Source organism: Coenobita brevimanus, chromosome 2, assembly GCF_032717465.1.
Source record: "Coenobita brevimanus isolate Jiangsu-jjx chromosome 2, ASM3271746v2, whole genome shotgun sequence".
Lineage (NCBI taxonomy): Eukaryota > Metazoa > Arthropoda > Malacostraca > Decapoda > Coenobitidae > Coenobita > Coenobita brevimanus.
In genome coordinates, this window is record NC_136955.1 from 2,314,875 (window position 1) to 2,372,500 (window position 57,626).

Consider the following 57,626-nt stretch of genomic DNA (forward strand, 5'->3'; position numbering starts at 1 on the left):
ATGTGTCTGGGTCAGTCAGCATTGAGGTCACGGGCGATAAATGTCATAATGATGAAAATTCCCCAGAAATTTATATTTCTGATAAATGTCCAAACAGTTCTGATACTAATAAGGTAGATACCGGATGCAAAAAAGGGAGCTGCAATGAGACCGAGGGAAAATTTCAACAAGGGTCGCAGACTTTAGTGAACTTTCACTCCAAGGCCGATCCTGTAAATGTCATCCCCGAAAGGAGATTAGAATTACTGAGGCTTAAATATCGATCAAGACGTAGGAGTTTAAACGTATTTGACAGGACGGAGAGGTTGATGGAAGAATCTAATGATAAGGATGAGGGAAAAGATAAGTAAACTGACAGATCTTCGATTAATGGGAAAGTTAGCCTCATATCTTTACGACTCAGCGCAGGGGAAAATTTAGATGCTGAGGGGATCAGTGAAGGCTGCATCTACTCTGTGGAAAAAAAAAAAAAAAAAGTTTTCCTCCCACTGCAGCCGATGTTAGGATTGCCAATTTAGCGATGTCTTCTTCAATTATTCACATCTAACGTTAGTAATTCTGGCGGTGATATAAAGAATTTTATGGAACAGATATAATTTATATATTTTTATAGTCCTTGTAGCGGTTTTCGTGAGGTTTTTACATTTAGCTACATTCTTAACGAGTTGTAGTACGGTAGCGGTACTTATGAATTTGGACTTGGCAACCCTGGGCAATGCAACAAGACTCACTGTTGGAGACTGATGACGTGTCCACTTATATAATATTCCATGTCTCTGGTTATTATTAGTAAGCTGAATAGCACTTCTGCATTCATGGATATTGTAGATGATAGTTTATAGCCGCCGAGTGTTATGAAATGCCTTTTTAAGAAGTTAGCATTAGTGCGATTACTCTCAGCACAAATTTGGCAACAGGGAGAATTTACCAATCAGAAGCCCCCAAGTGGGTTTGTATCCAAATGTATTCTTGGTCAGAATAAATCGAGACAGCCAAAATACTAACTATTATCTTTCCCTTTGCATGAATCGATGCTCTAATACGTATACTAAAAGACCTAAACTTGAAATTAACTGGGTACTTAATATAATTATTTAAGAACATGTGCTACATATTGCCATATCAGAGCTAACTTAGTGCAGAAACATTGCCTAATAACTAAACTATATCTTTAATTACTAATGCGGCCTGTTTCTTCATTAATGTTAGCAGAATCTTTTTCATGTATGGTGATGATTGAGACTACTGCAATGAAGATATGTAGTGAAATCATGGAACCTGCTAGATAGCGGTATGTCAAATGTTGGCAGGTGCTAGATAGCGGTGGGCGACTAGTGTCAGAAGCGGAGGTGGCATCGCGAAGGTGGCAGGTCAGGCACGCATTAAATTCATCATGAAGGTAGCGGTTGGTATTGCTCTGCTGGTCCTGGTGGTCACCGTATTCAACAGGGCTGATGGAAGCCAAGGACAAGTCTCCAGGGGTCCAAAAGTGACCAAAAAGGCAAGTTTGGCAGGCACGCCGGGGGCTTCTGTCATTATAATTTTTTGTTTTGTTATTTCGTGATTTTTAGTTGTATCGCTGATAATGGTTTGTAGATACATAACTGGAATAGTGCTGTAGTCAGCGAAAGATAGGAACATCCATTGCCCTGTTTCGCCTTTTTTTTTTGTTCCATTTATGAACCATGCCTGATTATTATTTGGTGGTAAGTAGTGGCCACCATCATCCAGTCACTTGATGTAGCGCTGCATACTTCTTGCTTCACCTTATCATTCGTTTTCTGTGTTTGCCCTCCTCTCCTTTTATTTCTCACTATCATCCACTCAGTTAATGTACTGTTGCGTACTACCGGTACTTCCTTTACCTTATTCATTTTCAGTCTGCCCTCCTCTCTTCCTATTTCCCTCATCTTTCCTGTTGGTTTTTATTACTCTTCATTCCTTTTCAGACAGCTTTACATTGAGTAACAAGGCTAATTTTCTGTAAGCCAGGAAACCATTTACAACTTTGGGTGGTCACCATATAACCTATCCACATGTGTTCCCTAGATGTCAGCAACTAGGTTGACAGAGAGTTAGTGCCCCTTCTTGTACAACCACAGACTCGGAGACACACTGCCACCCCTTAACGGGATTTTGGTGTCTGGCTATAGATAAATGGATCAATTTTGACCCTTTCCTGCCAGGAATGCCTAGTTTCCCCAGTTACCCTCTTCCTTTACTCCCCTGTCAAGTGGGACCCATCGGGTTATGAGTTGGGGTTAATGCACAAAAAATTATTTCCACCAGAAACTGATTTTAATTCAAACGAATCTCCTTTAAAAGACAAAAAAGTCCAAATCTTAGCACGTCTATCTTACCTGGGAGGTTCTGCCCCCAAAGTCCCACTCCCCATATTCTGTCTTTGTGTAACAAAACCATATCACTTAGAGAAAAATGAGAGTTAAACTGAAGATTTAAAGCATTAATATAACCTCATCCAGTCAAACCAGATCAAACCAAATCCAACCTCAACTGTTGGCTACCTGAAGTACTTCTGTTATTAGGCTACTTGACAACCAGAGTAAATGGTTTTTTAAAAAGTTATTGATGAAAGATAAGTAGAAAAGCACAGCAAACTGCATGTCCTGTGTTTGCAGTGGACTGGTAGGCTATGGCAGGCTCCATGTAAGATGCAGTTTCCAGTGTAAAACAAATATTCTGATGCAATTAAAGTTTGTGATGAAGATGTATAGATGTAGCTGGAAATAATAGTTGTTATGATGTAGGACTTTTGGTTTATCCTGGCATGGATTTAGTGGTAAGGTAAACCAATAGCCATTCATTTCCCATTACTGTAAATAAAATACCCATTCAGTTCCCATTAGGAACTTGTATTTTTGTAGGAAGGGCAAAAATAGTCTCCTCAAGTCAGATACAGATTTTAAGTTACGAGGGGGATATTATCATCCTGTTTTTCATTCTTTTAAAAGTAAATTACAACTGTGAATAGGTCATATATACAATTTGTACTTCATAGCAGAGGGAGGATATGTGCAGGGGGGAGGTAAAACAATTCCCATTTTAGATGTGCTACATTATATTTTCAATCACTTTTTTTTAGAGGATTTTTTGCAGTGGTGTTGGACTGTAGGTAGGAGATAAAGTTTAACCGCTCGAATGTGGGTGATGTTAGTTTTTCTTAGATATATTCTTGCAGCTTCCAGGAACTTTATGGAACTCATGATTGGCTTTTAGAAATAGTGGGGTTTCTTTTAGCTTTGTTAACCCACTCAGTAAGAGCCATTCCTATACCTGTTGTACTCTAACTTCCCCTAGAATGAACATCTCTCCATATTGACTGCAGTATAACGGTGGATCAGCAGTAGAGTATGATATCACAAAGAAGCTCCGTGGAAAGGATGTGTAGCTGTAGTATTGTTATTTTACTGCTGAGGTATGTGAAATCAGCTGAAAGAAAAAATGAAAATCTGGGCTAAGTTAGTAAGAATTACTGTATACTTTGACACATACAGTGCAGTAACATTAAGAATACTGTAAACTAAAAGTGTCGTGTGGATTCAGTAAGTTATACTTCGTTAGTGCAAATACCATTAACCTCTGCCTCGTGCCCTCATCCACTGTATCCCATTCTTGACGTGGAGATGTTCACATAGTGGCATCAGCACTGTATGATGGCAACCTTACTTGTTGGTTAGCCTGTACAAATGTCCCTCAACTCACTCCCCATTCCATTAAAGGAAGCATCAGTCTTACGTTCACCAGGTTCATGTTCAGATGAGCCTGGGGCACAAGAAGAATAATCTCTACTATATACCATAATGGTGGTGTTGTAGAAGAATGGTCAAGAGGTTGTCCTGTAATTATGAAGGCTATTGACTAATTCTAGCCGCAGCTTTTATTATTATCAACAGTTTGGTAGGTGTACAAGTAAAGACATGGGTAAAGTAATATTAAGCAAAACTGACAAGAGTTCACAAAAATTTCCAAAAACATGGTCTGGCCTTAGTACTGTCCATTTCTCCTTTCTCTGAAATTTCCATTCTTGGAGATTTCAATGTTCACCACCACCTTTGGCTCTCCTCTCCTTTCACGGATCCACCTGGTGAACAAGCCTACATCTTTTCTATCCTTAATGACCTAGAGCAGCTTGTACAGCACCCTACCCGTATTCCTGACCGCCTTGGAGAGAGCTCCAACATACTTGACCTCTTCCTCACAACTAATCCTTCTGCTTACTCTGTTAATCTTTTCTCTCCGTTGGGCTCCTCCAATCACAACCTTATAACCTTAACCTGTCCTATCACTCCAGTACGGCCTGTGGACCCTCCAGGGAAACGTCATCTGTGGCATTTTGGAGCCGCGGACTGGGAGGCCCTCAGGCAGTACTTCTTTGATTTTCCCTGGAATGATTATTGCTTCCATGGCCGTGAGCCATCTGAGTGTGCCTTGCGCATTACAGAGGTTATTCTCTCGGGCATGGAAGCATACATTCCTTTCTCATATCCTTTGACTAACGCAAGAAAGCCTTGGTTTAATCACGCTTGTTCTAATGCTGTCCGCAACAAGGAGAAGGCCTACAAAAGGTACCGGAGCCAACCCACCCCTGAATCACATAATCTTTATGTTTCTGCCCGGAATCGTGCTAAGTCTGTTCTTCGCTCTACTAAAAATAATTTCATCCATACTAAATGCTCTCAATTCTCAACTCGAATTCTTCCCGCTCCTTCTGGCACCTTGCCAAAAATCTTTCTAACAACTTTACCTCATCATCCTTCCCTCCTCTTTTCTACTCTGATGGTTCTGTAGCTATTTCTTCTACTGATAAAGCAGATCTCTTCGCACAGACTTTCTCCTCCAATTCCACCTTAGACGATTCCGGTGCTGTTCCTCCATCACTTCCCCCCTCTGACTTCCTCATGGCTAACATTAAAATTTCTTCAGTTGATGTATTTTCTGCCATCACTGGCCTCAGTACTAACAAGGCATATGGGCCTGATGGGGTCCCTCCTGTTGTTCTCAAGAATTGTGCTTCTGTGCTTACACCCTGCCTAGGCAAACTATTTCGCCTTTGTCTGTCAACTTGTACCTTTCCTTCTTGCTGGAAGTTTGCTCTCATTCAGCCAGTCCCAAAGAAGGGTGACCACTCCCAACCCTCCAACTATCGTCCAATTGCTTTAACGTCCTGTATTTCAAAAGTTTTCGAGTCAATTCTTAATAGAAAAATTTTAAGACATCTTTCCTATCACAACCTTCTTTCCGATCGTCGGTATGGGTTCCGTCAGGGACGCTCCACTGGCGATCTTCTCACCTACCTTTCAGACTCCTGGTCATCCTCCTTTCGGGACTTTGGCGAAAGCTTTGCCATTGCACTTGACATCTCAAAGGCTTTCGATCGAGTCTGGCATAAATCTTTAATTTCCAAACTGCCCTCCTACGGTTTCTATCCTTCTATCTGTGCCTTCATCGCTAGCTTCCTTTCTGGTCGTTCTGTAGCCGCTGTTGTAGACGGCCATCATTCTTCTCCTAGATCTATCAACAGTGGTGTTCCTCAGGGCTCTGTCCTATCACCAACTCTCTTACTTTTATTCATCAATGATCTTCTAAGCTGTACATCTAACCCTATCCACTCATACGCTGATGACTCCACCCTTCACCTTTCCATTCGGTTCCCGCAACGCCCATCTCGACAGTTACTTCAAGAAACAAGGGATGAGGCTATGGCACACCTAATGTCTGACTTGGCTCATATCTCTGACTGGGGTAAAAATAACATGGTTGTCTTTAATGCATCTAAGACTCAGTTCTTACACCTATCAACCCGACAAAATCTTCCACGGGTATACCCACTAATGTTTAATAATATTCAGCTTAATCCTGCATCATCCTTGAACATGCTTGGGGTTTCATTTACTCGGGACTTATCTTGGAAAGATCATATTACATCTCTTGTAAAATCTGCTTCCAAGAGATTGGGTGTGCTAAGCCGACTCCGCTCTTTCTTTACCCCTACACAATTGTTGACTCTATACAGGGGTTTTATCCGCCCCTGTGTGGAGTACAACTCTCATGTGTGGGGAGGCTCCCCACATACAGCTCTTCTCAATAGGGTGGAGTCAAAGGCTTTTCGTCTCATTAACTCTCCTCCTCGTACTGACTCCCTTCAACCTCTGTCTCTTCGCCGCACTGTTGCATCTTTATCTCTTTTCTGTCGCTACTTTAATGGTCACTGCTCCTCTGAACTGTCTGCTTGCATTCCTCCACCTCTACGACGGGCGCGTAGCACCCGTCTGGCAGCAAACTCTCATCCCTTTTCTGTCCAGCTCTCTAATGCAAGAGTTAACCGTTACTCCCAGTCTTTCATTTATGCAACAGGTCAGCTCTGGAACTGTCTCCCTCTGTCTGTATTTCCTGCTGCCTATGATCTCCAGTCTTTCAAACGTAGTGTGTCCAGGCATCTCAAAAGGATCGGATCTTGAATTTGGCTCTCTGTTGTATTTTGTTTTTCTCTTGGAGGGAACTGTTACTGTGGGCTCATGGCCTTTGGTTCCTTCTTCCTCGCATTAAAAAAAAAAAAAGAAAAAAAAAAAAAGATATTAACGATTGCTGAGCTGTAGATCTTGTACAAGGCACAATGAGGGTCCGCATGGGCCAAGCTGCAAGCATCACATGACATAATTTACATGGTTATAAGAGAATGATTTCGGAGGTAAACTTCATTGCAAAGAACCAGCCAGGAGTTAGTGAGGGAGGGGAGATAAGGGTCTGGGTATAGATTGCAGTAATGTTGTAGGTTATTACTGTTATGTTATTCAGGTTTCAGGGTTATCCTTCAGTTTCCATAGCCAGACCTTCAAAGTTGAAAGTTTCTGGCTGTTTATAGGTACCGTAGATATTGTACTATACATGTATCTTGGGTTAAGTTGGCAGTATTTTTATTTCCAGGTAAAGTTCCACATGGAAATCGGTGGTGTCCCGGCTGGAGTAATTGAGATTGGGTTGTTTGGGAAGACAGTACCCAGGACTGCGGAGAACTTCTTCCAGCTGGCACAGAAGCCCAAGGGTGAGGGATACACTGGCTCAAAGTTCCATCGCGTCATCAAGGACTTCATGATCCAGGGTGGTGACTTCACCCGTGGCGATGGCACTGGAGGTAAGAAGCTTGGAGCTTTTAACTTCTTCAGTCTTGTGTAGTTTATTTTTGCTGTCTGACTTATTCCAACCCAGCCTGACTGTTGTAACCCAGCCTAAACCTATGGTTACCCAGCCTAGCCCGAACCTAACCTATCCAAACCCAGCCCTGATGTAACCCAGTCTGACTCTAATCAAACCCAGCCCAACGTGCAATGATCAGGTGACGTCACACATGGCGGTGGCTCTGGAGGTGAGAGATTGCCTGTGTTCTTTCAATTATTGTTTGGACTTCACTATCTGTCAATGTGTCTGTTTATTGCCAGATGCCATAGTCCCGTAAGGGGTGGCCATTTGACTTTGAGTTATTTGTTTTACGGTGAGGAGCACTAACACTCCACCAACCCACTTGACACATAGGGAGCACGTATGATTTGGTTATATGGTTACCACCCAGCATTTTAAATGGTTTCTTGGCTTACAGGAAACCATTTGGCTTGTCACTCTGTATAAAGCCATCTGTATAGGAAAGAAAAGCAGTGAGAAGTGACAGGAAAGATGGGAGAAATAGGAAGAGAGGAGTGCAGGCACAGAAAAAGAATGATAAAGGCTAAGGAAGAAGTAGGCAGCACTACATCAAGTGAGTGGATGATGGTCACCACCACCTACCACTAAATTGGCAGTGATTTAACCACATAGACTGCATATGATTGCTTTGTGGTATGATGAGTTAAGGCAGTGGAACTTGATGCCTTCCGTAAGTAGTAAAATCAGAGGGATGGTTAGGTTTATCATCTTCAGTATGGTACCTTTCCCCCCCTCCTAGTAATCCACAGACAGGGAATAACTTTGATATAGTTGACTCCAGGCTACTTAACCTTTACACATCTCTCTCAACATTCATCCTCTTCCTTAAGTCACCAATCTACTGCTCCATTCCTGTATACCACATAAAATCTACTACAAACCCTCACGCCCATAATTCTGCCCAGGGACCATGATAGAGCAAACTCGCCCTAAATGTACGGACTGTGTACCCAAGCCCCAGACCCGTATGCCAGTGATAAGGAAGTACGGTAGAGGATGCAGCAATAGAGTAGATTATTAGCGGAGCTGCATCCACTCACTGGGTACATGTACGGGTGGAGATGCAGGGTGCCTTGTTTATATACCCTTTATACTGTACTAAACTAAACCCCTTTACTCCATTTATGTTCTCGATACTTTGAGAAGTTTATTCACCTTGAAGATATATTTTTAAGTGAAGGGGTTAATTATAGCCTTCACTTTAACTCCTATAAAATCCAGTGATGTAATGCTATATCTGACTTATTTTTTATGTTCTTGGTCCTCTCAAACTGTTTTATTCACTTTGACTCTTTAAGTGGGAGGGGTTGGATGTAGGCATAACCCCTTCAGAAAGAAACTCCCTGTAATGTAGGCATCATGTTTTGAGTATATCATGAATGAGAATATTAGTTGGAAGGGCTTAAGTAGTGTTGATTATTAAACTGTATTAAACACTTCCTAGTAATAACTTTGACAAATAAACTTAAATGTAGCCTGTACTATGTAATGTTCAGTTACTGGTTTAATAATGTAGTTTAGACCTGAAGAGGGTTCAAGTCAGGCCAGAAGTGTTGGATCTCCCAACTTTTCACATGTACAGTAGGCACAATTCATCCAGTTGACCATGTTTTAGTTACAAAGTTTATTTCCCCTCCCATAGTTCAGTAGTATCTAGTCATTGTAACAAGATATCATAGGAACTGTGATGACATTCTTATAGTTTATTCCTATTGCCACCGGACAAATTTATTCAGACCTTTAGTAATGAGGGGATCATTGTAGGTTATATCTCACTCCTCTGATGTGGTGAGTTAAAAATGTTTTGTGTAGAATGAGTAGTTCATAGTTAGACTGAAGGGTGTTTACAAATTTGCATATGGTTTGGCTTCCGTTGCATCAGGATTCCAGGGGCTTGAATGGTGTGTGAAGGAGTGTATGGCCCATTTCACTGGTATGCTGTTGATAATTCTTCCCTCTTTCATGCGTTCTGCTCTTTGGACCTTACCTCACCCCTTCTGTGATTGAGAAAGAGAGATCAGGATGATATTAAAATGGTTGATTTATTGATGTTATTTGTGCGATAGATTTTTGGTGTGTGTGTGTTGTATGATTTGACTGACGTTATGTACCGGTAGGATGAATTGGTGTGATTGATGATGGGTTTTATGACGAGTGATATGGACGTGATTGATATGATGGTTGATATTCATGATTGATGATTTGGGGAATGAGTGATGTGAATGTGATTGATATAGAGGATTTCAGTGACTGTGATGATGATGTTATTGATACAAGTGTTTTCGATTTTGTGCCCATGTCAGGCCGAAGCATCTACGGTGAAAGGTTTGCGGATGAGAACTTCAAGCTGCAGCACTATGGGGCTGGGTGGCTGAGTATGGCAAATGCTGGCAAGGATACAAATGGATCCCAGTTCTTCATCACCACCAAGAAGACAAGTTGGCTGGATAACAGACATGTGGTCTTTGGCAAGGTTCTGAGTGGCATGGTGAGTTGACTTGGCATCAGGCAAACGGTTTTTATTTTCCTGTCGCTGCATTCCTAAATCCTGTAAGAGGTGGCCGCAAACCAAGCTCTTCCATATCTCTGTCCTATGCCATCAGACTGCTCTCCCTAGCACACACCACCTTCTCTCCACTACCTCTCCATTCCATCCCTCAGTCTCATCCTCGCTTTATCCTTCCATCTCACTTACATACTGTCATAGTCTTTCATTGTCCATCCTCTCCAGGGCAATAATATAATACGAGAGGGAAGCTGTTACTGTTTCTGGCATATACATCACTTCTCCTTGATGAATTATTTCAGACGCATGTGCATGGGCAGACTAATATACCAAACCTTTCTTATTTTGGAATATCCAGCAGTGTTGACTCTTACTTTTAAGGGACTGTCATTAAAGCATAGTGGGTTTTTCATACTTTTTGTCCTGCTTCAGTATCTACTTCATCATTGCAGATGCAGTGTGTGATTCCCCCCCCCCCATACAAAACTTAGCAAGTGCTCTTGTTAGTGATGTAACAATACTCTGCCAGATAATGTGAAATGCATATATAGAAAGATACACTCCTGCTAGAATATGGCGAGGTAACTGCTATTGTTGATTTATTTGTTTATTTTATTTTATTTTTTTTTTCAGTCTGTGGTGCGCAAGATAGAACAGACAAAGACTGATGCTCGTGATAGACCAGTGGAGGACGTGGTGATTGCCAGGGCTGAGGCAGAGGAGGTGGCTGAACCCTTCTCAGTTGAAAAGATAGATGCTCCTGAAGTTGACCCTCAGTAGAGCTGTCACTTATAATTGGCCTGGGTAAGGGTTTTTAGATGATAAACCCCTTTGCTACGATGACATGTTTAGATTTTTGCTACCTCTAGATTTTAGTCAGCTTTGGAAAACTTTTCATATTTGAAGGACTTAATGAAGGCTATACCTGATCCCTGTGATGTTAATGAAGAATATATTTAACTACTCTATTTCAACAGGTCTTCCTTAAGGTAAATGAAGACTAAATACTTCAGATTGAAAGCTCTTCCTGACCTGGATAAAATAGTGTGGTGGTAGCAAGAGTAAACTGAGTCCTCGGATTGAAGGGGACAAGTGTACTGTATGGTGAAGGTAATATTTCCTGGAGACGTAAGGGTAAATTTTAAAGGCTAGCCACTGAATGAAGTAGCCTGTTGAGATTAGTAATAAATGGTGCATAATGAGAGTCTTAATACATGTTTGTGATTTGTAACTTAAGCTCATGTGGTACCGTAAATATTTTCATGTTAAAATTATGTAGGTATTGTCAGAACTGAAGATTTTGTCAGTTGGAGGAAGTGATAAAAGGGTAAAGTAGATTCTTTTTACCTTGGGATTAAAGTTATTGGGAATGAGCTCAATGGTCAGTATTATTAAAATTTGGGTGTATGCAAGCTCTCAATTTTTTGCTGTCTTGTATTGAAACCTATGTGCCACATCTGAGCACATCCAGTAGTAGGGACCAGAGAACACATTTTGCCATCATGATGTTCACAAATGGCAGCAGAAAATTTAGGGTTACTGTTAACTATCACAGCCGTAAGTTTTAATAATCCGTACCCAGTGTCCTGAAGGTTGTTCAGTGGTTTTAGCCAATTTTGAAAGTGTTGTGATGAGTGAACTAGTGTTTTTAAAGGGTACTTTACTGCCCAGGGATTTACCTTTTCAATCTGGTGACGTGTTTTTCAATCGGTTGCTTCCTGTAAACTTTATTCTCTTTTTAGACATACTATTAAGATTGGAGGGGTTAATATATATTAGTTGTTGTAGCCCCAGGTTCATCTGTAGCCTGAACCCAGTGGACTGTAGAATGGAAGTTTCCTTTCTCTGGCAGTCCATCACCCTCCTCCGAGGGTATAGGGAGGGAAACGGGGGACGCTAGTACAGTATAACCGGGCATTGAATCCCCATGGTTATTTGTCTCCTGGAGAAGGCCTCTTTCAATCACAGAGGGATTAATTTTATTTACTCCTTGCATACCATGTCATTGCCCACCCCAGAAGAAAATAAATAACTAGAGGGGCACTCAGTGGAGCACATCTCTCCGATAAGGGCAACGTAGTTTCCAAACCACACTTCATAATGAGTCTTGTTTTTTCATCATTGATTAGGGTTTCATAAAAAATGTTTTTTGGATCCAGAATCTGTAATATGATCCAGATCAGTCCCAAATAATCGATTGTTCCCTGGGACATAGGCTATGTACCCGCCAAATTTGGTCTGACTCTCTTAGTTTTTGAGTAATCTTGCTAAGAGAGAAACAGACAAATGGGTGAAAACATGCTGTCCTTATCAGAGAGAATAATGATAAAGATAGAAGAGATTGATAAGACAGTCACAGGTTTGAAGGGGTCAGATTCCCTCAGCTTGCAACCCTGTTTGAACTCATTTTTCCAGCTCCATATAAAATTTGGGTAGGGCACTGTTAAGCTCTTCACTATGATGTACTTTTCTATTTTATTCTTACTATCTACATACTAATCAGCATAGGGATTTTTTTTTTTTTTTCCCCCACAACTTTCCATTTACTAGGGTTTCCTCCAAATATGGATTGAGATAGAAAATTTTGGAGATTTTTCAGAGTAGGGGGGGGTGATGTAGCCTTCATATACCCCTTTACTGTTAGGGTAGTTTATAAAAAAAAAAAAAAAAATGGAGAGATAGCCAGAATAAAATAGAAAGTCATTGGAGTTGGAATGTCTGAGGCACAAATCTACCAGCACTGCATTTGTTACTTCATTCCAGCTTCTTTGTAGTTTGCCATAATTTAACTTAGAGAATTTGTACTGGTGAGATTGCAATAAACCTTTTTCTACAAACTCGTGCTCTTGATGCCTCTGGAGAGATGAATGTGTAGTAACTCAAGGCATGCATGGGTGTCAGGTGGAGTCACGAATTCCCAAGGCTTGAATGGTGAGTGAATGTGTGTGTGGCTCTTATATTGTGCAGATTATTGAGTAATTCTCGCACTATTTTCTTCCCTCTTCCTTGCCCTTTGTACCCTCTCTGACTCCATCTGCAGGTGGGAGAAAGAGGCAGGATGTCAAGTTTGTTTTAAATAATGAAAGTGGCAATTTTTTATTTTCTCCCCAACAGTCCCAGAGGCCCAGCAGTCCTGCTTTCCAAATACAACATACCTTCACATGTCACCCACTTCGACACTGATACCACTGCCGACACAACACATGCTAGGACTGTCTCTCTCAGGACTGGTGCAGTGATAGTAGCAGGAGTGTTTTACTCAGGATTAGGTTAGTTTACTCAAACAGGTTTCTCCTTGCTCTCTAGACCCTACCTCACCTCATCCTAGGGTGGGAGAAAGAGGTAAGGGTGATAATTATGATTTACCGGTGTTTATAACACGTCAACGTGTGTGTGTGTTGTGGAAGATAAGTTTTTTTAAAGAAAATTATCATTAGACATATTGTCAAAGCCATTTTTTAAAGCACCACATGAGGTATGGAGATGAATACCTATATTTCATTTTTTTTTTTTTTTTTTGATAATTTAAATACTGTTTTTTTTAACTTGTTTGCAGCGCCTCAAATTTGTAATGAAAAAGCTACCGTTAAAAGACGCTTGCTTGAAGATCACAGTTTTGTCAGGTAATACAGTATGTCTCCCTTGAATCATTACAAAACAGATTGTGCCCTTGTAAGCCCAGGAATAAAAATGGCAATGGTGTATTCTCAGAATGTATACTACAATTCTGATTTTAAATGTCGGGACCAACTTGCTTAGACCCGGGTTCCCACGCTCCTCGTGGGGTGACATAGGAGTGGATGATGGATGGATGGATATACTGTAACCTATAAATTGGGAAAATATTTTGGTTTTGGACGTATCAAGAAGATTGGTCATAATTATGGTGAGTAACGGTTCAAGACATACACAGTCAACTTGAAATAGAAATGATATGATGCTTTGTGAGAAAGGTGGGAATTTGGGGTTGTAGTTGATGCATTTTTTTTTTTTTTTTCCCCATGCCCAAACACATGCAATACTGGGACTGGGCAAAGCAGTGTAATAAAGATCTTGAAGTTTTTGCAGATAATCTTGGTTTTTAAACAGTGAACAGGATCACCGGAAAATGGTAGTATATGCAAGTGTAAAGTGGTGTGTTGAGGCAATTGACATAGTATGAAGTGCTGGTGATTGGAGAGAGAAATTGGTGAAGTTGTATTCAGACCTCCGAGTTTCCACTGGAGAGGAGAATTTTATTGTGCTTGCCAGAGGTTCTTCTAGTGATTTTTGTGGCCCCAGGTTAATCTGATTACAGTATAACCTGGTGGTTTTGAAGCTGGAGTTGCCTTTTTGCAGTCTGACATCCTTTTGAGGGATAGGGAGTTAAGGAACATTTGTATAATTGGGCAACATAAATGCCAGTGCATGAATGTCTCCTATTTTACACACAATTGGCCAGAGTATAAGTGAACCCATTACCTGTATGTAATGGTGAAAGTAACAGGTAAGTGTGCAGAAGTGGAGTGTGTAAAGACTCTAGTAAAAAGGGTGGCTGATGCTATGAAGGCCTTGATTAGAGGCTACAAAAGAACTGCTTGAAGATCTGTTGTTATCCACATTAATGAGTAAAGACTAGTTTGGCCTGTGAGAATAAGATCAGTGAAAGTGGGTCCATTGAATGTGTTGCGTACGAACAACAGGTGGGTTGGGAAGTATGTTGTTCAGAGTAGAGTGCTTTTAGATGGCTTGGGTCATATGAAGAGAATGGATTAGAACAGAAATGAAATGTTTATTAAAGTACACTGAATTCATAAACAATAAAAGGTAGTGGGTTTTGCCACAGTGATGATTGATAGATGTGGTAGAGGAGTGGGTTCCATAACCTCTCCCCTCCATTTTTTTTTTTTTTTTCTTATAGTTGGTGAGAGGAAATTTGGGAGCAAAACCAAGTGAAGCACTTAAAAATAAAAATAAAAATGTGCGTTTATTCAAAGTAAGACCAATATAAGCACACTATTCATTCACCTCCTTGCCATCCCCAACAAAAAGGATTTGGCAACACCGCTTTCGGGTACTGGGCCAGTTAAATGGTCTTGGATTTTGGAAAAGACAGGTATTTTAAAGATTATCTATTTTCAGTTCGTGAATTCGTCCCTAAAGCTTGTAATGTTTCAGTAAAAGTGTATGAATTAGTGGTTTGTCAGCCATCCCAATGAATACGGTATATTTTTGTTGGAAACGGAAAGCTAGAGTACACATTGGATCATAACAAGCAGACGAACCAAGAGTTAACCCTGCGTTATGTTCTACATGTAGTTCTCAATTTTGTCAACAAATAACAAGTACTTTGTTGTTATGGCGGCTTTTAAAGGACCTTGGATCTGTAGATTACTGCATCCAATCATTTTCAACGCAAATAATAGGTTAGTATTCCTTTGGTTTACTTGACTCCGTAGGCTAATTCTCTGGTAAAATCAGTTTTGAAATAATTCCTTTTCATACTGTTGATGTATCGTTCATTTTTTCTTCATCATTGTCTACAGTTGTTCTTCAGACATATAGATATTGTATCTCTTCACTTCAGTGATTGTAATTTTTATTACGGTCGTGTTCATAAAATATTTTTAAAGTTTAGAACAGTGTATCTTAGGAGTGCTCCCATTAACAAATGATGACAGTTTTTTGCATGAATTATCATCCGGCCATACCACGTTGAGTACACCGCTTCCCGTCCGATCAGCGAAGTTAAGCAACGTTGGGTCTGGTTAGTACTTGGATGGGTGACCGCCAGGGAACACCAGATGCTGTTGGCATAACGTTCTCCCTACGTGTCAAGTGGGGTTGGTGGAGGATTAGTGCCCCTCCCTGTAAAACAATTAACTCTAAGCCCTTGGCCACCCCATTTGGGATACATGGCGTCTGGCAATGAATGAATGAAAATTATCAACCGCAGCTGCGTAATTCATTTGACATCCAAGTTCTGTAGAAGTAACAGTTATATCACAAAGAGCACCAAGTTAGGTTTGTTGATTCGGCAGCAGCGTCTTAACAGAGGGCAATGGGTCAGTTGGTGCTGGAAACTTGTTCACTTTGAAATTAATCTGGTTGTTTGGGTTAGATGAGGTTAGTTAAGGACAGGATGTATTAGGATAGTTGGGACAAATTATTAGTGAGGGCTTTACTTTGGAACTGAATCAGTCAGAAAGTCCAACATAACAGATGGCCACATGAGTTTGCATGTAAAACTGATGAGTTTATATAGTTCATTCATTTTTCATTCATTGCCAGATGCCATGTATCCCAAATGGGGTGGCCAAGGCTTAGAGTTAATTGTTTTACAGGGAGGGGCACTAATCCTCCACCAACCCCACTTGACACGTAGGGAGAACGTTATGCCAGCAGCATCTGGTGTTCCCAGGCGGTCACCCATCCAAGTACTAACCAGACCCAATGTTGCTTTAATGTCCTCAAAATTAAGCTTTTGTGCAACTTTTTAAATATCGAAGTGATAATTACATAATAATTTAATGAGAACATATTCTATCTATCTATCTATATCTATCTATAGCCCGACGTCCTAATCCCGCAAAGGGTGGCCACAGACAAAACGCCTCCAAGTCACTGTCACCCACCATTTGACTCCCCTCCCCCCAGCTCTCCCCCCCCTCCCTCATATACCTCTCAACTCCATCCCTCCACCTCATCCTCGGTCTACCCCTCCCTCTCCCTCCCTCCACCTCACCTACATACACCCTCTTAGTCAGTCTTTCATTCTCCATCCTCTCCACATGTCCAAACCACCTCAGTGTATTTCTCCTAATCTTTTCAACCACATCCACATCTACCCCACAACGTTCCTTCACTTCTTCATTCGTCAACCTGTCCCTCCACGTCACTCCACATGCTCCTTTCAAGTAACTCATTTCCACTGCTCTCACTCTTGACTTGTTCCCCTCTTGCAAGGTCCACGCCTCGCTTCCATACGTCAGGGTAGGGATCACAATACCATCATGCAGTGACTTCTTAACTTCCATACTCACCTCCCTATTTCTCATCACTGCTTTCAGTGTGCCAACAACCTTCCTTCCCTGCTGTACCCTTTCACGTACTTCATCCCCCAAAGTTCCATCCTTACTCATCACACTACCCAAGTACTTGAATGCACTCACATTCTCCATATCCTCACCATCCAACCTCACTGCACACTCTGTGACTTCATTCCTCTCAAACACCATAACTTTACTTTTGTTTACATTAACTTTCAGCTTCCTCCTCCTACACACTGTCCCAAATTCATTCACCAAACCTTGCAACTCCCATTCATCTTCACTCAACAATACTGTATCATCAGCAAACAGCAACACCGGAAGCTTCCAAATCTCACCCTCATTCATTAGGGCCACCCCCACATCTACTGCCCTACCTTGTACCTCCTTTACAACCCCATCCATATATATATTAAACAGCCATGGAGACATTACACACCCCTGTTTCAGTCCCACATTGAGATCAAAGAACTCACTCAGCTCACCATCCGCTCGCACCGTAGCCCTAGCTCCCTCGTACATACTCTTCACAGCACTCAGCAATTTCCCCTCCACTCCATATATTCTTAATACCTTCCACATACCTTTCCTATCTATTCTGTCATAAGCTTTCTCCAAGTCCATGAAGGCAACGTACACTTTCCTTCCCTTCTCTAGATACTTCTCCACTAAACATCTTGGAACAAATATCTGATCTACACACCCTTTTCCCTTCCTAAATCCCCCTTGTTCTTCTCCAACTAGCTCCTCTGTCATATGCCTAACCCTATCAATGAGTATTCTACCATATATTTTATCAGTCACACTAAGAAGGCAAATACCCCTATGGTTACCACATACTTCTCTCTCCCCTTTTCCTTTGTACAGAGGAACAATTATACCTGATTTCCAGTCCTCTGGAACCCTTCCCTCTTCCCAAGCCAATCTACACAACTTCCATATCCACTCCACAACAATCTCACCCCCATACCTAAGCATTTCACCACACACTCCATCAATTCCTGGGGCCTTTCCCAGCTTAATCTTCTTCATTGCTTCCACTACTTCCGACCTACTGATCTCTTCCTCCCTCCTCTCATCTCTTCTTCTCCCAGCCATTCCCCAACCACTTATACTCACACTGCTCTCACTCTCTACATTCAACAAATCCTCAAAGTGCTCCTTCCATCTCCTCAATTTCTCTCTCTTCTCCACCAACAATCTATTATTCCTATCTTCCACTCCCCTACTATTTCCCCTTTCACACTGCCTTACTTTCTTTACCTCCTTCCAAAACAATTTCTTACTCTCCCTCCATTTCACACTCAGATTCCTCCCAAACTCTTCATCCACTTTCTTCTTACTCTCCTTCACCAGTCTCTTAACCTCCCTTCTCCTGCTCACATATACCTTTCTCTTCTCTCTCTCATCTCCTCCCCTACCTCTACTCGCCAACCATTCACCATATGCCTTCTTCTTTTGTTCCACAGCTCATTTCACCTCATCATTCCACCATGCTGTCCCTTGCACACCCTTGCATCTCCTCCTCACTCCACAAACCGCCTCACACGCTGCGCTTATCTCTTCCGTGAATATCTTACATACGTCTTCCACCCCTTCCATCTGCTCTAGCTCATACCTACCCAATCTTTCTTCCACAATGCTCTTATACTCTGTCCTCTTCTCACTATCTTGCAATTTCTCCACTCTTCTCACAGGAGCTGCTTCCTCCTGTCTTCCCCTTCGCCTCCTCAACCACTTTCTTTGCAGCTCTACTTTGGCCATCACTAAGTGATGGTCCGAGACTCCATTCCCCCACCCTCTCCACACCCTTGCATCCAACACTTTTCTTCTCATTCGCTCATCCACACACACGTAGTCTATCATTGCCTTTCGTTCAACAAGTTCACCATTCATCCTCCTCATTACTCTCCATGTATACCGGTGGATCATCTTATGACGAAAGTTTAAATTCTGTGCATGGGATGTCTTCTGTAATTTCACCTCAGTTTGGACAGTTCAGCATTATGGGTTCATAATTATGCAGCGAGTATTAGACTTTGAAGGCTAGATTTAGTGGCTGTAGTACAGGGGGTGCCTAAAATTATGGGGGTGTCAGGGGTAAGCGGGTTAGGATAAATATGATTAATGTAGGGTAGGTTAGTTAATTTTCATTGATTTAGGCCATATTTATTTTTTTTCTAGGTGATTTTTTGGGGATGATAAAAAAATAAAAAGGCATTTTCACAAGTTGCCAAAAATATCCCCCATCTTAACTCCTCGGATACGTAATTCAATCGACTGAACTTCCCTGAAAACCTGTATATGGAGCCAATTTTTCGACTCTTACAGAAGTAAAAAGTGTTATGCTCAAGGTTTAGAGCTTGAATTTACGCACCTTATGCCACAAACCAGAACATTCTAGACCAAGTGGCCACTGAGCTATGACCTGTCAAAAATTGACACTGGCACCCCTTGCATATTGGGAAAGAAAAAAAATTGCACCAACATTAATTTTGGTATTATAGAATGGAAGATCTTGATTTTACACACCAGAAAATATATATATAATTCTCATATGCCAAATGTTTACCATGTAGCCACAGCATGAAAGTAGCTGGAGGTGGAGAGAGTATGAAGGGGTGGAGGGGGGAGAATGAGGGAGGATGGTGGGGAGGGGGGTGGCATGGAAAAATCAGCTTTATAGAGTTGGTAGGAGGAGCTGTAAGTCCAGTCATAAGCAAGGGAGGGGGAGATGGAACAAAAGGTTTGGGGAATCACCCCCTGACCATGGGTAGGGATCTGGATCCTCCCATCTCCCTACTCAGGACTTAGTTCTCATTGGTTTGCATTGATATATGTCAAAATCGGGCTGAAGCCTATTGTCCACAATTTTTTTACCAAGGCTCCTCTATCAGTCCTATTAGGCATCAATCGAAATTCTGGAAAAGGATCGATTGATCCTATTAGTACTTTAGGGGTTAAGACCAGAAAACAACCTTACCCAAATTCTCATGTTTAGGGGCACACCACTTATCTAGCATTACTTACTTCTGTTGCAAATAGCTGCATATCTAAAACAGTTATGGGTAAAAATGATTTTAACCCTAATCAGTTGTTTCAGTTTCAGATACATAGCCAAATTCCTCTCAGTTAGTTTGGTGTGTTTTGTGGTGGTGTCTCATCATTTCAGAGAAATTTCTTTTTAACCCTCTCAGCGCAGGTGGTTTGAGTCACTGGATTGTTTAATAACCTGTAAAGCACACCATGACATGAGTCGGGTAAAAACAATATACCAAAATATGACACACATCAATGGGAAACTTGTGTCCTCCTTTGTTTGACACGATGTGCATCATGGTGCATTGTACAGGATGGTATTTAATGACTCTATTGGAGTCCGTGCATGAAATGGTTAACAGTTCTCGTATGTCACTAATAATGAAGATATAACCTTCACCAAGTCAGTTATGACAAATCTATAATGCATTAATACCAGTTCTTTCATGAGTCCATTTCAACAAGTAACGTGGATTGACCTGGGTCTCTGCTACATTTGTACTGAGTTATAACTTAACACTTTGTGGTGCCCTGTTTTTTACCTGGATAAATACAGTGGCACATTCCACCCCAGCAGTCTTGGCTTGCTGAGAATGTGGGAGTCAAAGAGGCACATAAACAATTACAGTACTGTAGCATCAAGACCTAATTCTACATTGACATAAACTGTATGTAGACCAGGGGGTAAATTTATAGAACAGTACCTTAATTTATTTCGCAGTTTTTACTAGCTGTTACATAACTTTCCGAAAGATGAAAATCGTACTCCAGTCAATACATTTCCCTCACGGAAAAATAAAAATTAATCTGACTAAACAAAACTTAACCTGTCAAGGTATTAAAGTGAAAGTGGTGTTCTGTCTGCGGGACTCGAATGTAAACAGATGCAGAAATTGTGAGGGAAATATGGTTTAGTTGCAAGAGAAGTTTATGCCAACTTAGGATACATTCATTGCTATATGCTTTAATTTGGTGCTGGAGAGGGATGCCCAGAATGAGGATGGTGGACTGCAGAAGATTAACTTAAGCCTGCATTTCGTCATGTTTACATTCAGATGAACATGAGGTTGTAGCTACAGTACTACTACTGATACTGCTATGGTTTCATTTGTGACTGATTGAGGTGAAGCAGAAGGCTTTATAAAATGCATGAATACTGCCAAATGCTGACCCTTTCATCTAGGATTGTTTCTAGCCCTTTTATTTGATTACAGCCTACTGTGTTCACTGTAACTATCCTCATTTTGCTCTAACTTGGCTGAAAACTTACATCTCTTCATCAGTGCTCAGCTGTAACAGCAGCTTAGCACTGCAGTATGATATTAGTCACAAAAAAATGGAAAGAATATAGAGCTGTTGTATTGTCTTTGTGCCACTGAGCTACCTTATATAAGCTAGGCTAAGTTAAAGGTAAAACAATATAGGCAAAAGACTGCTGTTGTCTGTCTTGAATGCTAAACAGTAGCAGGAGATAAGCACTAAATATACTGCTAGCCATGAAGAGTTTATGGAGTGAATAGTGAGTCAAGCATGGTCATATTCAGCCATTGATCTACGGGAAATAAGGTTTAAAAGGACAAAAATCTCCACCTTCTTAAAATTAACAAACTAGGCTGTAGTTACGGTAATGTCATCACCTGAAAATGAATTAAGGAAAATTTAGTTTACGTTGTGTGGTGCACTGTACGTTCAGTAATATTAACTTCTCCCGTTTTTATAATTTCTCATCGTTTGCTTCTGGATCCCACCCTGTCACATTCTTACGTGGGAATAAAATGTCTTGGTGGTGGTGGTGATGATGGATGATGACTGATAATTGATGATGATGGTGATTGATGATGATTACGATAATAATGATGATAATGACGGTGATGTTGATGACTGATGATGATAATTGATGATGATGAGTGATGATGGTGATGATGATGATAACTAGATACCAGGCTTAGCTTATTTCCCATACTAATTCTATACTGTTATTTATTCCAGATATGAGGCAGTGTGCTTGTACAGCCGGTATCCTCCCCAATATGTTGAACCTGTATATAAACCTGAGGCATTGAAGGACCTGGAGGAGAGTGGGGAAGCCGAGGAGAGGAAGTTCACACCAATCAAAGCTGCACACAACACCCACACCAGCTCTGTCTTCCACGACCCAATGGTTATGTAAGTGAACTACTGGTACTGTATACTCAGTTCGCTACTTCGCCAAGATATACTCTGTCCACTTTAACTTGGCTTAAATATTCTCTGATCACTCATACTTGGCTTGAATAACTCTAAAGATTTTAACAATGTAAATACACTCTTTTCACTTTAACTTGGCCCAAAATTTCATACAGCATACAGCATTCCCACCAGCTTCGTCATTCATGACCTGCTGGTCCAGTTGAACGTGGCCTAAAATTGCTGTCTTCTCTGTCATGAATGCTGAGCTGTAACAGGACATTAACAATAGAAAATGATGCTTCTCATGAAGAAATGCTGTGGAAAGGGTATAGAACCATAACATACTTGTTTTATCATGAAGCCGTGTGAAGTAAACTGCAGAAGGAAAAAAATCTGGGCCAGGTAAAGGTGTATGAACTATGGTATGTCTGTAGGACACTTTAATTAATGTAGTAAGTCCTCATTATACTGTATATTGCTGCCTGTTTTTGCAATTAAGTTTGTGGTAGATCACAAAACAGTTGCCCAGCCCTTTTGTATTCCCTCTCCTCTTCTCTCCCTCCCCCATTCACTCCTTCCCTCTCTGTTTCCTTCCCCTGTGCCTCCCCCACGTCTTTCCTCCTGTCTGTTATATCCTCAAGTGTTCCCTCCATCCACAGGAAATTCACCAACTATGTGATGAAAACCGGGCAGAAGTCATTGGCTCGAGATCTCATTGAGAAGGTGAAGTATCACTTGTTTGTGTCATCTTATTGGGCAGGCGAAGTATCTGTCGTATTTGTGTCATCAGTGTTCCTCCCACCATCATCATCATCATTGCCGTTGTCATCAACATTATTATCTTCATTGTTGTTGTCGACAGTGCAAATGTATCACAGATGAAAATACAGTTAACCCTTGTTCTAACAGTCAGATCTGGGAGAAGGTCAGTTTGTTGAAACTGGTTGTCCATTAGTTCTGAATGTAGATGAAATAGCCAAAATAATAAAGAAAAACCATACCATGCACATTGCATCCAAAGTGTTTGTTATAAAATAATTTATAAGTTATTAGAAAATACAGTACGATTCAGTAATATGCTGTATACTGTATTATGTAGAACATAGTACAATACCTGTAAACTTAATATGAGAACAGTCAGTTCATCACACCTGCCATAGTTCAAACAGCTGGTAAGTCCATTTTCTTGGTAGTGGGAATGATCCATGAATGTATCTCTTACATCCAAAAATCCATTAGAATCGAGATTGTCAGAGAGAGCATTTACTGTAAGCTTTTATGAAAGATGAGCCAAAGAGTGTCCTTAGCTGATGAAAATGCAACCCTTGGTGACAGACCATTTTTACACCCTTGCTTAGCATCTGTGTTTATTTTTCTGTGCTTGAATAGTATAACACAAACGTTTTTAACCCCTAAAACGCGGCTGTGTACGCGCGATCCCCCCCCTGTGGCGGGGTTGTAGCGGGGTCTGAGTACCTGTGGAAAAATATTTGCCAAAAATCATGGATTAGCCCTAGAGCATTAAAATTTTTATGGCATATATTACTTACATTCAGCTATCTCCTGAGCCACATGTTGAGCCTTCGTTGACTACCAAAGGACTTGTGAAGACTTGCAAAGTTGGGTAACAAAGTCTTCACTCTCACACCTCCAGAAACCCGGTTTTCTTTCTACCACAGCCTCAATCTGTCACAGTACACTTTATACAACAACGTAAAGGTAGTTAGGAATCCGTATTTGTACAATAAGCACTGAAAATAAGGCTAAAATCAACGGAGCATACGGCCGACATGCACTGTGGCGGCGGTTTTCCCATCACTCAACAAACATTTCCATTTTCACAGCTAAAAACATGTATACTACATTATTTTCAATCATATTACTTCCCAAAAGATCACCACGGCGCGCTTTTTATTCTGCCTTACGTCCGCCACTTTATTCTCGTTCCTGTCGGCCGCTTGCACTGACTGGGAAGAGCTAGAACTCGCCATAATCTCACTTTGAAAGCCTGCAGTAAACTGACACTAAACAGAGGCAAAAGCTAGTGTTACAACTGGGGAAACAAGCGTTTCCTAGTAGCATAAACTGCTTGTGAGAGGAGATCGCAGATTTACAGTTCTGAGCGCTCAGAGCGCTGCCATGTATCACAGCCAGGCTGGCCGGGCTGTGGTAGGGGGGGTACGGGGGGGAAAAAGTATGCTAGTTGTAGCTAGAGGATGGTGGTACTGATAGACAATACCAGCTGGAGCCTGCTTGCCTGCGGTTATTCAAAATTTACTAAAATCGCAAACGCGACGACCCGCCGTCCTGCCCTTATGGCCGAGCGTCGCAAACGCGACGATCCGCGTTTTAGGGGTTAACCCAGTTTGGCCGAAACTTGGAGGTGTTGAGGATCAGATGAGGATGAAGTGATTTTATTTTGATGATAATTTGTCTGGGATCAGGATCAAAGGGCCAGGTCAACTTAGGCAGTTTTAGTCTGGATTAGACCATGCTGCAGTAGGTGGAAGGTTTAAGGGTCAAACAGAGATTAAATAAAATTTTAGTTAAAGAATAGTCAGTCAAAAGTGAAGGTCACAGTTTAAAGCCAGAAGTTTGGCACTAAGGCTGGTGCAGGGCACAAGGGTTGAACTCTGAGGCTTCCCTGTTATTTTCATTTTTTTTTTTTTTTTTTTTTTTTTTTTTTTCCCCCACAGACATTTGAGGAAATAAAGCACATTCAGCTGCGCAGGCTGCGTGAGGCACAAACTGAAGAGGAGAAGGCTGAGATAGAGTGCAATCCCCTGACTATTTTCTACAAGGCTGTTGAGAATGGTCGTCCAGTGCTGCAACTGATGCCTATCAAAAGGGGCGGCATCAAGTACCAGGTAAGGAAGACATAAGAGATATGTGTGATTTGTATATCTTCCCACAGTGTATTGTATCATGTTGGTTTTGGCATTTAGTTTGCCTTCTAGTCCATAGAAAACGTCAGTTGTACCATGGCCAACCTTAATGTGGGGAGTCTTGAAGAGGAAACATGGCGTCATTTTTATGTTAATTTAATCCATCCTGCTCGAAAAGTCTCCCTGAACTTTTATGAGATGTATGGAGGTAGTATGAATAAAATAAAAATATGTCATTGAATTGATGGGATTTTGTAGCAAAAGAGAATGTCAGAAACAGGTGACTTATAACTGCCGTATACTCAGTTGTTTTTTTATATTGAGAAGAAGATGCATTTGACAGGCTGGTGATGACTGGCTGAATGCAACATGTCCAAATAACATCGTTGCATTTCAAATAATAACCGATAATGTGAATAGAAACTTACTGACTAACTCAACTACAGTGATGTTAATTGGACATGTTGCATTCAGCCAGTCGCCACCAACGTGTCAAGTGCATCTTCGCCTCGATTAAAAAAAAAAAAAAAAAAAAAAAAAAAAAAAAAAAAAAAGAGTATAGGTCTTAAGGGGGCAGTTGGGTTTGGATGACAGTAGTGGTGGTGGTGGTGGTGGTGGTGGTGGTATTGTTGATCCTAAAAAAATGATAATGACAATAACGGTCACTAAATACTCATTCTATTAAACAGGTACCAGTGCCAATAACGGAGAAACGGTCATATTGGATGAGTATGAAGTGGCTGGTAGAGGCAGGGAGAGAGAAGGAACGTACCATACACTTTCCGCAGAAGATGGCGAGAGAACTGCTGGCTGCTGCTAAGAATGAGGTTAGTACCGGGTTATATAGCGTAATACACTTAGGCCCCCAAATAACATTAATTATACAACATGCTTCCATTTTATAATGAGGATACATTTGAAATAATCCATTGCATAACAGTTCATCGTATCTTGAGTCATTTATAACATGGGTTTGGAGAGGATACATTTTTAGCCAAGGCTGACCACTCAGCAAAATATAAAAACATTTCCAACTCACCTAAATTGATAATTATTTCACTTCACTGCACTCATTTGCTGCTTACTACCAAAAATAAGTAAGAATTAGTTTCCAGCCCACCAAAACTAGTAGTTATTTCACTTCACTATATTTCCAGTGTCGCCATACTCTGCATAAATAACGTACAAATGGATATTAAACAGCCATATCCAAAATAAGTAGCAAAGGAAGAGGTGCTAGGGAGCCTCCTTACCCAATGAGATTACACACCCTTGTCATATACTGTAGATTCACAGATGCTATAATTACCTTACAGTCCATCTCACACATGCTCTCTACACTTTCAGTACAGCAGATTTTTTTTATCCACACATTCTTTATTGAACCTGTAACCACCTTGCTCATCATCCCATAGCTGAACATCACATGGTAGCATTGTTGTCATCATCATCATCATCATCATCATCATCATCATCATCATCATCATCATCATCATCATCATCATCATCATCATCACCACCACCACCACCACCACCACCACCACCACCACCACCACCACCATCATAATCATCCAAAGCTCTTCGCACCTCAGGATGGAGTGAGGTAGGGTTTAGAGAATGAGAGAGAGAGAAAGGAGTGGGGGAGATAGAAGAAACTAACCAGTCTGACCAGCTATTGAATGAGCCACACCTTCACTCACCATTCAAGGCCTGGAGTCACATGGTAGCAGCAAGAATATAACAATGATGATGATGATGATGATAATGATGATGTCCCAGGGCTGATGAAGTTAACCTCTGACTGGTGGTGCAGTCTTAGTCCACCATTGGCAATAATCAGTACAGCATTACCAAAAACTGTATGATAAATTCCAGTTAAGTTATCATTATCATCATCATCATCATCATCATCATCATCATCACCATCCAAACCTCTTTTTTTCCTGGCCGTGGATGGAGTGAGATTTACAACTTGGAAAATCATTTGGGTTATGTATAATGTGGCTGGACACTTACTACTTCAATACACACAAACACCTCAGTATTTCCTAAGTACTGTACACTGGATCAGTAATTAAAATATCAAGAAATTCTGAGAAATACATGAAACTCTGCATGGGGTGTGCAAGATTACAGTTTATGTATAGCCAAATGTCTTAATTCTGGAGGGGGCTGGTCAAAAGAATCATTTCCACATCACTCGGTCCTTGGCCATTAAGTTGCTTGCCCTTCAACCTGCAACTCCTTCAGTCATGTACCTCTCCACTCCATTGCTTCATCTCATCTTCAGTCTTCCTCTCCCCCTTGCTTACATAAACTTTCCTAGTTAATCTCATTCTCCAGTCACTTCTTAAGGGGAGATCATCCCAAGGTAGCATATCAGTAGCTATTTCATAATCGGTTAAAACTGTTTCCTGGATGGTAATTTAGAATTGCCTGTTCTATCTAGTAAGCCGTCTTTACTGTAATACATACTTGTTGTATTTTTGCACGTCCAGGGTTATATGGTTAATAATAAGTGTACAGAATTTCATATGGGGTTAAACTTTCTTAGATATGAGTAGTAATTGAAAACTTCCTGTCGTATAGCTAATGAGGCAAAGTATCTTCACATCATGCTCAAGATATTTATTTATTTATCTATTTATTATATTTTTTGCTTGTTCAGGGTCGTGTGGTTAAGAAAAAACAAGATCTTCATCGGCAGTGTGAGGCTAATAGAGCATATGCTCACTACCGCTGGGGGTAAGCAACACAGACACACGCTGATCCAAATTACCCCTTCCACAGTTAATTACCATTCATCTCAACAGCAGGAATACCCGCTGTGGTAAGTTTCATTAGGAATAGATGGTGCTCATTAACACATTCACTCTGATGATGTGTTTTTCATTTCAGCTGGTCTGATGCTAGATGATTTTATTCATTGTGTGGAGGATTTGTAATAGTGAAAAAGATAATGAAAGGTAAATTGAATCCACTCAGTTGGAAAAAGTCTTTCCCTTGCTGAATATAATTATCTGGTGGAAGTAATAGCAGGAGATAAAGTATATCGTTAGAGTGAAGTGTTAAGGTTTCCGTGGTAACAGTTGCATTAATGCTCATGTTAACCCTTTAAGTCTAGGTGGTGTCTTTTTTTAATTTACGCTGCTGTTCCCAGAGTTTATTCAATATAGGAAAGGCATCTCACACCGATGGGTTTTCTTAAGGCTTTATTTAACCCTTCCATCAAGAAGTCTGTCCTAGGCTGAATCGTCATTAGGACACAGACATTAAAATGAAAAATGCCCCAAGGCTTAAAGGGTTAATGGTTTACACTCATCATCACTGCCAAAGGTGACTGTGGAAGGGAAAACAGAGGAGCGAGAGTCATTGGGTAACAAATGTAAGTGACCTAAAAACAATAACCACCATAGCATGTTGGAAAGATAAAGAGCAAGTGTGTGTATGTGACGTGAAGTGACTAACCACCAAAAAGACTGTACGATAATAATACCCATGTCAAAAATATGGAGGGGAAAAAAAGAAGGGTGGTCTTTGATGATAATACAGTTAAGTTTATGCCAGATGATACTGTTATTCTGTACCAGAAAATAACAAAAAATGGACCAAACAATTTAATTTTATAAAGATGGATGAGGGAAATAATGATGATCAGTGTGTGTACTGAAAAATCGTCCGGTATACGCAGAAACGAAAAACAGATTCTTTTATATATACGTATATGAAAAGACTTATTATTATTTTTTTCTAAGACTACAGTGCACACAGAATATCTCACAACTTCATCTCAGGCTTGGCAAATACTGTTTTCCATGTAAAGGTGTACTGTTTGATAGCCAGAAATGTGGAGTATGCATCATAAAGTGACTGTAAATAAATTATGTTTGTCTGCCTTTGATTGGTTGAAGCACATATGTTTATTATTTAATCCTTGAGCTGGAAGGTAGTTTCCAGGAGATAAAGAAACATATCTGGTTTTACCTAGTGTAAGACAGTATTTGTGTCATGAAATTCATTTAACATGCAGTCTGTTCCCCAGTTCTCTTCAACTCTGCTATACATAGGAGCATTTTTAGCATCAGAGTCTGTCTGAGCTGGGCCAGTGAATAGTAAAGGTGGTCTATAATCCCTTTGTTACACTTCAAATACCTTCTGGTCTCCAATATTGCCTTTTTTATTATTTATTTATTGCTAGGAAGTAGCCTGATGTTAATATGCTTAAACTCATCACCACGGCAAGATGACAAAAGCATTGGAGGTTTGACTGGTTCGGTAAAGTAAATGAACAGCTTAACAGCCGAGGTCATTACTGGCCATCAGATGTGTTTGTGGGGTGTATATGCAGAGAAAAGAATGTAGCTTTGTATTATAATCTTTTTTATTTAAGGTTCCCCTTGTTAATAAAAAAATTAGTTATAGTGGGCCAAAATCACAAATTTAGAGAGTGTGAGGGTTAAAACTAATAAAACCACAATGACAGAATCATCTCAGTTTATTTGGCAGTATAATAACGTGAACTGCCATATAATTCATAAATTCTCTAAAATACGAACAAGGAAGATACAGTGGGACAAAACACAAAAGCCTTTTTTTTGTGTGTGTGTGGTTTCAACACTCTTCCCTTCCCTCCCTGAAATTTGTACCATAAATAATAAAAAAATTCAAGTTTCATTTCCATAGAGAATTATGGTACAGTATTTATCTAGAGTTTAAAAGTTTCATTTCCATACATAGAATTACTTGTCTAGAGTTTGATGCACATTGATGTTATCCTTATGGCTAATACAGAAATTATTTACACAATTTTACATCTTCGACAAAGTAATATCCTTTTATCACTGTACTCTGTCACATCACCTCACTTGCTAAGTTGTAAAATACTGTATGGAACAAGGAAATGCTAATGACCTCTTCGTCTCATCTTCTTACATTTAAAGATCAAGAGAGGTACAGATGTGCAGTATAGTAAGTCCTTGTTAAGGATGTCTACCAGAATATCAAAACTCTTTCAATCCACCTAGTACTTTTGTTGTTGTTGCTTAACCCTGGTCTATCTATGTGAGCCAACTCATTGACCATAAGCAGGCATCAGCTTCTGTGAGGCCATTCTACAGGTAAAGCACGGTACATGTACCGCGTAGGGATGCAGCACCCACTTATGGTAGACAATACAGTGCCTCGCCAGGGGCAGACCAAGGTCCTTCCTTACAGTGAGGTGCAGAGAAATATGAGGTGGTTTGACTCGTGGGTGGATGCCACAGCTGCTAGGCTTTAAGGTACGCAGCATTATCATGTATGGACTCATCAATAAACTGAGGAAATTTGGTAATAAAACTTTAAGGTAGCAGTGGAACTATAATAGGCAGTAATTTCTTGTGGATTTTTAATTACAAAACAAGGATAAAAAGGACAACACATAACAGGAACTTACTATATTGCTAAAGAAATATTAACAAACTCCCCACCAAACATTGCATTCAGGCAGTGAAGAAGGCAGGGGTCGGGCAGCATGTATAGTAAAAACACAAGTCCATTCATCTCTCCTGCTTTTCTCATGGCTGGATTTGTAAATGCTTGAATGAGACATAGTGAACAGAGCTGCACACCATCATTCATATGATGATAAGCACTTTAGTCATCTATTCTTTCATTTTAAAGTAGGTAGAAATGTAGATCTTTTTGTATACCATTTCCCATGGTTCAGTGGCAGAATACGACAGTACTATGAATTGCCATCCTTTCCTTAGACTTCCTCATAACCAGCACCATATAATAGTGCTAATCTTACAGCTTGGCATTATAGGTGGAGAGATGGCAGTTTTACATCTAGTTGCAGTAAACACAGCATAGGCCACAGTCAGACATTTATGAAACCAATGGTGATTGAAGCAGGAGAGGCAAATGGATTTTTTTAGTTGGCTGTACAGTTTCAAGTTAGGATACTCAGTTTACCCTATATCATATCCTAGAGCTGCACAGGATATGTGTGTCTGAGGTTAGGGGAAAGTATAAAAGCCTCAGAAACATATAGGTTTCAAGGTACAGTAGAGCAAAAGAAGTTTCAGTGCACGCTTTACACAGAATGGTTTGACGTCATTTATGATGGCTATAGCAAAATGCCCACTGGCCCTACCCATCACTGGCAACCCTGCATTCATGAAGGTGCCATATATCATTTACTACAGACATTTCCCACTTGTATTCCATAACAAGTACAGTACAGTATTATTTTTATATACGTTTTCAGTAATCTTGGGACGTCACGAACTGTATTGATTACTTTGGATATCATTGATCCCTTCCTGCTTGAAACTTCTTTGTGTATACAATATAAACAGCCTGAAGGCTGGATACATAATATGCTGCAGAATACTATCACGTCTGAGCTGTTGCAGTTGTGGACTCTACAGCTAGGCCAAAGACAACTTTTTTTTTTTTACTCTTGAAATTACCGTACTGTACCTGCCCTTTCAGTCTGTTTATTTTATTTTATTTATTTATTTATTATAATTTTTTTTTTATGTGTCTGACTCTGGGCATAGGCATCACAGCCTGCTACCAAGGCCCAGTAGTCCTCCTACGTACCATACACCTCTACATGTCACCACTTCGGTGCTAACACCCACCGTCCATATTGAATACATGCTAGGGCTGTCTCATACAGGACTGGTGTATTGGTATTAGCGGGGGTATTTTTACGACATGTCAGCGGGTCTTCTGGTAGATCAGTAAAGTCTGGTTTTAATGAAATTCAAATCCTTTAACTGTTCCCTGCCCCAGCGCGGATCTGAACCTGAGTCTGGTGTATATCCAGTATTTTCTTGCTTACAGCCCAGTATGGGGCACAGAAAGAAAATAAGACTGTCATTATTGTAGTAAAGCCAGTTTGTTTTCATCTGACAGAACTGGGCCTGAATACCAAGTCATGGTAGCATGAAATTCAGTGAACCATAGTTATGAGGTAGGAATTAATCTCCCTGTTACTAGTTAAATTTATCCTCCAGTCTGACTGCACTTGGTCATCAACAAAGCTAAGAAGGGGTTATAGATCGTGTCAGGTGAATACAGACTGACAATATACATACTCTCAAATCTGAAAATACAGCTTCCAACAACATCCACTTTCCCAAATATTTGTGCATGCTATAGAGGGACATTGACATCAGATGCCCTCACATATTCAGTACAGTACTTAAGCAACGTTGGGTCTGGTTAGTACTTGGATGGGTGACCGCCTGGGAACACCAGATGCTGTTGGCATAACGTTCTCCCTACGTGTCAAGTGGGGTTGGTGGAGGATTAGTGCCCCTCCCTGTAAAACAATTAACTCTAAGCCCTTGGCCACCCCGTTTGGGATACATGGCGTCTGGCAATGAATTGAACATATCTGAAGACAAAGTTCTGTAGACGTGTATAAGAACATTACCAATGCAAGGTACTTCATTTGATTTACTGTTCGTGGTGCCCTTGACTATTTGTTATATGATTTTTCACATAGTTGTCCTTATAATTTAGCTTTCCAAAATATTCCATTATCCATAAAGTCTTTCGATCCAAGCATTTCAGATTTGAGATTTTGTACCGTGTAGCTTTTCATCACAGTTATCACCAACACCTTCCCCTTACCTAGGAACCTACCCGCACTTGTCATCCAAGGGAGGAGTGTCTCGATCCCTTGCTTGAATTCTGACATACAGTACTGTAATTTTTCCCCCCCACATCACTTAAATAGTAGACTCTCACTATAGTGGTCCCCGGTATAGCAGATATCGACAGCAAATGCCACAAAACCTACCAAACTTTCGTCTATAATGAACAATGTCCACTAAATGGGGCACAGTGGGTTGCAGTGCATGTGCGTCCTACCCATTTTACTCCAACCTGGCCTGAAATTCTCCTCTCCCCATCATGATTACTGAGTTGCAATAACAGACTACAGTAATACTGTACTAGTCATGATGAGATGCTGTGATGAGGATGTGAAATATGTTGCCAAATTATGGGCCAAGTTAATGAAAAATGGGTATAGTTTACATTTTTAGTAACAGAATATGCTATTGTACTCTTTATTTTCAGACATGCTTGAAATCCCACCTCATGGATGGCCCCTCAGATATAATGAGCCTGGCTTTCTCCCAACTAGCCTGTTATAGTGAGGGTCTACTGTATTTACATTCAGAAATCCATGCCCACAGTGACTGACATTAACTAGCTCATTTTCAAGCATTTTAACCTGCCATGCATAAATTTCACTCACTCATCGTTATCATCATCAGTTGTGGGAAGGACATCTGGTCACAGTGTGCTACACAGCCCAGCAAAGTCCTCCAAACAGGGCCAACACGTTAGCCCAATGAGAGGGGAGTGCAGGTATAAACTGCATCACAATATTCATATTAAAAGTACAGTAATTTGCATCAAATGAATTCCAAAAACAACCTTTCCACTCAGTGACATTTTCATACTTCTGGGAAATCAGTACTGTATAATACTAGGTTCTTAATTATACATGAAACTAAAAGTACCGGCTGGTTTTGCAAAACTAGTTTCAGATGTACTCTAAATGGAACAGTAGGCAAGCATCTGCATCTGCCGCAGTTATTAGGTCACTGTCATGACGGGCATCACACACACACACACATGCACACATATATATTCAAGTCTTAGTTAGACTGCCATATTTCACAACATACAATGAAGTACGATACTGTACAGTGCATGTGCTGGCTTAGCATACTAAAAGTCACTAACATAATGCTTCTACAACTCCAATGCTACAGTATATCAAGGATCATTTTCCTTAACAGACAGAGGGCCTTTTCAAAGCACCTCCATAACTGAGTTTAAGGTATTTACAGGCATATTTTTCAGTCATTACAAGAGTTATCATACAGTATTTGAAAGTTTTGTTGTACTCATTATCATCATCATCTTGACCTCTTTTTCCCACCTAAGGATGGGGTGAGGATGTTGCACTGATAAAAGGTCAGGTGTCAGCTTTTCAAAACGGTATGTTATCCTTTCATTACCTCTACTTCCCATCCCTCAGTCTGTATCAATTATGTTCATTTTCTTTACAATTCTCTTTCTGTGCACTCCCTGTTTTTTCACACCCTGCTCATATCTCCTATATTTTCTGCACAATACTACAATGCCTTCAGTTGCCAGGTCTTTGAGTGGATGAAGAACCCATGGGAGGGATGATTAGGAATGATGTGGTGAAAGGCAAGGAAATAGGAATCAGGATGTTGTAAGGTAAGCTGTTTAGTCAGTTATTTTTCCCCTTCTCCTTCCTTTATTTTTTTTTCTTCTTTCCTTCTTTATTTTTTGTAACACACTGAGTTTGTAACTAGAAGTAGTCAGCTAAAAATTATTAGCCCCTCAATGCACATATTGTTCTGAATTATGGATGAGGCATTGTGATATATGGTCTGTCCTCAGATATGAGTTGAAATATTAACCTTTGTAGTTATTAGCACTCAAAATTACACCAAATGGCATATACTGGATGCAGTATTTTTTGAAGCACCAAGTTAAGAGCTAATTGCTGTATATTAGTGAGACATGGGTGGTAAAGGAAGATATATTCATAGGCTCAGATGTACCGAATGACGATGATTAGATGAATGTGTAGTGGGTCCATGAATGCGAGGCCTGGGAGGACTAAGATTGCAGTTGAAGAGTGGAGAGGAAGAGACTTGAATGCATGGTGTTATGATGATGAGGGTTAGACTGAGATGGTTTGGGCATGTTGAGAGGATGGAGGATGACAATTGAAGCAGAGGTTGAGAAGTGTGAACGTCAGGGGTAGGGTTGCGAGAGGCATACCAAAAAAAAGACCGAAGATGAGGTCGTAGTGTCTGACCTCAGGAGTAGGGGACTGAATAGGTAGGGTGCTAGAGATCGAGCAGCATGGAGAGCCACCATTAGGTGTCCAAAACCAATGCATGCAAACATGCTGAAGTCTTTACAAACGATACGACGATGAGGTTTATAGATTCATTTGTGTCTGTAGAACTCATTTTCACTTGCATTGAACCCTATGGGTGTGATACTCCTTGTACTGTTTTACTAAATTGTACTACTGTGAATCTGACCCCTCCAGTTTGAAAAGTGTCAAGTAAAACTGTCCAGAGACATGAAGATTAAAATATGAAAAATGTGGACATATTGATGGAGTTAACAGGTATTTAATTAGATGATATACTACTGGCAACTTGGTATTTCAGTATACTGTATTTTGCTGCACAGGGGATACAGTACATGGAAATAAACGTTATTTACACATCCTCCCTCACTGTCAGAGTACGAGAGGGGCAGAATACCTTAAGTCTTGGTATACGTCAGGGTTGGGTTTGAAAATACAACCAGTACTGTAAATTGAGGCATACTGGTTAATCAGCATTATACGTAACAATGAAAATTTAGTAGGTAGTGTTTTCATAATTTACGGCTGACTTCAATCATTTTATCTAGTGATGAATATACAGGTATGCATACAGTATTTTTAAATTTATTCTTGCTACTTCCAGAATTTGATTAACTTCTAAGAAGGTAAATGTCGCACTGGGTTAAAGTCTCTATTAACCCCTTTGCAACCTGATATTTCTCCCTATGTTAAAAGGCCTCTGAAACTAGCAACAGTGTAATAAAAAAAAGGTGTGATCACATTGAAAGGGCTGACTGAGAGACTGGAAGGGCAACATATTGTGAGAACTTAAGAGTGACGGAACAACACTAATGTTCATATTTTCCACCAGTACTTAACGATAACATCTTAGACCAGGAGACCTCTTGCTATTTTGCTTTTGCAATATCCAGGCAATATTATTCAGCTCAGGAGATATTCTGATATCTAGAGAGATTAGATTTAATCTTCATTAGCCCCTTTCCAACTCAGATACTGTCCTATGCTGCACAAAATTACCTGGAAGCAGTAGTAAGAATAAGCTAGTCAAACATGTTGCTGGACTGAAGACGTTAAGCTCACAATGAAGGATAGAGGAAACTCTCAACAGTCTTCGACTTGAAGAATGGGCAAGCAATTAGATATACATATTTTACATCATCATAATCTAATCCTGTGTTGCCCCACAAGGAGCGTTGGAGCCCAGGGCTAGGCAGGTTGGTCCTGACATTTAAGATGAGAGTGACAAGCCTCACTCATCCCTGAGTGGCATTATGTGAGCAATACACCCCAACCACCCCTTGGATATAAACTTACACAAGCTCAATCTGACCGGAGTGCCTTAATTACCCACTTAACCACCAGGCACCATAATCTGGTTATATGGTTACCATCCAGTGTTGTAAATGGTTGGTGTACAGGAAACCATTTGGCTTGTCACTCAATGTAGAGTCACCCGTAGACTGAAGGAAGAGGAAAGAATGAAGGAAAGAAAGACAGAAGAGGAAGAAGGGAAAGAAGAAAGGAAGTGAGGAAAGGGCAGTCACCCAAGAGCAGCACTACACTGAGTGAGTGGATAGTAAGCATTTCAACTTTGCTTTCTTCTCTTCTGATAAGTTCATAGTTCAGTCAGTCATCATTTAACACCTTATCATCACTGATAGTTGCTCATGACTGATTATAAAGTTGTTCTGAAGTCAGAAACTAGTGTATTCAGTGCATTTAACTCCTTAATCATGAATCGAAATGTCTGTCTGTCCCTCTGTCTTTAGCCAGATGCTTTATTTCTGGAAGGGGTGGCTATAAACAAATTGCCGCCATGTCACCCTGTCTTACAGCATCAGGCTGCCTTCTCTCCAATTCACACCACCATCCTTGACATACATCTCTGAGGCTTAAATTGTTTCACTTAGAAGCACTTTGCCATTACACACCCTAGACTTCAACTGAGGACTGACAATCAGGAAGCGAACAATTTTACCCACTGGAGATCTATTGTACTATGCACGTACACTTAAACCCTGATGGAGGCACTACAAAAGCCCTTCCATTTCCCGCATGAATTGTGAGTATGCGTCGTCCTTGGTGGGTTTACGATCTCCTTCTTCAGCCTTTCCTCCTCCAACCTCCTTCACATCTGGAAAAAATACAAATACAGTTACTTATAATTCCACATGTACTTGGAATGTACTATATTTCAATCTACATGTATCTATCAGTACTCTGTTCACTTTAATTAAGCATAAATTTGTCATCTTTTCATCTTGAATGTTGCACTGTAACTAAGGATTAACCCTAGGATACGGTAGTAGTCATGAAGAAGTTCTATGGAAAGGATGTTGAGCCATAGTACTGTCTTATTCTGCCACTGAGCTATAGGAAATAAGCTGCAAAAGGACAAAAATCTCTGCCTAGTTAAATAAACTATAGTCAAACATCTCAATCCCAGAAGGGGGTGGTTACAAAGAAATCGCCTCTATGTTGTGCTATCCTCCACCATCAAGCAATCCTCTCTCTATCCCACACCATTTTCATCCGTATACCTCCATTCTGTCCTTCCACCACATTCTCTCACTCCTCCTTTCCACCTCTACTTCACATGCACTCTCCAGGCCAATCTCTTACTCAGTTTTCTCTACATGGCCAAACCATCTCAGGATAATTCTTCTAATAAACTGCAGTACATTCACATCAACACCACAGCACTTCCAACCATTATTTGTCTGTTGGGCTCCCTCCACGTGCTCCTCTCAGATAACTCATTTCCAGTCTTCTCACTCATGTCCTTCATACATTAGTGCAACCGATACCGTACATGATTCAGATAAATGATGAAAACAAGGGTATATAACTCCCTCTACAAAGCATCATCACAAACCTGTCTGAGCCTTTCCAAGTTTCTTCCTGTCCTCTCTCTTCACTCTCAGGGCTGTGGGTAGGAAGCGTGTCACATCTGCACTCAGGCTCCTGTGTACATGCAAGGGGGAATATTTTAGTATATTAACAGCAAGCCCAATGCAATGGGCCACACAATCATGCACACAACATTCAAGCCTCTGGAATCCACAAACATATATACCTGGTCAATTTATTACTACATAGAAAGGACACTGGCAGCAGTAACTTATAGTACAGGTAAAGTACAGCACTGTACTATGAGGTGTCATTATATGACAACATATTAATACAGACAGTTTAGTAAGCATTTCTACTTGTCATATTTAATGTAATACTCATGCATTATGTATGGTACACTTTTTCTGAACTGTATCCCTGACATAAAGAGAGGATTTGATGTACTGGTATCAGTGCATTAGGATTAAATGAATTACAGTACAAAAATATGGATGGGATGAGGTAAGTGACAGTGGTGCTGTTGATGGTAAAGAACTGCATGATAAGTACCTGGAATAGTACCGGAATGGTATCATTGCACTGTAATTTAACAGTACTGGTAGTGTAACTCTTGCTTGTACGAAGCATAACAGCAGATACAATGACTGAAAATGTAAGTGGTGGTAATGGTAGTGGTAACAGAATAGTTAAGCTTTACATACCTGATCTGTGGCTTTGCTTCGATAGTGGCGGACAGGTTGTTTTCGTGGTGAGCCGGCCGAGGTATGAGCTGAGGTGCTGCTGAGAGCACATTGGGGTTGTGTGTTGGAGGTAGCCCACGTGGAGGCATGCCAGGTGGAGGCAGACCTGGAGGCATGCCAGGGGGGCGCATGGGTAGGCCACGTGGAGGCATGGGAGGAGGCAAACGCATGTTGGGTAGGCGTGGCGGCAGGCCTTGTGGAGGGGGGCCAGGGGGAGCACGCACACCAGGGGGAGGAGGGGGACCAGTTCGCATGGGGGGTGGGGGTCGGAACATGAGAGGGGGAGCACCGGGTGGGGCCCCTGGTGGTATCACTGGAGGGACGACTGGGGGTGCACCAGGTGGGCCAGTAAGAGTCGGGGTGGCCTGGTGGGGTGCTGGTGTTACCCCTGGAGGTATGAGAGGCACGGTGGTGGGTGGGGGTGCCAGGGTGGAGCTGGGAACAGGGACAGAGCCAGGTGGGACTACAGGGAGGGCCACCTGGGGCATGGTGGGTGGGGCAGCAGCTGGGGCAACAGGCGGGGGAACCACACCTGCTGGGGCTGTCGGGGCTGAGGCAGGGGGCATAGTGGGGGTGAGGAACGGTGGTTGGCCTGTTGCTGTCTGGCCGCCACCACTGTTCCCAACACCTGATGATCACAAAGCAGTATTAATCCCTCGAATCCAGGGGACGTACTTTATGGTTTATTACCGTATTTCTTCTGCTAGGCAATTTTATTCAACCAGGGAAAGGCTTCTCATATTAAGAGGTTTATTATAGCTATGTTTAACCACGTAAGTTGGAAATCTCTCTTCTAAGCTAGATTAAGTAATCAGGAAATGGCAAGATTAAAGATGAAAAAATGTTCATGGGCCCAGTGTACATTGTACTACACTAAACTTTCACATTAAATGACATATTTTTGGAAATACATGAGTTTAGTGACTTTTATCTCACTCACTCTCCCTCTGACACATACTCAACATCCACTCCATCTCACAGGCAGACATATACAGTATTCCAGAAGAAAAGCATACCGAGTGGTGGTCGTGGTGGCTGTTGTTGTGATGGTGGGGGCACAGTCATGATTGGGGGCTGGACTTGTGCAGGCGGGGGCAGACCAGGACGGGGTGTGACACCAGGAGTGGCAGCAGCAGTGGGGTTAAGGCGATTAAGTCTGGCCTTGAGATCTGCCCTGCGCTCGGCCTCCTTTTCCCTGAATAGAACTTCAGTTTCACGCATGAAGTCGTCGATGTCCTGCCCTGACATCTGTAGCAGCTTGGTCTGGAGGCTAGTTAGGCCCTTGTTGTTTCCACCCGCCCCATCTGCATCTGCATCTCCATCGCCATCTGCCTGCTCTTCCTTCTCCTCTTCCTCATCCGAGTCTCCATCTTTGAATCGGATGGTACGCTGTCGGGGTGGAAGGTCCTCTGCTATGGTTTCTTCAGTTTCCTCTGACTTCTCTGCCACATCTTTCCTTCCTGAGGGCTGGTCTGTCTCCATATCCTCCTCCTTGTCCTCTTCATCGTCACTCAAATCTGGAGGCAGTGTCGGGGGGCATCCTGGGGGTTTTCTGATCTCTGGTTCACTCACATATGCTGACAGTTTCTTCAGTATACTGTGAGTGGGCACCAAGTGGGCATTAGGCACTGGGGGTGGGGCAGGGGTGGGTGCCAGAGGAAGCCCCCCCACCCCCTCCTCCCCTTCCTCTCCCATCGCATCTGTCACTTGAGGCTGATCCAAGTTTGGCAGTGGGATCTCATCAACTGTCACCGCCTGGGCATGACGAACTGACTCAAAGTACTCGATCATCGCTTGCCGTTTTTTATGGTAGTCCCCCTCCATTCGCCTGATTTCCACCCAGTATTCAGGGTTCTCACGTTCGTACAATCTAAGGACGCGGTCTAGAGTCTCGCGGAGTTTCTTCCTTTTATCTTTCAGAACCTTTTCACTTAGTGCAGGGGCCACTTCAACATTGTATTCTGAAATGATTTTTTTATTATTATTATTATACTGTCAATATTTATAAACGTTTTTTTTTTTTTTTTGGATACCACACAGGCAAAGTTTAATATGAGTTTTGTGATGACGAGGGTACTGTTGTGACTTACAGCTGATTGGCTATAATAGATACGGTATGGATTAACTCATCATCTATTGATGTGTTTCACTGATTAATTTTTGCTGCCTCCAGACTCTTTTATTCACCTCTGGTTGGGAAGCCTCTTATAGTGAAGGGGTTGATGAAGGCTGTATTTAACCTCTCCAAAGTTTCTCAACAGCTGAATTGTAGTCCAAAGACAGCATGAATAAAATGCAATACGGTACTGCGTATACACCACAAGGCTGGAGGGGTTAAAATGTACTGCAATCATATGAAAGAAAAAGTGACCTACAGTATAATTAACTCAACTTGGTGGTGATTATCTCTCCCTTTGAAACCTATTTTCTGTGGTTCAGTGGCAGAATAAGAAAATACTAATTTACATCATTACTTCCTTTCCATAACACTTTCCAGTGACTACCACCACAATATTCTCATGTTAATCTTGTCACAATTTGGCATTCAAGATGGAGAGTTGGGAAGTTTTGGCCACGTTAATATAAAGAGTACAGTGGTAAAAACTCACCCATGCTGTCAATCTTTTCCATTTCCATGATAATCTGTGAGGGGTCCTTCCCTTTCAGTACTGCGGCTCGTACCATCTGTCTTTGCTTCTTGTTTTTCTTCAGTTCCCGCTTCCTCGCCTCTTTGCCTGCCAGGAGGGGAGACAATTTGAAATTAATGTCCCTACGTGTGAACAAGTGGGTTGGTGGAGGGTTAGTGCCCCTCCCCTTAAAACAAATAACTCATAGTCAAATGGCCACCCCTTAAGGGATTATGGTGTCTGGCGATAGATAGAAATACAGAAACTTGTAAAATTAACATACTAGTATAGAAAAAAAGTATTATGCAATGAATATGAATTAGGGACTATAAAGAAAAAGGTAATCATTATACGGTATGATAAAAACTTTCTCGTCAATTTTTGCCAAAACTTGCCTCTGATGTTCTGAAGTTTTGGACCTAATCAGAGGATGGCACTTTATTTAGTCGAAATTTTGGCCTTCACTCTGAACCTTCATGCAGTTTCAAGGATCATTACTCATAAAGCAGTGCCTGCCAAATCCAATTCTGCCTGCTTCTGAGTGTAGGGGTCCAAGACTAGGCCATCATTAGTCCAGGACAATTATAGGTAGGAGTCTGACCTACGTCCCTGCAGTGTCTAAATGACGGAAAAAACCTAGCTACCTCCTGGACTCAGACCACAGAACCTAGCACACTGCACTCTACCAACTGTGCCACAATCCAAGGACGCCGCAGCCTTTTGTCCTAACCTGAGCAATTTTCGGTCCTGACCTTATCATAAATAAAACCTACAGTTTCATCCACAGCTTTACTTTCACCATTTAAAAAGCTGCCTCAGATTTCTCGATTTTGAGGCTTCCTCCATATGTAATTACTGTATCTCCTTAATGATAAGCTCGGAATGGAAGCACTGCATAAAAACATATTTTCGTCAGCTGAAAAAGACTGCCTGCTGAAATTCAAAATGAATATTCCTGAAATGCATCTGTAAAACTGAGTGAGAAAAAAAAAAAAAGTGAGGACTCCTGTAACTTAAAATCTGAGTTTTTCACAATACTGAAGAAGGTGTGGCAAAGCCTATCACCTTTTTTGTTGTGTAAGTACTCTGTATTGTATGTCTTTTACAACAATAAATATTTCAATTCAATATTGACACATGATTATACAGTAAGATGAATGTATGGATGTGACACTCCTTAATCCCTTTTCCATTATTGTCATCTAAGCTAGGACTTGCCACATCACAAGTAACTTTTACTTATGACAATTCCGTCGTAAATGAATAGTAACCAATATACAGCGTCATGTCCACAGCAATTATCGGCTGAAAATGAAAATTACCAACAACATCAAGTGAGACTCACGGGCCTGGTCAGTGGGATTCATATATTTCCCACTCTTAGTGGTGTTGATGCTGCGTCTCCCCATCTTGCACCTCTCTTCTTTGCCTTTTACGAAGAAATAGCCTCCTCTAGGATTTGTACCCACGAAATCAACCCATGCAGGGAGAAGATAAACACTCGCTCAATGTTTGTGTTGTGCTCTGCCAGAATGCTGAGGCAGTCGCTTGGCAATCTCACCTTTGAGGTTCGATAAGTAAAAAACAGAATGAGAGAATTTGTCTGCTAATCATTTATTGCAGAATAATGTGCATGAAGGGATTATAACTACTATACAATATCTTCGTATTAATGCTATGATTCTAATACTGGCTTCATACCGTGAAGCCAAGACTGGACATTTTGGAAATGTCGCTTTAATCAGAATGTATTTCATGTTTACCCGTTTTCCCTTGGAACTTCAGTGTAACTTAAAGTTGAAGATATCCTTTAAGTAACTTCCATATTTACTAGTTCAGAATAATGATACTTTTTTTTTTTTTTTTTAATGAGAGAGAGAGAGAGAGAGAGAGAGAGAGAGAGAGAGAGAGAGAGAGAGAGAGAAGCCTAGGGAGAATAGGTGGAGCAGCAGAGAAATCAACCAGTCTGACTATGGACATCAACCGAACTCATTAGAAATAGGGATCTTTGTCAAATTAACTTTTACCAGACGTGTTATAGTTATAGATGTTTGACGCAAGTGAAACGATGACAAGTACAAGTTATCGGTGGCCTGGAATACATCTTATCAGTGCTTATAATCGGTTCATACATTTGTACGGTGAACGATATTTATAGCGAACGTATAACTGCCCATGGTTCCAGCCCATTATCACATTTTTTGCCATCTCTTCCCGCCCCCCCCCCCAAAAAAAAAGCGAAAGCAAGAACCCAATCGATTGTGAGAATTTGATCATGGTCATGCATGTTTACCGTCCAAATATTATTTGAAATGGAAACGAACGTTGCAACCACAGATTGCTACTGTAGCGATAACTATTTTTCTTCTTTCATGACCAAGAAATGCAAGTCAGATCATTGTCTTAATTTTTAAAGTATAGTTTAATGTTTAATTTTCTAATTATTTCTACACATAGACTTCGTTTGTTTTTTCACACCATAACGTGAAAACATCCTTAGCGAAGTTAGCGTGCAAATGGCGTCGCCAAGGAAGATTGGCTGTTGTCTGAGCTCCACATAATTTGTCGTTTTTGCTATAGCTGGCGACCATTGCGGGACTGCAAGCGCTATAGTGAACCTATAATATGTTTAGCAAGTGAGTTTAATGATACATCAAGAAAACTAGAGCTGTGCGATGCCAAAAGAGAAAGATTGAGGTAAGTTTCGAAGTGCACATTGTTGGGTACATGACAGAACCTGTTTTGGGTACTATTTTACAAGCATCCCCACTAACTAACACTGTTTTTAGACTCAGTTTTGTCTATAATTCGCCCTGACAAGTTTCTCATTTCGAGGAGTCGTCGAGAAATTATGTTAACGGAGATAGGAGTAATTACTTGCGCCCACTGTTGACCGGGCAATCGCGCCCTTCGGTGCTGCCACCTAGCGGCGTCTCGGACAACTAACCCTTATTCACTGCTCCTGTCACCTTAACTTGGGCCAGATTTTCTTCATTTTGCAGCTTATTTCTCATAGATCAGTGTCGGAAGGTAATACTGCGGGTTTAGATAAATTTCATGGCACTTCTTCGTGACTAGTATATTCTTTGTAGGCATGTTAATCTCGTTACAATTAGACGTTTACGATGTAGTGATGGCATTTTTAGGGTAAGAGCAGAATGGAAGCCCTACTAGATCTTCTATACCCTACATTGTAGGGCATAGGAGTTGTGGCGCCTCATCCATAGCTATTTATTATGGTACACGCGCTAACAGTCTCTTGTATTTATCTCGTTTTAATAATTTATCTTCTAGGGCACAGGATGCGTTGTAGCACTTCTCCCTTAGCGATTTATATATTACACCATAAGTTTCAAATTCTATTTTTTTCCCTGTAATATTTATTCAAATCTAGGACAGGCGTAGCAACTCATTCTTAGAATTTTGTATTACTTCGACAGTTTTTTTTTTTTCTTTTTAGTTTAAATATCTTCCAGTGTATTGGAACCGACGCAGCACCGCTTCTGAAGCTATTTTTGCATATTGCACCAGAAGTCTCTTGTTTGTCATTTATCTCGTTTAAGGATCTGGGGTCGAGGAGATGTCTTAGCGTTGTTCCTTAAGCGATATATATATATATATATATATATATATATATATATATATATATATATATATATATATATATATATATATATATAACACACACACACACACTGTGTGTGTGTTGGGGCATAGGATGTGTCGGTACTTGTTTGGCGATTTATTTTCCACACACAACAGATTCATGTATGCTGTTTACTGCATTATCTAACTTTCAGGACATTTGAGACGTAGCACATTTTCCAATACGATTTATTTTTTATATTGCACCTTGACCCATATTCTCATCGAACAAGGAAGCTAGCAAACACATCTTCCTTAACTATTTATTTTTTGATGCGGCTGGTTAATATCTTTGTAGATTGGAAGGATTTAGGCTATTTAGTGCAGGATAGGACAGTAAGATATATTAAGCAAAATAAAGCTCTTTGGAAAAGGTCTTAGGGAGCTTCCTACGAGAATACGGGTCCTTGTTTCCTAAATGGTATTTGTGTTATATTCCAGATAATAGGTGCAACGTTTGTCCCTTAGCGATTTATTTTACATATATACACACTAACAGTTACTTGTATGCTATTGATCTCGTTTTAAGATTAGGGGGGTGGGGGGAGGCGTCGGCACTTCTTCCTTAACGAGTTATTTTGGATATTGCACATTAACCCTGGCATACTGTTTATTTCGTTTATTATTTATTTTATAACTTATTATATATATAATTTTATTTTATATCTACTCTGATGGGGGTGTAGTAGGCGTAGTACCTTTCGCTTATCGATTTATTGTGCATAGGCTATTCACATTTAAGTCTCTCGTATCCTATTTATATAGTTTTAATATTTTCTAGGCCGTAGGAGCTGTCGTAATAGAAATTCTTTAACGATTTATTATTGCCTGTAACACTGAGCAGTCTTGTATGCTGTTCTTCGTTGTATCGATGTGGCCTGGTTTCCGTCAATAGTATACAAGAGGGTATTGAGGTGTAGGGTGTAAATCGCTAGGGCAGAGGTGTTACGGTATATCCGATATCTGAATCCAGGTGACGTCCTTTATAATGTATGCTGTCTGAAAATATTCAGCTTTGGAAAATTCTCTCTCTCTCTCTCTCTCTCTCTCTCTCTCTCTCTCTCTCTCTCTCTCTCTCTCTCTCTCACATGTTTTTATGGCAGTTAGTGTTTGTGAATTAGGTGATGATGGTTATTTGGGGATTTCTACATAACGGGGAGAAAAATTCGTATGAAGAATAAGAAAGTTGTAATGAATGATACGTTAGAATTGAAATCTGACCGAGCGTGTTATTTATTTATTTGTTTATTTTTTATTTAGGTTTAGTTAGAACAAATCTGACCTAGCGTGTTATTTATTTTTTATTTAGGTTTAGAACAAATCTGACCGAGCGTGTGTTTATTTATTTTTTATTTAGGTTTAGTTAGAACTGAAATTGACAGAGCGTGTGTTATTTATTTATTTTTTTATTTAGATTCTATATTTACCATTCAGTACAAGCCCCAACACTCTAGGGAACAGTCATTGAAGGCCAAGCAGGGAAGGGTGCATAAAAAGAAAATAATAATAATAATAAAAATCGGATGTTAAGTATATGAGAGAGGGGGGTGTGAGGTGGGAGCAGGGCAGTGAAATGGCGGGGGACAGGGCGACTTGGAGGCGATTTGTTTGTGGCCACCCCAAACGGGATTGAGGCGTCTGGCAATAGATAGATAGGATGTTAAGTCGCCAATTTTCTTCAGTGTCCGTTAATTCATTGCCAGTTTTCCTTTCTCTCTCTACAAGTGTCTATGGAAGCCGTAGTGCTTGGGAATGAAATTGATACTGCCTTTGGTATAATGAGGATTTATTATTTATTTTATTTTTATTTTTAACATCCCTTTTATTATGCTTTTATTTTTGCTATTATTATTATTATTATTATTATTATTATTACCGTATCACTATTATTATTATTGGAGGATTTATGGTTGGAAGCAAAGAAATGTATGATATATGAAGCCTTGCAAGTTAACGTATACCATAATCTGTTGACAGGCGTAAAATTGCCATCCCCATCTTGAATGCATAGCTATAACAAGAGCTTGGAATATAGTGCTAGTCACGAAGAAGTGCCGTAGGGAGGATGCAGGACCGTATTATCCTTCTGCCACTGTTTTTTTTTTTTTTTTTTTTTTTTTTAATGCGTGGAAGAAGGAACCAAAGGCCACAAGCCCGCAATAACTGTTCCAAGAGAAAAACAATATACAAGAGGGAGCCAAATGCAAGACCCGATTATTCCGAGATGCCTGAACACACTGCGTTTGAAAGACTGGAGATCATAGGAAGCAGGAAAATCGCTAAGTGGTCGAACTGTATTTTTTAAACTTTGAAGTAGTGTTAACAGTGAAATATGCTCGAAAATGTACACGTATTTTCCAAAGGTACATGAAGCCTTCCAAGTTATGATTTACTCTTTTTACACTAACTTGGCCCAAAATCACAATCTCCACTTTGAATGCCGAGTTGTAACTAGATTAATGCTGGAATATGATGCTGGTCAAAAAGTGATGTGGATAAGATGTAGAGCCATAGTACTGTCTGCCACTAAACTACGTGAAAGGTGCCTGAGATTTAGTGGAAAATGATTCTGGTCACGAAGTGCTATGGAAAGGACGTAGAGCAAATTAGGCCTATACGTTTTACTTAGCCGATTACATTTGTGACGATAATGAAACACACACACACACACACAGGTGACGCTGAACCCTTTATAGTTGATAATATAGTCTGTTTTCACACCTTTAAACAGTGAGGGGGCCATCCTGTACTGGCCATACCCCTCTGCGGTTTTCATAATGTATACTGTGAAGTTTCCTGTGCCTGTCTCTACCTGTGTGTGCAAATGCTGAGTAATTTTGCTGCTACTGAGACACTGGGTAGGTGGATGGGATGGTGGGTTTGGCAGTGCATAATAAATATCAGCCTATGTGCAGTCAGTATGTAAATTCTGCATCATTCTGTTGCTGATTACGATATACACTGGGTAGGTGGTTTTTTTTTTTTTTTTTTTTTTTTTTTTTTTTTGTAATTCCTGCTGCTGAGACACAATAGGTGGGTTGTTTGGTTGGCAAGGCATATCAGTATAAGTTTCAGCCTACAAGTGTGCATGTGTGTGTGAACTCTGTGTCATCCTGCTGCTGGCAGCTTGCGAGACAGAGTACCTGGTGGGAGGGGGTACTTGGGGATTTAAGGGTTGGTGAGGCATATCATGATTCACCTTGTATGTACAGTACGAAGTCAGACTATATATGCGGTAATATATTAGGGTATGTAACTCATCTTAAAGGATTAGCTCTACATTGGATTAAAATTAAGTTAAAGTAATGTCCTGAGAAAATTTGTTATAAAGTGAGATTGAGTCTTCCCAGGTGCGCAGTCACTCGTTATATATCCATTATTTTATTAATAGTAGGTAACTCACTTTGAACTAGTTCTCTGTATTGGAATACAATTAATGATCTGAGAGAATGGTTCTTAAAGTGAGGTTAAATCTTCCTAGGAGGAGTCAGTCTTTTGGCGTGACCCCCAGTTGAGAGTAACCCCAGGTGGGGGTAACCCTCTTGTGGGACTATAAAGGTGGGATGGTCCCCAGAGGGGTAACCCTCAAGTGGGGTTATACACAGGCGAAGGATCCCGAAGGAGGTAACCTTCAGGTGGGACTATACACAGGCGAGGGTACTATAACCCCTAGGGGAGGTTATGCTCAAATGTGAGGGTTATCCATTGGTTCGGAGTTACCTCCTTGAAGGGGTTAGGGAAGGACTCCCGCACGCACCCTTATGAGGTTATATAAAGAATTTTCAAGAGGAAGTTGTATCACTTCTTAATGTGCTGTATGGGTGATATCGAGTGCCGGTAGGGAAGAGGTTTAATGGAAATAGTCTAGATTCTAAACCCTTCAGATGATGCTTACCGTGTGCTTAATCAAATCGTCGATCGGTATTTGTACCAAAATAACTTAATTCTCTGTGCTGAAAATAAATCTTCGGTAATCGCAATGAAATAAAGAACAATGAATTCCTCGCACTGAAGGAGTTGATAGAAGTAGGTTTGTTATGTAATTCAAGAGGTGTTAGTCTGGACGCCTGCCCTCCACTCACTTTTTCATCTCTCCGTCCCCGTTCCCTTTCCCACTTCTCTCCTTCCTTCTCACCCCCCCCAACATGTAGAGTTAGATCTTGTAGTCATAGTTTTCTCTAACAAGCAGCCTCGAAAGGACCATAAGGTCTGTTGCTGTTTGCTTTCCTGTGTAATCCTGTGTAATCCTCCTCCTTCTCCCCTCTTGTCCTCCTCCTCCCCTCTCCTCCTTCTCCTCCTCCTCCTCCTCGCTCCCCTCTCGTCCATGTTCTCCCCTCTCGTCCTCCTCCCTTTTCCCTCCCCTTCGTTCCCTTTCCTCCCCACGGGGTAGGCTTTCACGTAACCAAAGTCGCGATATTTTTCCCCAGCTTACGATAACATAAACACAACACACGAACACAACAGACACCCCAGCCCACCACACCCACAACCACTTACCCACAAACCCTTGTAGAATTTAACACCATTGTGACTTAATCCACAAGGTAATTTTAAAAGTACGTTGTTATTTTGTGTAGGGTAGTGTTGGTTGAGGGATTTATTTTATTATTATTATTATTTTTGAATTGGTTTTTAAGATGAAGTCAAATTCGCTTCATCTTTTCGGACAAGGCCTCAGGGGTGCCATTGTTCACTAGTGCTCATGTTTTGCCGTGTTTGGGACCAGCTTGCCTTACCCTGTTCATATCCCCCATCTCTCTCTCTCTCTCTCTCTCTCTCTCTCTCTCTCTCTCTCTCTTTGTCTCAGTCATTCCCTCCCCATTTTATAAGTTTAATTTCCATGTCCTTTGTCCCTCATTTCTGTGGCCCTCCTATATTTGAGAGAGAGAGAGAAAAGAGAGAGAGAGAGAGAGAGAGAGAGAGAGAGAGAGAAAGTGTAGTTGGGAAAAATACAAGATCTTACACTTGATCACCTGAGAGAGAGAGAGAGGGAGAGAGAGGCAGGGTATGCTTGGTGGTTGTAAGAATTTAATTACGAGTGAGAGATGAAAGGCAGGGAAGTAATTATTGATGGCCACAAGGAGAGAGAGAGAGAGAAGGGGAAGGGTGGGGAGAGGGGAGGCGTGGGATGAAGAGAGAGAGAGAGAGAGGTGAAAAGGGGTGAGGAGAGGGAAGTGAAAGGGGAGAGGGGAGGCGTGGGATGGAGAGAGAGAGAGAGAGAGAGAGATAATAGATAGATTGATAGGTAGATAGATACAAAAGACTGATAGATATGCAGATAATGTAATACCCCAACGTTTAGAACTTTAGATAGATGGATAGATACATATATACATAAAATAGATCGACATACCGACAAATGGATATAGATTGATAAATAATGGCTTTCCCTGCAAACGTCATTGATGGAGAGATGGTAATTTTAGGCCAAGTTAGAATAAAAGGAATATTGTTTGGTGAGGTACAGTGTGGTAGTGGTGTAAGTGAAGCGTGACTTGAATGCATCTTTATTGGCCTGATATGAGAGAGAGAGAGAGAGAGAGAGAGAGAGAGATCAAAGTTGGGGGTAAAATGTGAAGAATGGGTGATTAGTTTGAGAGAGAGAGAGAGAGAGAGAGAGAGAGAGCTGACTTACGTATTACTGTACCTGATTTAAAGAGAGAAAAAACAACGAATCCTGAATAGAACAGAAAATTACTAAGCTGAAGGGGGCATGGAAGCAGAAATATGAGAATGGTAAATAATATGAAATGTTCTGTATAGTAGAAAAGACGAGCCATGATCATTGTTTATTGTAGGGGGTTAAGAGATGGATGTGTAGTGCGTCCATGAATGTGAGGCCTGGGGGAGGGAGCTAGGAGTACGAATGAAGAGCTGAGAAGAAGAATGGGACTGGAATGTATTAGTGTTGTGATGAGGAGAGGTAGATTGAGATGATTTGGGCATGTAGAGAGGATGGTTTAAGAGATTGATGTGTAATGCGTCCATGAATGTGAGGCTTGGGAGGGAAGGAGGGACTATAGGAGTACGAATGACGAGCTGAGAGGAAGAATGGGACTGAAATGTATTGGGGTTGTTATGAGGATTGGTAGATTGGGATGATTTGGGCATGTGGAGAGGATGGAGGATGACAGTTGACTGGAGTGGGTAAGAAGTTTGAGCATCGGAGGTAGGGTTTCGAGAGGCAGACCGAGAAAGAGCTTGGACAAAGCCATTGATTGTGACCTCAGGGGTAAAGGGCTGAATTAGTCTATATAAACGATACGATACGAAGAGAATCATGGGACAACGGAGAAATGGCGAGGTTCACCTTAAAATCGTGGCCCAAAAGAGAAAATGGAAGAGGATAAACTATTTTCACCATATCCCCCTCATTTAAAGAGAGAGAGGGGGGAGAGAGAGAGAGAGAGAGATTGTTTTTTTTTATGATACACCTCCCACTGGATCACCTCTTCCCGTATCAGTATTTTTTTATTTACTTATATTTAACATTTTACACCCATCCTTAGCACATTCAGTGGAGTGTTTTTCTCCCGTATTCTCGTTCCCTGTAGACGATGTTTGTTCAGTTTTGTACAGACTTCGAAATGGTGTTATATAAGCCTGGAATCATAGGGGAAAAAACGGTGTATGGAAATAAAAATGAGTACTTTTTAGAGAGAGAGAGAATGAAGTGGTGTGTTCATTGTTGTTCCTGATAAATAATTCCAGAGAAAGGAGAAGAGAGTGGGAGAGGGGGGAGAGGGAGAGAAGTGGGGGAGACAGAGGGAGGGAAGAGAGAGAGAGGGGGGTATAGACGGATGGGGAGAATTTCGGGAGGGTGGGAGAGAACAAGAGAAATATAAGGAGAAAGAAAGGAAAGTTAGAATTAGAGAGAGAGAGAGAGAGAGAGGAACGGAAAGATGGAAAGGAAGGGGAGAGGGGGTGGGACGGAGTGGAAAGGAGAGAGGGAGGGAGGGAGGGAGGGAGATAGGCACTAACAGCACCAGGATAAACACACTGACCTGAGAGATAAGAAGAGCCGCCTATTGTCATGCTAAGAGAGAGAGAGAGAGGTGGAATCAGGAATGGTGAGTAAATGTGAAGAATTGGTGATGAGAGAGAGAGAGAGAGAGAGAGAGAGAGAGAGAGAGAGAGAGAGAGAGAGAGAGAGTATAACATGGAGGAAGGGAAGAAGAACAGATGAAGGGAAGAAACGGAAGGGAGTAACAGGGAGGGAGGGAGGGAGGGTAGATGGAGCAAGGGAGGAAGAACAGAGGGAGGGAGGGAAGAAGAGAGAGGAAGAACATTGGAAGAAAGTAATAGGGAGAGAAGAAGAACAAGAGGAGAGAGGAAGAGAGGGAGGGAGGAACAGAAGGAGAGAGGGAGGGAGGGAGGAGCAGGGGGAGAGAGGGAGGTAGAACTTTTCCTCCCTCCACCCTTTTTATCTCCATCATTTTTCCTCCAAGTTTTTCTCCCTCCCCAGCCCCTTTCCTCTCCCCTTCATTTTCTTTTCTTCATTTTCATCTCGCCTATTTATTTACTCTGTCAATTTCCTCATTTCTTCTTTATTTTCCTTTATTTTCTTCTTCAGTATTCCTTGACTCTTAATTTTCCCTTCTCTCCATCAGTTTTCCCTCCACACCCTTCCTTCTCTCTCTCTCTCTCTCTCTCTCTCTCTCTCTCTCTCTCTCTCTTTCCCTGATTTTCTCCACCCCTCGTCATTTAGCTTTCTCATCACCTCGTAACCTTTCCTTAGCACTTCTTAGTAGGCCCAAGTGTCATTTATGCCCTGCTTAATTATTCTCTCTCTCTCTCTCTCTCTCTCTCTCTCTCTCTCTCTCTCTCTCTCTCCCTCTCTCGCTGCATCGTAAATTAAAAAAAAAAAAAAAAAGGTAAGAAGTAGGTATCAGAAGGTATTTGATAAATACTTATTTTATTTGAAACAGCATGCTCTCCAGTGATTTTGTTCGTAGCACTTTCACCAGTATATATACATATATATATATATATATATATATATATATATATATATATATATATATATATATAAATTAGGTATTTCAGTCCTGTTAGGTGAGGCTTTTCATCCGATGATGCATGATACAATGTGTTATTATATATACTGGTACCAGTGCAATTGAAGCGTGGTATAAAATTGTGTAACTGCTGGCGTTTTGTCTGTAGCCATTTTTTTATAAGTATTAGAGGTGTTTGGAAAATTCACAAATATCGTGATGCGAAATATATTAAGACACTTAGAATACATATCTCATCTGTGCTTTATGTCATTTTAATATTGACATCGTTTTCATCACTAACACACAGGAGGAAACTGAAGAGTAATATGTAGACAGAATCGCTAAGGAAGAGGCGTTACGGCATCTCAACAGCCACCAGACTCTAATTAGACGTCTCTTATTGAATTAAGGGGTTGGAAGGTGAGAAAAATAACCTTGTAATATATTGTTAGTTTTTTTTTTTTTCTATTTTTTATGTGGGTGGGGAGTAAGGGCTTCCATTAGTATTATGGCTGGATTACCTCGTTGGCCATGCTACTCTCTCTCTCTCTCTCTCTCTCTCTCGGGAGTTTTAATAATTCATTTTTTTAATCCCTCTTTTTCTTTTCCAGGTACAGTTGCTTCCGGCCATTTGTTTGTCTATGTGAGTATAAGTAATTTATTTTTTTAATCCCTATGAATAATATTTGTGTCCATTTATTACTTTTCCCCTTACGTACATAACTAATATCCTCTTTATTCTCCTCTCTCTTTTCTCACTCAAATATTTCTCTCTCTCTCTCTCTCTCTCTCTCTCTCTCTCTCTCTCTCTCTCATAGTTTCATGTCTTTGCTTTCCCTAATTCCATATCTCCTTCATTTCCCTTCCTTCCCTCTCCACTCCTTCACTTACTTTTGATTCTTCCTTCCCTTCTTTTTCTCTAATCTCCTTTCCTTCTCCCCTTCCCTCTTCTTTCTCCCCCATCCGTCTTTCCCTCTTCCTGTCGCCTTTTTTTCTTTTTTTCTCATCCCCCTCCCGCCTCTTCCTCCCTCGTTACTTTCCTTCTCCTTTTCCTTCCCTCCCTCCATACCTTCCTTTCATTTTATTCTCCAGCCTCGTATTCGTTCTTTCTTTCTTTTCTCCCTCCCCCCTCTTTTCTCCTTTCCTTCTTTCCTTCCACCCCTTTCCTCTTTCCCATCCTCACCCTACTTCTCATTCTTACTTTTTAGTCTTCCACATCCTTCCCTTTCTTTTTTTCTGTCGTCACCTTCCTGCCTCTTCTTGCTTGCTTGCTTCCTTCCTTCCTCCCTTCTTTCCATTCCTCCTCCGTCCATCCTTTCCCCACTCTTATTGCCAGTCCTTCCCTTCCACTTCCTCTTACTCCCCTTTCACTCGTTCCTCCTCATTCCCTTATTTTTGATCGACCTCTTCTCCTTTCCTTCCATCCTTCACCTTTCATCCCCTTCTTCCTTCCCCCCTTCCCCTTTTCTCTCTCCCTCTCTTTTCCTTCCTCTCCATTCCCTACTCCCCATTCAACATCTTCCTCCTCAATCGTTTTTATCTTTCCTTCCCTTTTCCTTCTTCCATCCCACTGTCTCTCCCCCTTCATCCCATCCCTCCATTTTAATTTTCCGCCCCATTCCCATATTTCTCCCTTATTCCTCCTCGTCTTTTTTTTTTTCCCTCCCCTCTTTCCCCCTTCCTTCCTCCTATCGCTTCCCCCTCGTGTTCCTCCCCTCTGCCATTCCTTTTGTTCTTCCAGTCTTTCCCCCTACTCTGCCTTCCCTTCTTCCCTTCCCTCTCCCATTCCTTATCCATCCTCTCTCTTTATTCTCCCACCTTCCTGTCCCTCCCTTCCTGTCCCTCCCTTCCTCTCCCCTTTTCCTACCTTTCCCTTTTCCCTTCCTCTCCCCTCTTCCTACCTTTCCCTTTTCCCTTCCTCCTCCTCTTCCTTCCCTCCCTCTCCCCCTTCCCCATCCATCCCTCTTCTCTTTTCTTCTCCCACCTTCCTCTCCTTCCTTCCCTCCCTCCTCCCGTTCCTTCCACATATTCTTCCCCATCTCCCTTTCTGTTTTTCCACTCTTTCCCTATCCCCTGCCTCTTCCTTTCCTCCTCTCTCCCCCTTCCCCATCCATCTCCCCTTCTCTTTATTGCGCCACCTCCCCCCCGTCCCCCTTCTAAGATACATGAGCCTGAGAATCATAACATTGAATGATTTATCTCTTCTCGAGCTAGGGATCTCACGCCCCCATCTATATATCTCTGAAGATCCCCGCCATCCCACTCTCTACCCCCTCACATAACCAACCCCAAACACGTACACCAAGTTAATACCGAACTGGCTGTTGTGTTTGTCTGTCTATCTATCTGTTGTGTTTGTTTGACGTTGAATTGGCGTGGAAACGGAGGAAATATAGAAAAGTTGGGGTACTGGGCAGATTTTAGAGAGAGTTTGTGTTTGTCTTGCCCTAATATTACTCCAGGCACATACGGTACACCTAGTTGATACCGAATTGGCTCTAGTGTTGTGTTTGTGTGACGAGGAATTGATGTGGAAACTGAGGAAATATAGAAAAGTTGGGGTACTGGGCAGATTTTAGTTATTTTTTCACTGAGTCTGTGTTTGCCTTGCTCTTATGTAACCGGCTCTAAACACGTACACCAAGTTGATACCGAATTGGCTCTAGTGTTGTGTTTGTGTGACGATAAATTGATGTGGAAACCGGGGAGATATGGAAAAGTTGGGGTACTGGGCAGATTTTAGTTATTTTTTCACCGAGTCTGTGTTTGCCTTGCTCTTATATAACCAACTCCAAACATGTACACGTAGTTGATACCGAATTGGCTCTAGTGTTGTGTGTTTGTGTGACGATGCATTGACGTGGAAACGGAGGAAGTATAGAAAAGCTGTGGTACTGGACAGATATGATTTTTATTATCATCTTTTTACTGAGTCTGTGTTTGTCTTGCTCTCTTAGTAACTCCAAACACTTATATGTAGTTGGTACCGAATTGACTCTTGTGTTGTCTGTGTGTGACGATGAACTGGTGTAGAATCTGAGAATATATACCGTTTTTATATTAGAAACTTTAATTTATTTTTTCTACAGTGTTTGTGTTTGCCCTGTTCTTACATAACCAACTTCAAACATACCGTACGCGTAATTGAAACTGAATTGGCTTAGTGTAGTGTTTGGATAACGGTGTATTGGCTGGCACACTGAGAATATATAGTAAAAGACTCGCATTTTCCTTTGCTGGGAATATATAGTAGAATGTTTGCGTTTTTTGTCAATAGATTACATTCAAAGGCTGTTTTATATATCAGCCTCCAAACATGTGGACGTGCTGGTAGTTCATACTGAATGGGTTGTAGTAGTATTTGTTTTGACGGTGCATTGGTCTGGAAGTGAAGAAATATAATCGAGGTATAGTGCACGGTAGGATAGTCTAGTTTGTTTTTCAGTTGAGAAATTGAGTTACTGAACGCTGTACACAACCACACATACACAGCCACAGTTTTCACGCTCGTTTTGAAGATTTGCGTTGCTATGGATGTTTGGTCGGCGACTTAAGGATGGTAGAGGAAGGTCACGAGCACTTAGGAAGTTCGAGTGAAGGGTCGCAGCCCCGACTCTGATGCATTTTTCAACAAAGAAAAGATAATTTTTGCATGGCCGTAGAAAAAGGCAAAGATAATTATCAGGTAGTACAGAAACTGCGTGCAGGATCGTGGAGTGGTCACAAGCCCCGACCTCCAATTCCGACCCGGAAGGAAAATATCCACGGTGTTCAGGAGTACAACTGGGTGTAATAATGGACGGCTACCGAGGGTTGTGAACACCATAGGAAATACACCTGGTGGTTCACAGTGGGGGCGTAGTCCCCAACCTAAATCTCATAAAATCTACAGTTTTCGCAATAAAGGAATGGAATTTCGCATTTATATAGGTAGAGCTACGGCCATGGACATCACAAGAACTAAGCGTGGATATAGGATTGTATGTATGTATGTATTACAGCATGTATGTATATACGTATACTAATGCACGTATGTATGTATTACTGCATGTATAAGCTATGCATATTTAAGCACGTATGCACGGTATGTATTACTGCATGTATGTATGTACAGTATTTATGTTTATGCACGTATGCATGTATGTGTACTTACGACTGCACGTATATACAGTATGTATGCATGCACGTATGTATATATGCCTGCATGTATGTATGTATTGTATTGGGCGGCGTTTCGTACCCTTGCATAACACATCCAGCCCGGGCGAGAAAAATTGTTTGGTAAACTTCAGGATGCGCTTTGTATGTGTCGGCAGTGAGGAGACGACGGGACGGGAATCAAAGGAGAAAGTGGGCGTCTTTGCTAGTAGGTTGTTGGAGTTTTGTAGGCAGTTCATTTAAATGTAAAAAAAAATGTTATCTTTTCACTCGCAAAACTCTCTCTCTCTCTCTCTCTCTCTCTCTCTCTCTCTCTCTCTCTCTCTCTCTCTCTCTCTCTCTCTCTCTCACACACACACACACACACACACACACACACACACACACACACACACACAGAATAAATATATTTGGTGTAAACGAAAGCAAAACGTCTCTGTTTATATCTATCTGTATCTATTTATCCATGTATCTATGTACCAATCTATCAATCTATCGATCTATATTTATCCATGTATCTGCCTTTCTATCTATCTGTCTATTTTCCATGTACATATCTATCTATCTGCATCTATTTATTCTTGTATCTATCTGTGTATGTCTATTGGTCTACATCCATGTTTCTATCTATCTATCTATCTCTTTTCCATGTATTTGTGTGTATCTGTCTGTCTGTCTAAAGCCTTCTTTCTAAACTGTCTTCCATACAATCGTCAGTTCGCATGGCAGAATAAAATACGGGACGTCATCGCAGTGAGAGAGAGAGCGAGAGAGAGAGAGAGAGAGAGAGAGGGAGGGAGAGAGAGAGAGAATGTGTTTAGTGTTTTTATGTATTGTATATTATG

The 57,626-nt window shown here is 41.0% G+C and overlaps 3 protein-coding genes and 1 non-coding gene across 5 annotated transcripts; 3 read left to right on the top strand and 1 right to left on the bottom strand.

Annotated features, from left to right (window-relative positions):
• Positions 1 to 1,342: 1,342 nt before the first annotated feature.
• LOC145390697 (peptidyl-prolyl cis-trans isomerase 5) lies at positions 1,343 to 13,006 on the top strand. 2 transcript variants are annotated; one of them, XM_080265492.1, is made up of 5 exons: positions 1,343 to 1,501; positions 6,946 to 7,153; positions 9,522 to 9,706; positions 10,358 to 10,528; positions 12,839 to 13,006. In XM_080265492.1, exons 1-4 carry the CDS (start codon positions 1,394 to 1,396, stop codon positions 10,502 to 10,504), a joined length of 648 nt encoding a protein of 215 aa, XP_080121618.1. In that variant the 5' UTR covers positions 1,343 to 1,393; the 3' UTR covers positions 10,505 to 10,528; positions 12,839 to 13,006. The 2 variants fall into 2 exon arrangements, with proteins under 2 accessions (XP_080121618.1, XP_080121615.1); XM_080265489.1 differs by lacking the exon at positions 12,839 to 13,006 and having other exon boundaries at positions 10,358 to 12,561.
• A 1,986-nt stretch (positions 13,007 to 14,992) lies between these two features.
• mRpS7 (mitochondrial ribosomal protein S7) lies at positions 14,993 to 30,909 on the top strand. Its single transcript, XM_080266139.1, has 6 exons — positions 14,993 to 15,129; positions 21,781 to 21,957; positions 22,620 to 22,683; positions 24,657 to 24,827; positions 25,535 to 25,672; positions 27,514 to 30,909. The coding sequence occupies exons 1-6, from the start codon at positions 15,062 to 15,064 to the stop codon at positions 27,592 to 27,594; spliced, it is 699 nt and encodes a 232-aa protein (XP_080122265.1). The 5' UTR covers positions 14,993 to 15,061; the 3' UTR covers positions 27,595 to 30,909.
• On the top strand, positions 15,401 to 15,518 carry LOC145392701 (5S ribosomal RNA). The gene has a single exon (XR_013896065.1). It is a non-coding gene; the product is annotated as a 5S ribosomal RNA (ribosomal RNA).
• A 5,786-nt stretch (positions 30,910 to 36,695) lies between the features above and the next one.
• Positions 36,696 to 42,454, bottom strand: LOC145391535 (uncharacterized). Its single transcript, XM_080266140.1, has 6 exons — positions 42,324 to 42,454; positions 40,961 to 41,086; positions 39,368 to 40,312; positions 38,313 to 38,949; positions 37,634 to 37,722; positions 36,696 to 36,892 (listed from the first exon to the last, which is right to left on the bottom strand). The coding sequence occupies exons 1-6, from the start codon at positions 42,385 to 42,387 to the stop codon at positions 36,789 to 36,791; spliced, it is 1,965 nt and encodes a 654-aa protein (XP_080122266.1). The 5' UTR covers positions 42,388 to 42,454; the 3' UTR covers positions 36,696 to 36,788.
• Between the last annotated feature and the right edge of the window lie 15,172 nt (positions 42,455 to 57,626).

Bases quoted from the DNA above. Each gene is read 5' to 3' on its own strand.
- LOC145391535 (XM_080266140.1), bottom strand. From the start codon at position 42,387: ATGGGGAGACGCAGCATCAACACCACTAAGAGTGGGAAATATATGAAT. The intron at 41,087-42,323 runs GTGAGTCTCACT...CCCTCCTGGCAG, and splicing joins GAATCCCACTGACCAGGCCC to GCAAAGAGGCGAGGAAGCGG. The intron at 40,313-40,960 runs GTGAGTTTTTAC...AAATCATTTCAG, and splicing joins GGAAAAGATTGACAGCATGG to AATACAATGTTGAAGTGGCC.
- LOC145390697 (XM_080265492.1), top strand. From the start codon at position 1,394: ATGAAGGTAGCGGTTGGTATTGCTCTGCTGGTCCTGGTGGTCACCGTA. The intron at 1,502-6,945 runs GCAAGTTTGGCA...TTTTATTTCCAG, and splicing joins GTCCAAAAGTGACCAAAAAG to GTAAAGTTCCACATGGAAAT. The intron at 9,707-10,357 runs GTGAGTTGACTT...TTTTTTTTTCAG, and splicing joins GCAAGGTTCTGAGTGGCATG to TCTGTGGTGCGCAAGATAGA.
- mRpS7 (XM_080266139.1), top strand. From the start codon at position 15,062: ATGGCGGCTTTTAAAGGACCTTGGATCTGTAGATTACTGCATCCAATC. The intron at 21,958-22,619 runs GTAAGTGAACTA...CTCCATCCACAG, and splicing joins TTCCACGACCCAATGGTTAT to GAAATTCACCAACTATGTGA. The intron at 24,828-25,534 runs GTAAGGAAGACA...TCTATTAAACAG, and splicing joins GGGGCGGCATCAAGTACCAG to GTACCAGTGCCAATAACGGA.